Source organism: Lagopus muta, chromosome 3, assembly GCF_023343835.1.
Source record: "Lagopus muta isolate bLagMut1 chromosome 3, bLagMut1 primary, whole genome shotgun sequence".
NCBI classification, from domain to species: domain Eukaryota; kingdom Metazoa; phylum Chordata; class Aves; order Galliformes; family Phasianidae; genus Lagopus; species Lagopus muta.
Genome location: NC_064435.1, coordinates 39,703,127 through 39,775,215, shown reverse-complemented (window position 1 = coordinate 39,775,215; position 72,089 = coordinate 39,703,127). Strand labels below are relative to the sequence as shown.

Here is a 72,089-nt window from a genome sequence, read left to right as displayed (position 1 = left end):
GAAAAATATTCAATATTTTCAAACAAAATTTCCATCTTAAGAAATATAGATTCCTACATATCATTCCAGCAGAAAATTCTAAACCAGTTCTTCTTTTCATTTCTTACGTATGGTAAATAAGTCCTATCTGACAGAGAGGCTCACAGGGACTGGCACATGGCTGTAACCCTCATCTTTTCAAAACGTTCCTGGTTTCTCAGGGTTTCCTGATCTTTAAAATATTCCCTGAACTTTCACTCCCAGACCATGACTTGGAGCTCTGGGAATACACTAAGCCCTTCATCACAATAAGCTGTTCAGTTGACTTGGTGTTTTCTGTCTGCAGATATCTCTTCCCTTCTTTCCCCTTAGCGATTGCTCCATGGCTGTATTTTTGTTCGTCTTGAACCACGTCTCAAGACATAATTAAAACTACTCTATTGAAAAACCATTTCCTAGAGAAATTATATAGGGAAAAAGTCCTACTTTTCTGCCACCTAGAATATAAGTAGTGAACAGAATCTAAATGGCTCTTTGCCATTGATTCAACCCATACTTTGTTAAACATAACATTTTCTCTACATAGGAAAGTGGATTAGTTTGCTTCAGCTGTAATAAAGGAATTTGTGTAGGTCGATTTTTGACTACAGTGCAAATGATTACAAATCTATATACCTCCCCAACTTCAGCATTCAGTAGATTATTCAGTAGTGATCCTTTCCTCCAGAGAGCCTGATGGCTGTTCAAAATTGTTCTGATTGAAGATAACCAAAAGTTGGAAGAAGGCCATAAGCAAAAAAGGAGAGAAGGTTAGAAGAGCTCAGCCTCTTCATTTACGAAGAATATATTCTTGCAAAGAATTTTCGCCAGCCTAAGCAGCAGGCTTAAAGCTAACTCTCAGCTCCTCTTTCATTGCTCACATGTGCATAAAGAAAAGCTCAGATACTCTGCATAACAGGACTGAGATAGCCTCCATTTTCCATCCCTCACAGAGCAGTGCAAAGCCTACTCCAAATGCTGGATAACATGCAGGAAACAGCCAATACACCTAAAGCAGTTCTGCTAAATGCACTCTTCAGTGACCAAAATCTTGCCCTAACATTCAGTCCCCAGAGACAACCACACCATACAGCCCAGCAAACTTATCTAGAGAAAACATATTGCATACTATACACTCCTGTCTCATGCTCTTATTAAAGGAATGCAAATAAAGCTGCAATCTTGCCCTAGAGACACACTTACTTACATTTTTCCTCATAGAATCATTTTGACTTATCAGCATTACTGTAATTTATCTGAAACATGAGGCAATGCTGTGATCTCTTCCTCAAAATTGCTTTTGGAAACTCATTACTAAGTACCTCGTATGCCAACCACAGCTAACAATTCAGAGCAAAATTCCAGACCTGGGATGGTAAGTTATTTTTCCTGCATTTATCAGCACTTCAGCATACACTTTATTCCAGGTTGCAAATTGAGTGAACTTGTCAACTCAAAGCATGGAAACAAATGCTTTCTACATGCTAGTATGACCTCAAGGATTTATCTATAAAATGTTAATGTTCATGTTACACTTCAAGGTCAAACAAGATATTAGAGAGGTATATTTTACATATATTTTACACCTTTCTCTCCTCGCTCATTATTCCCTATCTTCACAGACAAGATATTACAGACTGACTTCAAAATAGGACATAAAATAAGAGAATTTAAAAACAAATGATGCTGCAGTGCATTGGCAACTCTTGTGGTTTTTCATCTCATTATTAAAATTTTAATGTTGATCAAACTTGGAAAAAGTTGTTCAGTTTGGGACCAGCCAGAAATAGTGATAGTAAATGCTGGAAGTTGAAAACAACGCATCCTTCAGACTAAAACGTAGACAGAATTGATTTCTAGTTAAGATCTATACTTAGGAAGCACACGATTAAAGTAAGAACGTAGTCAAGGCACAGACATCTCTTCTTGTCTGAACTGAAATTAAGATTTAAGAGCCTGTTAAAGTACAGTTCCTGTAGAAGCAAATGCAGCTTGCACATTAAGATAGAGAATAAAATGCAAACAGCCACAAAAAATAGTCTTATCTTCTCACTTCACCTTTATTTCTACCGGTATGTGCCTGCAGCCTTTAACCTGTTCAAGTTCCAATTCTTCAGAGGACAACATTTCAATTGTGCTGGTAATTAGCCCAGGAAGTCAAGGACTAATGACCCCAATTACTTTGGGAAGCACCTCCAGAGATTTTTAGAAGCTGAAGTTTATCAAAGGGTGTATGTGTGGTGGGGTGCAGGGAACTGAAGTACAGCTTTCCCTGCGTTAAAGCACCTAGATAGGAACACAGTATTATTACCATGTATTGCAAAATTCTTTGGGAAAAATTGCCTTTTCACCCCCAAAATCCTTATACTGCATTTGCAAGGCTTCTGAACTGCTACATCTGTGGTTCTCTGGACCTTCTGGTAGATTTATTTTACAGATAAAACTATTTACTAAGAGAAAAAGAGAAGGATAATAGTTATGAAATATACATATGTATATAACGAGTGATGCACAAGCAATTGCTCACCACCTCCCAACCGATGCCCAGCTAGACCTCAGAACAGTGGAAGAGAGGAAAATGCAAAAGCACACAGCAAACATACGAATGACCAGTGGACACCGGGAGAGGAAATCAGCAACATGAACTTCCTACTCCTTCTGGTAGAGGCACTCCAGATGCTGGCAACATACCCTAACAACCCCATACACCAAACACCAGACTGAAGACTGACTTTCAGAGCCCACAGAGCAGGGGAAGAGTGATTATAACTGCAGAAAAGGAGTGGAAATTAAGCATGTTTGCTACAGCTTTAATAACATTACTACTATTACTGTGATTTTTTTCTGTAACAACTCTGATGGTCTTCTTTGCTGTTCTGCAGTAATTAGATACAGACCAACAATGATGCTTAAATTAGACTAATAACAACTAATAAACTGACATTAGACAGATATATATACGTATGCACATCTATTTATGAAAATCCATATATATGGGCCCATAAACAAAATACTGAACATAAAAGTGTACATTTTATTAAAATACTATTAATATATTCCTTACTCATAGATGTTTGCTCCACAGCATACCTCATAACAACTCAAATCAGTGAATTCATAGCAACATTAGGTCTATTACAGTTGCATTATTGGACATCTTGACTTTCTAATAATCTAAAATGGGTACCTCCTGCAAAGTGATCCAGGAACACAAACTGTGAGTTCTGTTTTGTAGGAGAGGGCCTGCAGCAGCTATTTAAGGCCAGCTCTGTCTGTCTCTTACAACTTTGTGCTTAAAGATATGAGAAGAGCTATAATAGAAGTATTAACACAAATCAGGCAAAAAAAATCTGCGCTCAAGAGTGAGATTGTATTCAATTTATGGGAGATTTTAGGAGACAGCAGAGTAGCATGCATGACTAACTCACACCACATTGTCTGTTCAGATTCTCCAAGATATCTACCAGCTTTCCTCCCCACAGTTCATCCCAGCCAGACATCTCAGTGACAAGAGCAGAGCAAGCAGGTACAAGCATGGAGTAGGCACTGCAGTTATGCAGTTCATAACCTTTGCTCTGAACAACAAAACCCTCTTTGTTTTACTCCCTGCATATATGATGCCCAGGACAGCTGCAATCTCTGCATGTCCTAAGCCCATCCTTGAGGATCTTTAGGGGTAGCATATAACTCTATTTTAAACTTCTATTAGGAAAGCTACAAATAAGAGATGGGCTCTTACTCCCCAGGTAAGGGCAAAAACACACATAGAGAACTGCATCATCATTCATCATCCATGGATCTCTTTGTTATTTGCTGCCAAAACAGAGCATTTCTCTGAAGCATGGCTCTAATTCCATTGTTTGTAATGAGACCCTTCACATATCAGACATGTGCATAGATTACGCGTAGGCATAAGCCACCTCAGAGCTTTGTATTTCAAAGCTAAGAGAACCTGAAGCTATACTTGTGTAACATTTTGGTAATTCTTTGTATTTGGTGGAATAGTAATAATCTCTTTCAAAGCACTGGAAAAAAAAAAGATAGTAACTTCACTGTATTTTGGAAACTGTATTTCTGAAAATGCTCCTATACTTTTTGACTCACTGAACTTGAAGTATTTTGTTGTTTTTTTTTTTTTCCTGGAAACAAAAGGACTCCATTCATATTTAAAGGGAGATTATAAACATAAAGGAAATCAAATTTTTGCACAGGTATATAGTAACAAGACAAGGGGAAATATTTTTAAACTAAAATAGAAGGATTTTTTTCACTGAGAATATAGCAAGACACTGGCACAGGCTGCACAGGGAAGTTGTGGCTGCTCCATCCCCAGGGGTGTTCAAGGCCAGGTTGGATGGGGTCCTGGGCAGTCTCATGTAACATTTGAACCCTGCCCATGGAGCTGGATGATCTTTGAGGTCTCTTCCAATCCAAGCCATTCTTTCATACTTCTATGATACTTCTGATACACTAAATATTGTATGTCTGCAGGATCAACTTAAAAAAGGAACAAAAATGTCATATTTAATTTACTTTTCTGCATTGGATTGAATTCATATAGCAAATGAATAGCAAATACATTTGAATAACTTCATTACTGTGAGAATGATGGAGCACTGGAACAGGCTACCCAGAGATGTTGTGAAGTCTCCTTCTCTGAAGACATTCAGTACCCCTCTGGATGCTTTCTTGTGTGACCTCCTGTAGGGAACCAGCTCTAGCAGTAGGTTGGACTAGATAATCTCTAGAGGTCTCTTCCAACTCCTACAATTCTGGGATTCTGTGATTCATGCCTGAGAATCTATGTATGCAGAACTAAGAAAATTTGCTAGTGCACTCACAGGAGTACATCTTCTTCCTAATCTCTCCAGTTTATCTTGTGACACAGCCCCCTTGGACAATCCCATAAAAGCTTCATCACTACATGCAGCTGAACAGCTCATTAGTACCATGGTTGATAGCACTGCTAAGGCAGCACACATACTGTGTCGAAGCAGAAGATAAGAAAGAAAATGAAAGTAGTAATTTTCTTTTGCTCAGGCTTTTCCCCTCCTTTGATGTGATTTGTTAGAATGCACTGAGTAATTCGCTTGTGTTTCTTTTTGCCCAGTCAAGTTCCAGCAGTACTTTAAAGCTGCCCCAGGGTGCCTGTCACTACCCGACATCTGTTACTGTTGAAGGCCATCAGCCAGGTTTGCACGTTGAGAACAAATTCTCAGTGGGTTCTGCAATTTCCCCCCACTGTTGCTGTGCAGCAAAGCCGTATCTATTGATCACTGACGGGAACTGTGGCAGGTCAGCAATTACCACTGACAGGAGCTCTCCTGCACCTCCGTGCAGCAGTGTGCATTTATGGAGCTCGGAATGAACAGGTGGAGGGAACGGGTTATTTGGGGCAAGGAAAGGCTCGGCCCCTGAGAAGTGCTTTTGCAAATAAAGAAACTTCAAAGCGCTTCAATTTTTGAAAATAAAGCCATATTATATGAGGCAAATTATCCATCTGGCATAGAAAAAAAAAAAGGCTATGAAAATTGAGACTTACGTAAGATTAAATTAAGTGTATCTACATTGGAAAGTCAGGGATGATAATGAATCACTCCTAAACTCTCTCAATACTCCATTATACATCTGTTGCTTCAAATACAAACACAAATGCAACGAATTAAAGATGTACTGATGTCTTCTCAGTACTAAAATAATATCTGCTTGGAAGTGAAGCTGTTCTATACAGTTTTGCTTCCCCTGTCTTTCATAACATCGTAAGAATTTGCAACTGCCATCAATTCAATCCCACACAATAGTAAAAAATTATCAAGCTAATTGTAGGTTGGAGAATTGTAAATGATGGCACTCTTTTAAACAGTGCTGCACAAATTTAGACACTTATCTGAGAAACAGAGAGAAAGAGAAAAAAAGTGCATGCAATTCATGCCAGAAGTTAGGCAATTTTGTGAAGTAGCACATTTTGCTTCATATCAGAAGAGGCAACAGGTAAATGTCAGAGCAACCTCACTGACCAGAGTTTGGTACTAGAGCAAGTAAACATCCAAAACAGAGATCTGGTTTCAGTCTTGGGGCTGAAATGAGCCCAGAATGAATGCAGTGAGAGCAACTTACTGTCAGGTCTGCCGGGCAGTGAGCGGATCAGACATCAGTCTATCTCCCCCTCACTCTGGAAATAAACAAGCATTGTTTAAAGTGCACACTATACAAACCATGACTGATGGATGGCTGCCAGGGTCAGGACCAGAAAAACGTGTCCTCACATTCCCTGGGTCAGCTCAGTGCTGTGTTTCTGAGATGGCCAAAGTCTTGGTTTTGCCCGGAGGCAGCTCCTCTCCTGCCAAGCTGCACCAGAGCTCCAGAGGGGCTCAAGCTCCTTCAGCTTCCTCCCAACCCCCTCCTTCCCCCCTCCCGGTCTCCCACTTTATAGAAAGAGAGTGGCTTGAGTTGGAAAGAATATCAAAGATCATCTATTTCCAACCTCCTGCCATGGGCAGGGCTGCTACCCACCAAATCATGCTGCCCAGGGCTCCATGAAACATGGTCTTGAGTGCTTCCAGGTATAGGGCACCCACAGCATCTAGAACCCACAAAAAAAGTGCAAAGTCCTCCCCTCCCTAAGCAGAAAAGAGGCTCTGCCTTCAAAGCAGCCCTAATGCTACTTGCATCACTTTATTTGCTTAAAGGGTGCAAATAAGCCCTGCTTCAACCTTACAAGCTACTCATGAAAAGAACAGTGATACTCCGTCTGCTGCATGTTTTCATGCTCTCAGCTTTGATGTGATAATGATGCTAAAGAGGAAACACACGCAGACTGAAAGACCTTCTACAAACAGAAAGCTCCCTTCATCTGCAGAACAGAGCCTGTGCTGCTCTTAGGATGACACATTAAAAGTGCATTCTTTTCATGGCACCTCAACAGAGAGCAGGGGGATACATCATGTGCAGGAGTTTAGCACTACTTTTCCAATCAACAAGAAAAGTTATAGCCAGAAGTGTAAAGAGAAATAGCAGAAAATAAAACAAACATCCTTATTTGTTTTAAGTAATAGCAGAAAGCTTTAAATTTGGAGACTTCACTAGAAATATCTGAAATCTTTAGAAAATAATAAAAAAAACTGATAAAATCAAATCTGAAATCTATGGAAGTGCAAGAGCCATTTATTTGAATTATCCACTTCAGCATGACTTAGGCAAAAGGGCTGAAGCATTTCTAATGGCACTTCTCATTAATTACAATGACACCACATGGAATTTAACAGCATTCTTACTGTTTTCAATTAAAGAAGATGATTTCAAACTTGCAATGAAAAAGACTGAATTTCACCTGGACGAGTGAAGTGGAATGAAGAGTTTTGTGGCTTCAGCCATACCTGAACAAATTGCCAATAATAACTATAATACTGAAGATGCTCTTTTGGAACAGTAAAAACACAGCGCTTCCTATGCTTGAAGATTTGAAAGCATAAAAATCACAGCATGGACACAGACCTTTTTCTCCGAGATAACATACCTGTTTGTTTCAAATTCAGCAGTTCTGATAGGTATTCATCATTGAATACCTGAAAGCGTATTTCCCACATCACAAAAAGCTGTTTTCCCTTCATGTGTCAGCAGAGTCCCAGTGGCTCAGGACATGACTGCAGTGCTGGCACGCTGGAGCAAGTGCAACTCTATGAGTGCAAACCAAGTCAAGTGCAGACCTTAGTTCTATCAGAGTATATAGACCACCTCAGGCTGTGTTTTCTCATTTTTTAAATTTAATTCAGAAATTACAGAAATAAATGTGCAACCACAAACATTTTTGTGGCCTCTTAACTTAGCATGCCTTTCTGCTATTAGGCATTTGTTTTTCTTATTCTCTGTCCTGTCTCCAGTACACAAATGCTTCCATTCAGCCCACCCTGTTTTTCTGAAAGTTATATTTTTTAAACTTTCTCATAAATTTTCATTTCTTTCTTTATCACACTGGGTATCACAAGAACCTACCACTGTTGGCTTGTCATATTCCTGTTTAAGTTGCTGTCTTTTGAAACCATTACTATCTCTCCTACAAGTTCAGCACAGTCTCAAAATCTTTTTTCTACTTCTTCCTAAAGCTCTCTATAAATCTCATTTCCATACTGTTATTTATTTATCCTTTCTTATTCAGCATATCAGACTCAAATTTCTCTTGACCTGACTTAAATAAAATGAAAGCAATAGAATAAGCCTGGATGCATTTATTTTTTAAATCATTTTTTAATTTTTTGTTTTTCAGACAACTTTTTCTACATCTGATTCTTTTTGACACTCAGCAGCACAATGCAGCTGGGTTCACCAGGACACGTCTCACATTTAGACAGTGAGAATCTAGAACATTAGAAGAAAGCTCCTAATTCTCCTTCTTTTGCCATTATTGCTTAAAAGCACGTAATGTGATCAGTGATACTACATTCTAAAACATAATTAACCAAATGTTATCAGCCTTTACTTGGATGATTCTTACAACGGTATAAAACAAGTTTAGTCACTTCAAGAATTTCAAGATATGTACATAAAAGCCATGGTTTTGCATTATCACATAGTACTCACATGAAGTTGCACTTATTTTTATGTAGATATTTCCAGACTATTTTCTGTCTCCACCTTTTGGCTGATGAAGAGAACTCAGAGATGAAACAGTGTAGGCCCTGAGTGTAGTGTAACAGACCACAAGATATCTCACATGGATAGTAATAGCTAAGTAGAGACAGGAAAAGAATAAACTAAGCAAATGTTAAAAGTGCTCTATTAAGATGTGTTGTGCATTAATACAGAGTTAAGTATCCCATTTAGTACCCTAATGAACAAAAAAGAATTGGAAAAAAAAAATCAGATTCTTATCAGCTGGGTAATCTGCATAATATGCATTTTTAGGTCTCTGCAACACTGCAAAGAACCTTATAGACTAATGCTGCTAATCCTACTTGAGACCACAAATGTAATGAGACAATTTAAATAAGTCAGGGGATAAGCTGTGCTCTTCTGTATGATGTTGAATTTCATGAATAAAAAGGAGGAAGAATTACCATTAACAGCATTTGCAAGAGTTGCAGAAAGGAAAAGCGGTCGAAATTATGAGAAGTACATGCCAGAACGTGTATTAAAGAACGTCTGGAGAGAAGCAAAAATTATATCTAAATTAGATGAATGCACTCTACCTTGCTCTTCTGCACTGCAAATTGCAATGCAGTCTCAAACTTGTCAAATAATTTAAAATAAAAAGAACAGTGGAGTCTGTTTCCATCTCACTGACTACATGCAGAGCAAATTTTGCTGAAGTAATCCAATTAGTCTTCCTACTATTTAATTTGATAGCATGCTGCCTCCAACTAATTATCAGAAAAGTTGGAAGGATGTAATTCCATAGGAATTATGCTGGTGCCAGCAGCTAACATCTGTACACTTCGCAGGAACCAGACAGCAGAAATCTTAGTTCCTGGATAGTATTATTCACTGACATAAAGCACCTGTTCAGTGTTCCACAGGCTCCAGCAGCTCCTCAGATGATTCTTATTGCAGTGATTTAAGACTTTATCTTCTCTAGATCCTTGGAAGACATCAGCCTCATTTCCAGAGGTGACCAGCAATATCTTCCCTTTCCTGACTGACATTCAGGGCAAGGGGGATCTTTAGTTTGCTCTGCAGTCTACTGCAACTCAGTCAGCCAGGAGTTGTACATGAGAGACCTCAACCCTTGATAGCCAAATGTGCTGGAGACACTGCCTGCTGTCACACACAGGGCTTTTCTCTTATGCACCGTACATGTTGGTAGGTTGTGAAGTAATAATCATGGCTGCTGTCAAAAAGTAAATAAAAAAAGAAAGATATAAGAGTCCCCCAGAAACTGCCAATATTTTTATAGCATCCTGTTAACTAGTAGGAAGCTGCTTTTAAGAAAATGAGAAAAAAACATAAGAAATTCTTATTTAGGATCCAGTGTGCCTCTGCGAGTCTCTGGCAAAGTTTCAATTTGAATCATCTGTATAGCCCTGCATCCTAAGTGCCTTTTTTTCCCCCCCTCTTTCTCTTGGCAGTAAGTTTTAAACACCATCAGGGAACTGTATATCTTGCATAGAGTTATTCAAGAAAATTGATTTCAAAACTAGCTGTTGAGTCCTATCAATTTTTTTTTTTTTTAAATTCAAGTTGAAAGAAAAAGCAATTCTTTCTTCTCCACTGAATGAAACATTTCCCCCCCAAAATGGACAAGAAACAGAACAATTTCTTGCATCATAGAATCCAAATGTTCTGTCATAGTCACTGTCAAAAATGCAGAAGGTATTCTTTGATAGGTGTGTGATGTTACTTTCTACCTCTTTCAAAATAAATGTATGAGGTTTCTCTAAATAATCTGAGAAGGCAGTACACATAGAAGCTTTGCAAATCTGCTTTTCAGTTCCTTGTCCATATTCATCCATTCAGTCCAGTAACTCAGCTTTTTTTGTTGTTGATCTTTTTTCCACTTTCATATACCCATTTTAGGACACTGACATGAAATTTGCTGTTCCAAAGTCTGCATTGGGCTCTAAAAAGATCATGAACATGTTACAAGGAATATGCAAAAAGAATAGAGTGCACTGCGTTTTCACTAGCCAAATATTACTGGAACAGTAGTGGGGCCAGTAAGAAGAAAGTCCCCGTTTCAAATGTTATAAGAAAGTATATCTTGAAAAAAGCATTTTGAAATACAAGACATTTTTACACAGACCAGCACTGATTAAATGGGCCTTGGGGCATCCTCTTTCAAGAAAAAGAGTCAAAGGAAGAAAACCACTGTGTGTTCTGAGTGATCTTCCTTCGCTTTTACTGTAACTTTAAGTCCAATTTGTCACAGTGTAAAATGCACTTAACCAAAAATTTAGTACCATAGTACCCATGTAGTGTAAGACATGAATAAATAGAAAATAGTAAGCATTACAATCCTTAGAACTTCCAAGCTCTCCAGATAAACTGCATAAAATATCGATGTAATTTCTTGTGAGGAAAAAAACCAAAACAATGGAATTTAGAGGCAACTGCTTCCTACAAACCTTACAAGAATTTGCCATTAAATATCCTTTAGGCTGTACTTTTACTTAGAGCTGGAATGAATTTATCAGGCATTAAAAAGACTACTGTAGCATCTTCTAATGAGAACTATGTTTACACTAAATCTGGTTTGATCAACATTAAGTGAAAGGTGCATACCTAAGGAAACTTGCATTTTTTCTTCTAGTGGAAAAAGGAAGCATTACTCTGGAAATACTTAACAAACTATAGACCAAATTGAAATTTGGAGGCATAACCTTCTGGTAGTTGTATATAAATATATATATATATATATATATATATATATATGTATGTATATATATGCATATATATGTATATATAAATATATATATATATAATACTATTAGCTGTCAACTTTTAACATTATCCCTCATAAACTGTAAACATAAACACTCATAAACAAAAAAAAACCACAACAAACCACTTTATTTCTGTTTTGCAGAGGAAGAGAGGTTCATAAACAGCATAATGCTATAAAGCAAAGGAAAGCACAGCAATAATAGCAGGGCAGCTAAGTCCTAAGCTGCAGTGAGGATAAGCACAAATACATGAACAAAGAAAATAATCTGCTTACCCTTAGAAAGCCTCAAGTACACAAGGATCTCCAGCAAGATACCCTTGCCTCCACTGCCAACCCTTAATTGAGGTCTTGGAACAGGTGAAGCCAGGATCCATTGGATTGCATGCACCTGAGCTCCTCTGGGCTGACCCTGCCTTCCCACCAGGTGCTCAATCACTGTTTCAAGCTATGACTTAGTATTTCCAATACAGATGGTCATTACCTATTTCTTTTAGTGGATGATCAGTCATTAGTGAAGGCTGGAAGGTACCTGAGAAATGAGAAATGGAAAGTTCTGTATGTTTATAGGATCATCTGTGTTGGGAAGGACCTCCAAAGTCCAACTGTCAACCTGTTCTACTGAGTTCAATCAGTGTGTTGCAAAGGCTCGGACTCCAAGCACAATCAGTTTAGGATTCAGCCACAACCAAACCAGAAACATAAAAGAAAACAAATAGACAGATGAGATAACCAAACTACCAATAATTAGAAACTGTGTAATAGCCTGATACACACAGTTTTCTCTTACTAGTAGTTCAGTTTCCTCAAAAGACTATACACATAATTCAGAAAACATTTATGTCATTTAAGTATTCAATGGACCTGTCTTCAAATTTGTAAAAATCTTTGCTTGATAACAAAGCTAAAGAATGATAAAGGAACTTACTTCCTAGTGAACTCATAGCCACATAAAATTGATATCTAGGGGCTGAGAAGTTTATAGTTGTATAGATTACTACCAGTGAGCATGGTAAATGACAATTTTTGAATAATGCTCTGAAATAATATTCTTTACCTAATTTCCAATGAAGTACATAAAAATGAAAATAAACTGCACTTCTCTCTATTCTGTACAATAAAATCTGTTCTCAGTTTAATTTTGTGGAACACAAACATACATAAAACAAGGAGAGTGTGAAAAGGTAATATATTGTCTCACAAGTGCAGTTAAATCAGAAAGTTTTGCTAAAATATTTTCCTTTCTGTACTGAACACATTATCTTGTGAAGTCCTGATATTCCCCTGCCATCCATCTCTCCTCACTTATTTTACTTGAGTCTTTTCTGTCTGAATATTGCAAAAGAAATGTGTCATTAAATTCTTTCAAAGTGGCGTTTCTGAGTATGCTGGGATTATATTCTGTGTTCTTCATGAATCACAGGCTGCACAGCCCGAGTGTCAGCTGTGAGCAGTTCATTACTGCTACAACTGCAGTAAGTGAAATGACTGTTTTCAGGGCTCCTCAAAGGAAGCGATCGGCAGACAGCCCTCATTGGCTGCAGAAAGGATGAATCCTACAGCCATAATCTTTGGGGTTTTTTCCTTCTTTTTTTAAATAGAAAATAAATTGACAGCCAAGGGAAAATAAATAAATAAATAAATAAATGATATATTTCTATGAGACACAGAGACCTTTGAAAGGAATTTGTCTAAACAAGGCTAACTGGAAAGCAGAAAATAGTTTACCAGAAATTATTCTGGAACAATCCTCTATTTTTCCTTGATGGTTTGCTTTTATACCTTGTAGAGGTTTTCGAGCTCAAAAGCATTCAATATCTGGAAAGCATACATAGGGCCACTTTGCATGCTGGAGGTATATTTGAAATTTTCTGAAATGTTTTCATGTAGTTAGACCTCCTGTTTGACTTATAATTACTGATTCAGGCAGTCTTTCTATAAACTTAAATTTACATGTATGCAGTGGGTTCAGTACATTCCTAGTGGCTGAAATAGCATTAAATCTTTATGACTAGATTTTCGTGAGTGGAAATTTAGCTAGTATATTCATTTTGCATGCATCTCACTATCTTACAGGCATGGATGGGAAAGTGAAGAGCATGAGTCTCTTAGGAATTGCAATGTAGAATAATTCTGAATGATAACTATCTTTATGTTAAAGCCTAGGCTATTCCTCATCAAAAATATTATTTACAAAGACAAAATATTTTTAAAAAGAAGAGAAGAATGTTTTAAAACATGCTGTATTCATTCACTAAAAACATTTGTCAAGTTTAAGCCTGAACTCTAGTCCTGGGCTCCCAAGGGAAATTCTATGAAGGTGATGAGAGGCCTGGAGCATCTATCTCCCTTATGAGGAAGGCCTGTGACTGCTCAGCCTGGAGGAGGCTGGTAGGGGATCTAATCAATGCTTATAAATATCTAAAGGGCAGGAGTCGAGTGGATGGGGACAGGCACTTTTCAGTGGTGCCCAGTGACAGGACAAAGGCAACAGGCACAAACTGAAACACAGGAAGTTCCATGCAAACATGAAGAAAAAAGTACTTACTGTCAGAGTAAAGGAGCACTAGGAATGACAGCCCAGGTTGTGGAGTCTTCTTCTCTGAACACAAACATCCATCTGGATGTTTTCCTGACCTGCTGTAGGGAACCAGCTTTGGCAGGGAGTTGGACTCTATGTTCTCCAGAGGTGCCCTCCAACCTCTACTATTTTGTGATTCTGTGATACTTCCAGAACCTCTTGACACTGGGGTGGAGGGCTGGAGGGGGGACCAGACCTCATATCTGGCAAATTGTATCACTGAGGACTACAAAATAAGATGTAAACAGACATATACTTAAGTTTTAAGCACAGGGGTGACTGGCTTCTAGGCACATTTGCCAAAAATGCCTGTTACTCCTGAGATATATTTGACAACCTCTCACACAATCAAGGACAACAAACATTATATCGAAGCAAATTTACATTTTCATGATACCACACTCCAAAACGCAGATTTAAAGTGTAGGAATGTTCCACTTTTTAGGCATGTCTTTCCAAAAAATTATTAGATACCAACTGTCACTTAATCTTTCTGAAGGATCTCAAATTTGAACATCTGGTATCCCTACTTGTCATTTCTTCTTTACTTCTTCCTTTCAATTTTGAAGACGTAAGACACCAGCAAAGTTCATGACAAACTCCAAACCTCTAAGATTTTAGGCTGGATAAACACCATCCACACATCCTTTCTGAATCACAAAACCATAGAATATCCTGAGCTGGAAAGGATCAACAAAGATCACTGAGACCAACCCATGGCTCCACATAGCACAACCCAAAAACCAAACTCTGTGTTTGAAAGCAGTGTCCAAATGCTCCTTGAATCCTGGCAGCTTTAGAGATTATAAAACTTCTTGTCTGAAAGATGCTATTGCGGTGTCTAGAAACTGTCCAGCACAAGAGCAACTTGAATGTGGTCATGACTGTGTGTCAACTAAAGTCAGTTCAGATTGGCTCAGCTATTGTGAGGTCCATAATTAGACATGATTAATACACCAAAAACAATCCTTCCTTAGTGGCTATCAGTGAGTGGCAGTTTTCAACAACATATCTGGTGGAGAGAGAGATAGATGAGGGCTGCAGACCCTTCATTAATGAAACCAGGTGTTGGATCAGTTGCATGCCCATATTTCTACAACTGAGTGCTTCCAAACAACAAAAACCCTCTTTTTTCTCCAAACTGAAATGGAGTTTCCAGATCAAAGAGCAATAAAAACACAAACAAAGAAAAGAATAAACACAGTGGATAGCAGCTCTGGGCATATCATCCAAGACACAATAAACAAAGCTGCATGTGATCATTTTTTCCACTAAGGAGAAATGAAATTCTTTTGATCTGATAAAATGCACAGGTTAACAGCCAGAATGAGAGCTGCAAAATCACAGGTAAAATCCTATTTTGTTCTTGACAAAGCAGAAATTATTTCTTCAAAAGGGAAAAATACCTTTTGACTAACCTTATTCTTTTAGAGTTTACCTCTTTTTATTTATTTGTTTGTTTGTTTGTTTGTTTACATATTATTGCAAATAATATTTGCAATTTTTTTTTTTTACAGGAATAGATCTTTTTACAGGAACTCTTCATTTGTTCAACTTGCAGGGGGGAAAAAAAAAAAAAGAAAGTAATAAATAGATCAAATATAGATTTGACACAATTCAAGTCAGAAAAATACATCATACAATACATTAAAGTAGAAATCAGGAAAAAAAGTATTTAAAAATTTTGTCTGAGAAAGTATCACATATATTCAAATGATAACTGAGTACTGCACCTATTTTTTCTTAGTCTTTCTGTAGTTTATATTTTATATACACACCGCTACAATTCACCAGAGAATTGCACAACATATCAGTATGCTCATAACACAGAGCATTCAGCTGAAACCACCAAGAAAATGTTAGACTCTTTGTTAGCCAGAAGTCTGTTTGCACGTACAATAACTATATTTATTACCATGATTTTTTTAAATCTCTGATCTTCTGATCAATTTAAAGTAGTGAAAGATTTTGTATTTTTTACACTTCAAGTTGACAACAGAATGCATGCTCTTTGAAGGACTTTAATGCCATGTCATCCACGGGTATAACCAGGTTATTATTGAAGATAAAGCACAAGAATTCCAACAGATGCAGCTTTGCATTTGCTTTATTTGGCTTATGTTTAAACAGCTCCACTTCTCTGCACTTTGACAGAATAAGGCTATAGATTGAATTAATAAATAAAGCAAACGGGACCAATTAAGTACATACAGCCCTTTCCCTAGTGTGCTTGCAGGTACACTTGCAGCACTGGGCAATCTTTTTCTTATGTTAAGTAAGCAGATCTGTTACACAGCAGAGCTCTTTTATCACTTGAATCCTTTTTCAGGTTTGAAAAATGGTACACAGCAGGAGAGCAAGGTATTGCTTATAATATATTGCAAACTTTTGTTATCATTAAATTAATTTAAATACTTCAAAATAACCCAGAGATTTTAATTTATTTTCTAGGCATATTCCAACTCACATGCAGTGCATGGTCTTAATTCTCTTTTAATATCCCATATGAGTTCTGTGTAAAACAATCATTATTTACTCAGCACCAGTGGCAAAGGAAACCACTGTGACGAAACCATGTGGATTCTCTATGGGCAGCAGCATGGAAGAAACTGGTGTCCATTCAAATGATACAACTTCTGAAAATAAAATTCACATGTAAATTCCCCAGGGCATAGAACTTGCAGTGGAACACTGATGGTCTTAAACAACATTTTGACAATAATAAAAAATAAATGAAGTAAACCAAAATAGCAAAATGCATTCATTGAGCAAAAAAGGAGCATTTCAGTGATTTTCTCTACAGGCTTTTCACTCTCTCTCTTCTATAGTAGCTTCTGATATTATAGCATAGTATCATAATATCTTTCCATTGCTATTTCACCAGCTTTCTATACAGTTCCACATTTCTTCCACCTGCAGGCAGCAGCTCACCTGGTCTCTGACTACAACTGGAGAAGCCACACTGTTCAGGAAACAGGTAGCCTGTAGGTAGGACCTTGCTGACTTTCACAAGAGAAGCTCTTGCATGGAGTCACTGATGGGATCTGGCCTTCAGCTGTAAGAAGGTGCATGGACTTTGCAATAGCTTTCACATCTGGGGTCCCCATGTATGTATGATTAGTGACGAAGTACAAACAGTGAAAGAAATGATTTTGATACCATCAAATAAATCATTGCATTTCAATATAATATAAAGACGCTTTCACTTTTTTACTAAAGCCTCCATTGTTCAGCTCTGGGTGGGTGCTGTGGCTGTAAATCGTTCTTTTCTTCTCTAGGAGAAATAAACGGGTGATCTGAGGTGAAATTTTCATTGACCTGAGCTTCAAGAAAGAAAATCTGAAGGAACAACACACAGCATTGTGGCTATAAAACTGTCTGCTTAACAGCTTTAAGTAATAGGCTGTATTTCAGGAGATTAATTGAACTGTGGTCAAATTCAACTCAAAGCTCTTTCATTCCCATGTAATTTTCAGCCATCCATTGTTCACCCATTTAATCAACTGCTGCTTGCTTTGTAGGATCAAAAAAAAAAAAAGTAGCAGCAGGCAGATTGCCATTGAGGCTAAAAAGACAAAAGCAGTGATTATGAAGTTCTCAACACCCTCATAACTCTTTACTGAAGGTAACTTAGCACAGCATCCAACTCAGATCACCCAACCCACGTGCACAGAAATGGACAAGCAAACAGAGAGTGTGTGCCCGCAGCAGTTTTAATCAGTTACAATCAAACTAATTTTGAGTTAAGTTGTTCTCAGGGAGGTGGCAGGATAATCACGTACAAACACATCCTCTGAAATAGCAGTAATTTGATAATCCCATGCTGCTGTAATCATTACATTCCTTGTTCATTTGCACTCCTACAAAGCAAGCATTTCCAAACATCCCCTTCTAATGTACAAACATAAGGAGAGCAAAAATTATATGTAGGAACCTTAACTAAATGACAGTAGAAGTAATCAAGCTGAAAAACATCTGCCATTACTGGCTGTGCAGTCGAGTTTGCTTTAAGAACTACAGTGTAGCAGTCTTATCTTGTGAACAGACAAATATCTGGTTAGCTGCCAGGAGAATCAGCACAGCCTAAACCTTCAGATACAAGTCAGGATTCATAAGTTTGGAGATATTTTCTAATAAAGGTATAACCACAGTATCCAGCAGCCTTTTTATTCATTCAGGACACCTGAGCAGGATGTGATGAAATGGCAAGGATTGGGAAATCAGCACTTCTTATTTAAGCAGAAAATGTTCTGTCCTGCTGCTGACTTGTATTTTGCCTGAAGGTCCTGCAAGAACTAGGCTCACTGAAGCAGCTGCTCTTTCACCTTTGATATTTCCTGAAATTGAAATATTTTGCTTATGCACTATGACAATTTTGCCTCTTTCCAGTGCCCCTCCAGATCTCTTTGCTACTCAGACTCTTGCAACCCAAGGCAGATACCTGTGGTCTGACCCTGAAGCTCAACTTGAACTCAAGAGGGTGAGGTAGATTTCAGGAGAAGCATAGGGAGACCTTCTTCCTCCCTGGAAAGGAATGAAAGCTAGGATTGGCAACCCAGTCGCAAGTCTACAGGGCATCAGCACAAATGTTGCAGATGCCTAACAGCACTGCTTCATGCAAGAGAAGTGTTTCCAAATATGGTCCACTCCCACAGCTCCGAGTGAGAACATCTACCTTAGGATGGATGCAAACAGAAATAAGCTATTCAGATGCACAGTATAAAACAATATCAAATTCCCCACAGCCTGGGCAGGCAACCTCTCTTTTTCTCTCTTGTTTCTCCTTCTGTCTTTCATTGCCATCTTTTCAGCTTCTTCCCAACAGGATAAACTCAGCAGAAAACAGCTTCCTGACTTGGCTTGCCCTGACCAGAATTCAGATGCACATACGTGAGATGTCATTTTAAAAAACAAGGTTCTTCTTACAGAGAAGCAGTGCTTCTCATAGAAGTGTTTTCCAAAAAGGTTCAATGACAAGAAGCATGTTTTCCCAGTGGATAAACTGAGGCTTGGAGTAATGGCATGTGTGGTCATCCACAGACCACTGAAGGAGCATTGCATTCTCCCCAGCTTTCTCATATCTCTATTACTAAGAAAGGTATTTCCTCAGGTCCAAATGGAAACTTATGGCTAGATCCACTAAAGGGCATATTCTAGCATTAGGCACACACAGCATTCACACAGCATGTAGTTTTTGAACACTGTCTATAAAGTGTAGGTTTTCCAATTGCCAGGCACTGCTCTAAAGCCTTAAGAATAAAAAACTGCAGACAAGCTCTTTATTTTCAGCTTTGCATTTTGCTGGAAGCAGAATAGCATCTTTAGAAGAAATTACTATTACTCCCATACAGCGTAGAGGGTCTGTAATTATTCAGAGCCTCCTGTGGGGCCCTATACAACAGTGATATTCCCCGTCCTCATCAGCCTTTTGTTTAACTGCAAATATAAATGTAAGTAAAATACTTGGCATTAATCTCTACCCTAAATCTGGGACCAGGTGAGTGTGAAACTTTACAGTTTTAGGAATAGGTTATCTCATTCAGTCACTGAATTACAGAATGGCCGAGGCTGGTAGTGCCCTCTGGGTCCATCAGGCCCAACCCCTGCTGCAGCAGGGACACCAGAGCAGGGGCCCAGACCTACAGCCAGGCAGGTCCTGAAGAGGGAGACCTCATACACAGCCTCTGGGTAGCCTGTGCCAGTGCTCCATCACCTGCACAGCACAGAAGTGCTCTGAGGGAACCTCCTCTGTTCCACTTTGCACCCATTGCCTCTTGTCCTAGCACTGGGAACAACTGAAAAGAGCCTGGCTCTTTCTTCATTGAACTCTCCCTTCAGGTATCTATAGACACCAATGAGATCTCCCTGAACCTCCTCTTCTCCAGGCTGAAGAGCCCCAGCTGTCTCAGCCCCTCCAGAAGCGTTTAGCCCTAACATTCATCTTTACTGAGACGGAAAGCCCAAAGCACGCACCCAGAAGATGCCTGTACTACAATTTTATCATTTAAAAATTGAGCAAACATCTGCTCATTCTTTCCTCAGTCACTGAAGCACTGAATTACCACAGGAGCAAGTTTTCCCTGCCCCGCTGGAGGAAACATGCTGTGCTGGTGCGAGAGGGAATGTTCATGTTCATCTGCTCAGCTCATAGCCCTCATGAATGTCCCATGTCACAGACTTCAAACCAATTCAGAAAAGGCCTTGCTTTAAATTTGAACAAATTATTTCAAGGAAGAAATGTATAACAAGAAACTGATTAGACAGTACTTTTATACTGTATTCCTTTCCTACACACTTCATTTTTTCTTTGTCTTATGTTATAAGCTGTTCAGAAACAGAAGGATTTTAACAGTAGTGAAAACCTTTATAAAAGGTAATAGGATAACTCCTATTGATTTCAATGAAATCAGGATTTCATCTTTTTCACAGTTGTTCCTCAGTAGACTGCTGCTCTTTTCAAGATGTATCAGTTTCATTTGCAACTGTTAGTGCACGGATGCTATAAGGAAAATCCAAGACAGGAATTTCCATTCAATTTAAGGAGCTAACGTCTCTAGAACATCTGTTTCCAGAGAATAACACAGTAAGATGTTTACTGTTCAGATATTTTCTTCAATGATTTTATTGTCTGTTCTTTACTGTATCCCTAAGCATTAATTAGAAAATTGTTTTGACAAGAAAAAATTGCCAAAGAAGCATAATTGTTATCCTTGCCATTACTGTGTGTGACCACTTTCAATAGCCTTTTCAATCACCCCTTTTTATATTGATTTTGAAGTCTCCAAGGAATTTAGCAACAAAGCAAGGCTGCATCATTTAAGGCAAATGACTTACAAAAGCTATAATCTTTAGAGAAAAAAGAAAAAAAAAGACATTAATCTAACATAAAGCATATGCAAACAAATACACATTTTGCTCCATGATGGAAAATACCATGCTGTTAGTTTGCTTTCTTTGGTTGGTTGATTGTTTTTCAAAAGAGTCAAATACATAAAAGAGACCTGCTGTCCTGCTATTTTGCTAAAGCCATGCTTCTCAGATGACTTAAGTATCTCAGCATGAAATTCATAGCAGGCAGCATGATGATATATGAACTAACTCAATTAATTAGACACAAATATGGAAGCCAAAGAGAGGAAAAGATAGCTGTTATTCACTTCCACAAATTCTCTCTGCATAGGTAACTGTCACAGGAGAACTTTCATTCAAAATCTTTGTCATCATGACTTTGAGAGAGGACTTGTATCAGTACCTCTTCCCTTCTGGAAATGCACCATTCACCATCTCTGAGGTCTGAGGCACCATGCAGAAGTGTTTGACCTTTCAGGACAAATTGAACTAAGAAGTGTCTGCTCTGTGATTCTCATTCAGTGGGAGGACATCAGTGAAAACGTTACGTTAAACAGCATTGCAAGCTGCAGGGGTCAGAAGCAGCAGTTGAGTAAAAAAGATATGAACATACAAACTTCTAGCTTAAGTGCCTAAAATAGCAGCTAGAAAATTGAACGCTTTTATGGGCCTTAGCCTATGTGATTTGCAAGTCTCCTTGGTTCTTTAATTTTAATTTGCCTGAAAAGAATCTCTTAAAAACAATGCTCACTGACATTCCATGTTTCATCTCTAACCATTTCCTAGAGCAGACATTCTCCCAGCATCTTAGGCAATCAGTGTTTTGCAATTAATGACCATAGAAGTCCATGGACTAGATAGAAGTCAAAAGATCAGTGGTAGATAAAACAGACAAGGCTACTGTGACAGAACTGAATCTGTCCAATGACAACTGCTACCAGCACTGCAGAGAAGAAAAAAAAAAAAAAAAAAAAGGAAAACATTAACACAATAGTTTGAATAGCAGTAAAATAAGATATTATGCTTACAGAAAAAAAAAATATATATAGCAGACTTTATTACTAATCTCAGATTAGGAACACATCGCTATCACTCCCCAAAACGTCAGTTTCCTCTTCTTTCAGCACACACACACACACACACAAAAAAAAAACAACCGTGAAAAACAAACGAGCAAATAAATAACAAATAGTGATCAATTTTGAAATCTAATTTCTAAAATAAGTTCACCTCCCTGGACTTGTGCAAAACACTTTACTACACTGTCCCACATGACATCATTGTCTCTAAATTGGAAAGGCGTGGGTTTGATGGATGCACCCCTTGGTGAATAAGGAATTGGCTGGGTGGTCACACTTAAAGAATTGTGGCCAACAGCTCAACGCCCAGGTGGATACCAGTGATGAGTGATTCCTCGGAAGGTCAGCACTGGGATTGAAAACATTTAACATCTTTCTTGGTATGATATGGATGTAGCAGGTGTGCTGATAGCACCAAGCTCCCTAGTGCAGTCAACATGTAGGAGGGAAGGGCTGCCACCTAGAGAGACCTTGAGAGGCAGGCTTGGGTGAACATCATGTAGTTTAGCTAGGCCAAGTACAAGGTCCTGCACCCGTGACAGGGCACTCCCATGCACAGATACAGGCTGGGCCGAGAGTGGATTGAGAGCAGCCCTGAGAAGAAGGACTTGGGACACTGATAGGTAAGAAGCTTGATGTCAGCCAGCAATGTGCTTGCAGCCTAGACGGCCAGCTGTACCCTAGGCTGCATCAAAACAGGGGTGGCCAGCAGAGAGAGAACTGCATCCCTCTGCTGTGCCCTTATGAGGGCTTCATCTGGAGTACTGCATTCACGTCTCGGGCCCCCAGCACAAAAAAGACATGGATCTGTTAGATCAGGCCCAGAGGAGGACACAAAAATGATCAGAGAGCTTCTCCTATGAAGGGAGTTTGAGATAACCAAGCTTGCTCAGCTTGGAGAATTAAAGACATAGGAAAACTGATTGTAGTCTTCCAGTACCTAGAAGGAGCTAAACTACAAGAGAGCTGAGGAGGGTCTTTTTACAAAACAGCGTAGTAATAGGGTAGCAGGGGATGTTGAAGGAGGAGAAAATTATTTTAAATATAAGTAATATTTTTTTTTACTCAGAAGGGGCTGAGATACTGGAACATGTCACCCAGAGAAACTGTGCATGCTCCATCCCTGGAGGCCAGGTTGGATAGGGCCCTGCCTACAAGCAGGGGTTTGGAACTAGATGATCTTTAAGGTCCCTTCCAACACAAACCACTCTATGATTCTACAAAATAAAGTCATGGAGAACCGTGCCATATTATTAAAAAAAAAATAAATAAATAAAAAGAGAGAGAGAGAGAGAGAGAGAGAGAAAGAGAGAGAGATAAAGAAAATCTGAAAAATTCCAATGCTTAGGTACAGAAGAAGTCACCAGCTACAGGTAATTAAGATGACGATGCTGTTACTGCTTTCCAGAAGATATTCACACAATCATTATTTTAGAAGGAATGAAATAGAGGAGCTGTGGAACAAAGTAGTAGAGGATTTCCACGGGAGATGGATCTTGTCACCTTTCCCATGTTATACAATGTACAATCTTTGGCCAGAAAGCAGCTTAAATGTGTTCCCATATGGTCTAGCAATTAGAATTGATTATAGATGATCTGTGAGGTTCTTTTCAACCCAGGCCATTCTATGATTCCATGATTTTGCTGCAGCCTAACTACAGGCTTTACTCCAACAAGAAAAAGTAATTGTATATTTGTATTTCTAAAGCTTTTCCAGTTCCTCTATTCAATAGTGTATTAAGTAAATACATACTGCCAAGCTTTGCATCTATGCAAAGTCTTAATCTGGCCTTGAAAAGTTCAGCATTCACCTCTTCCTGCTACTACTAGTACAGCAGTTTAGGTACGTGTCTTATTTTTCAAGATAATTTGAAACCGTGTCTGATTAAGATTGTTGCCAATGCTCATCTCAGCACTGGCTTCATTAGCAATGCTGAGATCACACTGTTGGAAACAGTATGACAGATCTGTTTGTCTCAAGCTTTAAATAATACACTTGCCTTTTCAACCAGTATTTTGTATTAATTCCAAATTTCAGAAGTAAATCAGCAATTGCCAGGAGAGTGGTAGGACTCTCAGGACAGCAAAACTTGCATAATCCAGAGGCTCGACAACCACTGTGGCTGTTGATACAAACACTGAAGGTAGGACTGAGGTCAGCTTTTGGCATACCTCAAGGAAGCGGGATGGAAAAAGTCCTCGCTGCAAGCCTTTGGTAACACACTTTGGTGTCCACCCTTTCCTCCATCACTTACATTGTTGTCTCTGGAAAACGTACCGCTGTGGCCAGGATTTAATGCCAAATGCTTCGTAACATTTAACATGCATTCACTTCATGTCTGTTTGCCTCTCTTACAGTTCATAACAATAGGTGTTGGGTTAACGCATCTGCACTTCACACTACTCTTCAAAGCAGATGAGCAGCAGTCCTAGTAGCAGCTAGGTACAGCATGCATACATAATGCAGTAGGTGGCTGTTGCTAAGTCAGGCACAGGGATGGATTGCAGCAGTTTTCTACAAAGCCATAGGTTCTTCATGTACAGTCCCGAAATAAGTGTGGGTATGAAACTCAAGAAGACTTGGGCAAATGAAAACATCTAACACTTAAATTACATTGCTTCTACAGTGTGATACCCTACATTTCTATGAATGAAAGGCTATAACTACATCAGAAAGTCTGGAAAGAACTCAAACAACATTAAATTGCACCCCAAAAGAAATTTATTATACTAAGCTTCTGAAACAGTCATCTCAGACAAGTATTTAGAAAACCATAAATGCAATCACTTAGAATGATTACGCATCTCCCAGCTATATATCTAAGCAAGTTAGCTCAGAAACGTTGCATTATATAAGGTGGTTGTTTTTTTTAACTGCCTCTTCAAGTTGTCAGCACACCGCATCTGCTATAATGCAATACTGCCCTCTTCTGGTAGAATTTAATAAGCACAAATTCTTGATGCAATTCCACAGCAAGATGAGAAAGCATTTTTAATTTTAAGGGATATATTACACTCTACATTTTGTACGAAACAATTTGGGAGGGAGAAGACAACAAATTAAAACAACTATTATAAATATTGAATTTAGTCTTGTAGGATGTCATGCTAAAGGCCATTACTTCTATCAGATTATTGAAACTCAGTGTTATAAATTTAAGAGCAAAAAGTAAAAAAATACTGCAAAGTTTGCTCTGACTGATTTCAACATGTAAATCCTGCCTAAATACTATCATGTAGTAGAGAGAAACAAACTGGTGGCAAAGACAAAAGTAATTGAAAGTTTTAGCAAATACTTAAATTGATCAGAATAAGTGATGAGCAAAACTTGCTTTCTCACTTTGACAGTACAGATGTGAGAATGTGTAATTAATATGAATATACAAACTGATCTGCTGTTACTGTTCATCTACCAATTACTTCTCCCTTTAAAAATTTTCCCTCCTTTAATCCTTAATCCCTGCTCCTGTCCCAGAATACAAAATAATAACAGCCCAGGAGTCAAGGTCATAGTCAAGCTTGTTTTCACACTTCTGTGATGAGGTTTTTATGATCATAATGCAATGCTGCAGCACACTAATACTGGCCTTCTATAGTAGCAGAACTCAGAGAAGCAGGTTTGGGATAGCGAAATGGGACCTACATTTGGGATGTGGACCCCAAGTACGCACAGCTCCCCAGGCATCAGTTCATGAACTGGGCAAAACTGCTCAGGGTAACAGAAGTACAATCTGAAATGCCACACACAGGTGAGTCTGGATACTAGTTACAGCTGCAGAACAATGAAGAAAGCTGCAAACGCACACAGCTCCATGCAGATCCTGATAGAAGAAGACAACAGCAGTATCAACAAATTTCACCTCTCAATGACCACACACTTCAGATTCAGTGTTACCCTAATAGGGCAGTTAGAAACTGTGGATTTAAGATGGAAACAAATGACAGCTGAGCATCACTCCAAAAGAAGTGCTTTTATAAAACGCAAATAAAATTGTAACACCTGCACTTCTAACTGTTCATCTTCTTTCCATCTTCCAAAGATGGAAAACTACCTACTGCACTCTGCTAACAAGAGATTAGTGAGCCTCTAGATCTGGATAAGGAATCAAGTGGAAGCTTCAGTGAAAACAACTTCAGTCATGTTGGTTTACATTAGAGTACAGAAGAAGTCCTTGTTATGGACATACAGATGGTACTGTACCTGAAAATCATTTAGTGCACAAGAGCTACATAGTTTTCTTTATAGATTTCAGAGAAACTTGTAGTAAAGATCTGAAATTTACTAATACAATTCCAGAAAGTAGGAGTCTAAAGTAAGGATCCTGAAATATTATTGTTTTGTTTTTTTGTTTGTTTGTTTGTTTTTTTTAAACATGTCACGATTTTTAGAGATGCAACATGAATGGAAACTACTAGACTTCAAAAATCAAAGTATACAGAAGTCTGTTAAAACAGAATATACTATTGCAAGACCTCCAAAGGATGTCTGAAAGAAACAAAAGTCTGTTTATTTGCCTGCAAGGAATACTTCTAAGTGTGAGGCAAACATACACATGTAGCTAAACAATTGAGGCAGGCCACTCAAATAAGCAGCAGAGTAGTTCTGTATTGTCTTAGACCAGGAAACTCATGAATTCTTTTCCACTTAAGAACAAAAGGCCAGAAAAATGACAAGTAAACACTCAGGAGGGGAAAAAAGGAAATATTTAGCACGCACTCATACAGCTGCTTTATTTCCTCTCTTTGTTGATATTCACCATGGTTGCCAGTGAATGCATGAAGGAAGAAGGAATGTTTCAATGCTTTATCTCCAGCACTGGCAAGGTGTAACAGATCCCTAGATTGCAGCAGCAGAGGGTCCCTTAATCTCTGAAAGTAACACACAATACAAAGGCTGGCAATCAGAAGACTGTAGAAAGAAAGTACTACCATCATATTACAAAGCACTGATAAATCAGTATTCTTGGTTACAAAACTGACCTTAAGCATGGTGCAAACCTACTGCTAAACAAGCCAGCCTTGAATTCACGAAGATGATGGTACACTCCAAAGTTACAGAAACAAAGCAGGCATTCATCAAGCCATCAATCTAGATTTTACTGGAAGGTTACCAAGAATCGCTTAACTTGAAAGCTTTAGCAATCCATCAAAAAGTCCAAGAACCTTCTCAAAAAGAAGTTTATGGAAGTGCCTCAACACTATTCAAGTACTGTCAAAATAATTACCAGGTCATTAAGGTGGAATTCTATGTACAACTTCAGGAAGAATGCAGCACACAATTCCTCTACTTTTCATAATGATCAGAAAAGTCAAACAAATACAGATGCATTTCAACCTATATCAACTATACGGATAACTGAAGGAGACAGATTATTACTCAGTGAGTTAAAACTACTTTAAATGAGAACTGAGCACATTCATTTAAAATTCCCTATTTGTTTTGAAACTGACCAGTACACATGCACTCCTAAAGCAGGTTAGAGGAAAGGTAGATGGGTATGTTAAACAAACAAAATACGTGCACACACACACAGAAAAAAGCAGATTGAGTTGTCAGTACCTAAACAAACAAAAGAGACAGTATCCAGTTGAACAAAGCTCTTCTGATTCATTTAAATGTAACAGATTCTCAAATTCTTGATATGGCTTTGTCGTCTTACCTACGCATGGGATTAATAACTCCAGGTCTTCAAAAACATTGTGTTGGTCTCAATACCTCCTCCAGACCAAAGTGTTTAAAACCTTGCAATTTGTTCAACACCCTTGCTATCCTTACCTCAAAGTTGCTCCTATTTATTTTGGCCTATTAGCTCTGTTCAGGGTTAAACCAATCTCAATATTTAGAAATGAGAGTAAAACTATTCTTGAGTACATAGCTGAAGCACAGTTTCTGAGCTCTCTCAGAGAAAACATATTCTTCACGTAAGTGCTTTGGAAGTATTGTTGGGCCCCAAATAGTTCTTCTGTGTCAAGAATAATATCTCATCTTCCAACCTCTACAAAAATTCAAAATGTAGCAAGTACTATTCTTCCAATATTTCTGAGACTCAATGATTACCTTTATTACAAAATCAGTGTCCCAATTATGAATAAACTGACACCTGAAATTTCAAACAGCTTAATACTTCCACACAAACACAGGAATTCAGCAAGCAGAAACCACCAGAAAAACCATTTTATTGCAACAACGTCCCCATCAAGTGAGATGGCAAAAATTAAGTTTTATTACATTTTGCATTTCTACCTTTTTATGTAAATATAAATTCAAGAGTGTAAAATAAATCCACATATAAAAACACAGAAGAAACATTCTCTTTCAGTGAATGCAAAAAGACTTACATACTGAATAATCATGACAAATCATCCGTTGTCCATTTTTCCAAGTACACAGGAGTGAAAGAATGCAGAAGTTTATTCTCCAAAAGCATCCTGTATAGAGTCCTTAAAGTATATAAGTGATATTCAATAATCTCAATTTCTTGAGTTTATTGATGTATATTCCCAAGAAAAGGAGAGAGAAAAACCATCTCAAACTTCAGATGATTTAAACTCCATCTAAAATAACCTACTTAAAACAAGATTACGCTCAATTCTTATAGCTGAAGCATTACAACTACTTTATTAGTATCATTATTTTGGAAAATTATTTCTTAGTAGTTCTTCCTGTCTTTAGAATGAAGTCAGAGTATTTATTTCAAATAGCATTGTTTACTTATACTGTAAATATATTGCGGAAAATAACTCCACATGCTGGTACAACAGGCCTTCATGAAGTTCCATTTAAACATTACTATCATGTACCTTAAAAAAAGAAAAACAACAACCAGGGGCTGCAGCATGAAATGCACAATAAAGGGTCACTGTCATAGAGTTATGCATCTTCCTTCTCATCTTATATATCTGGAAGTCAATACTGGACTGTTAGTTCAAATTAATATTAGCTGGTTATAAATACTTGGACTAGGAAATTTACTGTTTTAAAAAAATTGGTTATATTGTCTGTTATTTCACACACACAAAAAATTATCAGTATTAAAAATGTATTGTGCAGGATATTTCTTCATAAGGAATGTTTTTCACTGGGTCCAAGCAGATTGTTCCAATGACTGTGGCTTTTAATGCACATCATGTCAAATTCTTAATAAACAGAGTTTTGCCTCATGGTTACATTACAACAAAGAATTATGAAATTAAGATGTTAAGAACAAAGTTAAAAAAAAAATCAGAACTGCAAGTAACTTCACAACTAGAAGAGGAAAAATTGTAAAACAATTTAAATCAGCACTGTCGTGGATCCCCACAGGTGCACTGCTACTCATAGGTTTCCAAAAGATGCATACAATTTTATGAATAGTTTTGTGCTAAGAGCCATGCTCAGAAACAAAATATAGGCTAGCACAAGTCTACCTTCTTGGAGATGCATGTTAAGTATAAAACCTACTTACTAAAGTGCATTTGCCAAACAAATTCTAACTTTTACTATAATAACTATTTCAATAAGCAATACAAACTAAATTTTGTTGAAGTTCTATCTCTACTTAAAAGCAGTAAATACAGATGACAAATCTAAAGTACAATCTTGTATTACAAAACATTACGTTTCAATGCCATGAGCTGCAGAAATAAACAAAAAGTACTGTCCTAAACATCTCACAAGTGAGGAAGTGCCTCTAGTTAAAATACTGAAAGCATACAATGGAGTTAAGTATAAGCAGAGCTGAAGTAAGCATTGCTTTCCTTTTCATTCAATATGATGTTTCTTTAAGGCTCTGGGATAAGCTGTTACTTTTCTCAAGATCTTTTGGCAAAAGATAAATGCAGAAGTAGTAGGGTCACCTGACGTTTCAGAACTTGCACTTTCATATTTCATTAAAGCCAGCTAATTCAGTGTCTGTACACATTTATTGCACTTGTGTTGTTGGAATACATTTATACCAACATAGTAATAATGATTGCAACAAAGCCATAGTAAAATTAACTTTTTAAAGGGTCTGGTACTGACATTAGAGGATAAGTGTCTGCATGTTTAAAATGTTCCCTAATAATAAATACAGACAAACTGCTCAAGTCGGATGCACGTGTTTAACAATTATATAGCAGATATAAAATTTCACTCATCCTATTATCAATACAAATCTGTTAGGGATCAAAAAGACATACCATGCAAAATATTGATTAGTGCTGCATAATGGAATATATATTTCTATCCGAGTTAAAACAGCATTTTCAAAATTTAAAGAAAAATAGATTTTTAAAAAGGGATTTTACTGTTGAATGCAAGTCTTCCTTGTAGCAAAGATAAAGTTATGATTTATCGCTGTACTTCAGTCTTGATGAAAGACTAATAATAATTTGTCCACCTATTTCTTAATAAATGCTACATTTTCAAGAATAAAGGAACTATCAGTAGGCATTACTTCTACTTAAAACAAGTTACTTCTCTCTGTAATAGGTCAAGTATGCTTTTAAAGATTCAGGTAATGGTAGACTCATGATTTTCTCTCTCAATAGATTTCGAGGAGGCTCTTCTGGCTTCAAGGCCTCACTGTGATCTTTATCCTCCTCCTCTTTGTTATCATCTTCCATTCTTTCATCTTCTTCACTATCTAGAGGCTGAGGAATGAGTTGATTACCAACAAACACGTAGGTGTTAATCCTGCGTCTACGACATCGCCTGCGTTTTCGTTTAGGGGGAGCCTTCTGAGCAATGCCTTTAGCTTTCATCTCCTCATTTATGAAGTTTCTAAGGGTGCGTCTGATATATATTCGAGCGAGGTCCTGAAGATTCCTAACAGCACACGGAGCTAAAAGGAAAGAGAGTTATACTCAGTAAGCAGAATGTCCCTCTAACAAAAACATTAGTTGCAAGACAGTGTGATTTGTGTTTAAGAACAAATGAAATTTTAGCACATGATGAAATACACAAATGAAATGAGAAGATTGAGGGCTCCCGACAAACCCTGTAGCATATTCTCTACTGAAAAACATCTCTTACTCCAGACATACTCAGATTTGGACTGAGGATGGCTTCTGGAATATGATTACTCTTTCAGAGAAAACACACAGTCCAAGCTATTAAGAGATCTTTGGACAGATGTGCAAGTGAATATCAACTATTTAAAAATTGATTTTAGACAGCACACTTCAAATATGGCATGCCTTGGGACCTATTGTTCCTACCATCTCCTGCTGTTTGGAACATTTCCCCTACCATGTCACACTGGTTTAGGCAAGTGCTTTTCTTCCTTCTCTCTTCTACACAAAATACTTCTTCCTGCTAAACCCAAATAATCAATGTCAACATCACAGCTGACCAAGTAAGCCACCCTTATCTTTGTAGCAGAAAAGGCACCAAAGTTTCTGAACAACAACAACAAAAAAGTAACAAAAAGTCAAAAGCCTCATATTTTGCAATAAGTAGATGATGATTAAGCATTGCCAGGCTGATAGATAACATGCCCAGTATGACCCGTTGCCAAGTAATTCCAGGGCAAACAAAGCAATAAAAGGTACAGAACTGTCTGGATGGCCATGCCCAGAGCATGGTGATAGATGGAATCACATGCAGCTGGCAACCAGTCATAAGTGGTGTTCCCAGGAGTCAGTACTGGAGCATATTCTGTTCAGTATCTTTACTGGTGACCTGGATGAGGGCACTGAGTGCACCCTCAATAAGTCTGCAGATGACACTAAAATGGGAGAAAGATCTGCCTGGGGATACCAAGGCCCTACAGAGGGATCTAGATAAGCTGGGCTGACGCCAGTGGGATTAAAGTTGAATAAGACCAAGCGCCGGGTCCTGCACTTTGGTCACAACAACCCCAAGCAACTCTACAGCTTGAGGTAGAGTAGCTGAAAGACAATGTACAGGAAACGGACCTGGGAGTACTGCTTGATGCTCAGTTGAACACAAACCAGCAGTGTGCCCAGGTGGCCAAGAAGGCCAATGGCATCCTGGCTTGTATCAGAAATAGTGTTGCCAGTAGGAGCAAGGAAGTGATCATCCCTCTCTGCTCAGACCTGGTGAGGCTGCACCTTGAGTACCGTGTTTAGTTTTGAGCCCTCACTACAAGAAAGACACTGAGGCCATGGAGAGTGTTCAGAAGAAGGACAATGAAGATGGGAAGGGGTCTGGAGCACAAGCCTTATGAGGCTGAGGGTGTTGGGATTGTTCAGTCTGAAGAAGAGGAGGCTCATGGGTGGCCTCAAGTTTCTCCAGGGGAGATTCATGTTGCACATCAGGAAATACTTTTCCAAGAGTGGTGAGGTGCTGGAACAGACTGGAAGATTCACCATCGCTGGAGGTATTCAAGAAACATTTAGATGTTGTACTGAGGGACATAGGTTTGTGGGAAATATTGGCAAGTCTATGATACTGCATCAGCCAAACCTGTCACTTGTTCAACTTTCTCATTTTTGTTCCTACATAAAATAGTATAAAATTTATGGATACTACTGCAAAGGAGGAAATGAGCATAATGAGGAAATAAATTTTATAAAAACATTGCCAATACAGATCCAGCTTAAAAACACTCAATGAATTTCCAACTAAATATTTTTTTTTCACTGACTTAAACTCCATGCTAGTTATTAAAATTTGAGACCAAAAAGATGCTTAATACTGGCAATACCGATTGCAGTTGTAGCCAACAGTAAAAAGACAACATGAGTGGAGAAAAGAAGTGTTACCTTGCTGATTTCATTTCACAGGGCAACTTCAATTTCCTAATGCATTTATAATTGGATGGTAGTGGCAAGGTAATAGCATATTTGTATGTTATTCCCTTCTTTCTCTTCTAACTGCACAGTCATTTTAAGAGTATTCTTTTAAACTACTTATAAGAAACACCTTTACTGTACTGCAGCTCACTTCTAAATGCTACTGGTCTATACTGTTTGAATTTGTAATATGAGAATGGTAATAGAGAACTCTAAAATTCTTAAGTTGGTCTCTTACAAGATCAACGGGACAAAGTCCACAAGTCCAAAGGACCCAATGAGACCCATCCACAGATTCTGAGGGAAGTGGCAGATGAAGCTGCCATCCATCACATTTGAAAGTTCATGACAGTCTGGTGAAGATCCCACTGACTGCAAAAGGGGAAACATAACCCCCATTTTCAAGAAGGGGAAAAAAATAAGATCCAGGGAACTATAGGCCAGTTAGACCTTGCAAGACCATGGAGTAGATCCTCCTAAAAGCCCTACTGAAGCACATGGGAAAAATAGACAAGGTGAATGTTGGTAACCAACACAGCTTCACTGAGGGCAAGTCAAGCTTGATAAGCTTAGTGGCCTTTCATGATGGAGTTACAGCACCATTGGATAAAGGAAGAGCAACTGATCTCATCTACCTCGGCTTGTGCAAAGAATTTGACACTGTCCTGTATGGCATCCCAGTAGCCAAATTGGAGAAAAATGGATTTGAATGATGAACCGCTCACTGGACAAGGGAACTGACTTGATGCTTGCACTCACAGTTCTGGTCAAAGACTCAACGTCCTAGTGGATACCAGTGACGTTTGTCAGGGATTTGTTTTTGGACTGGTGTTATTTAACATCTCTATAGGCAACATGGACAGTAGAATCAAGTACACTCACAGCAAGTTTGCAGACAACACCAACCTGAGTGGTGCAGGTGAGAAGAGATGCTTCCTCAGCAGACTTGAGTGTCGAGTCCACACCAATCTCATGAAGTTCAACAAGACTAAGTGCAAGGTTTGGGGCAATCTCAAACACAGATAAGGCTGGGCAGAGAATGGCTTGAGAGCAGCCATGAGGAGAAGAATTTGGGAGTGTCAGTTGATTAAAGATTCATCATGAGCTGGCTACGTGCACTTGCAGCCCAGAAGGTGAACTGTGTCCTGCACTGCATCAAGAGAAGTGTGATCAGCAGGTCAAGGAAGATGATTCTGCCCCCTCTACTCTGCTTTTATTATACCCCCCCTGGAGTTTTGCATCCAGTTCTGGAACTACTGACACAAGAAGGACATGGAGTTGCTGGAGCAGCTCCAGAGGGGGGACATGAAGATAATCAGAGGGCTAGCACACTTTCCCCCTGAGGAGGAGCTGAGAGAGCTGAGGTTTTTCAGCCTAGACAAGAGAAGGCCCCTTGGAGACCTTATAGCAGCCTTCCAGTACCTGAAGAAGTCATGTCACAACAGGACAAGGGGAAATGGTTTTAAACTGGAAGAGGGTAGATTTATAGCAGATACAGGGAAGAAATCCTTCACTGTAAGAGTGGTGACACACTGGAACAGGTTGCCCAGAGAGGCTGTGGATGCCTCCTCCCTGGAAGCATTCAAGGCCAGGTTGGATGGGACTTTGAGCAATCTGGTTTAGAGGGAGGTGTCCCCTGCCTATAGCAGAGGGATTGAAACTAGATGATCTAAAAGGTCCCTTCCAACCCAAACCATTCTATGTTTCTATGATTTTTAGTAAGGAACCATTCTTCACAAGCTTACATATACCTCAAAATTAATAACCAGATCAGTAGTTACAACTGATGCAACCTGATATGGCATCCTAGACTTCTGAATGGCTTTTCTCTGTTTTGCATTTAAAACTGTGCATAGAAGCAAGAGGCATGTAAATACTACAGGAGAATTAGTCCACATTGGTCTTACGTTAACAGAACAAAGCAGGAGAAAACTGTTATTGTCTAGTTTCTTTGCTAAATTCCTGGGTGCCACTGAAGTCCTATGTAATACTACTACTAGCTTTGTCTGTGGTAGCAGAAATTTTCATCTCTGTACCTTTCCCAGCCTTTATTTTTTTTTTCCTCATCATGCTATCATCTTATCTCTGCAACAGCTATGCTTTCAGAGACTTTCTAAATGCCCTTCCTAATCTAACTGAAGTTTTGTGTAGTCACACAGAAAGCCCATATAAGAGACTACTAAAGACAGTGAGAATCATCAGCTTCAGACATAAGGACAACTCAGCTATTAAACTTCTGCAGTACCATAGCTGCAATGTAAACCAGTTCCTTCCATTTCCAGAGGGGAGAGAGAAGAGGAATTTTTTTTTTCCTCTGTGAGATTGTCTGAACATCAGTACTTTTGATAAACCTAGTATTAGCTCAGTATGTTAGATGTATTTCATTGGAAAAGAAGCTGAATCCAAAAGGAAAAGAAGTCTGGCAAAGTAAGCTGGAAACAATGCACCATTTTAATCTGAGATGTTGATTGTGCATACAGCATAGCCAGCAGCACAAACTATCAGTGAGCTGCCACTATGTGAGGTTCTAAGCCCCTATTCCATCACACATATGTAAAGGATAGCCTCTTCTCTTCTAGAGTAACACCAGCAAGCACTATTAGAACCCACCAAACCAAAGGGAGCCAGTATAAGTGACACTTACGCAGTCCCACAGTATCATGTTTGCCATTGTCATTTCTGTTTGGTTGCACTAGTGGGGCAAATGAAACAGCAAGGATATTTTTACTTTCCCATGTGTTCTGTCCCGTCCTCAAGATTTGTGTTAGCTGCATAAGAACAACAACAACAACAAAAAAAAGAAAAAAAATCAGTGGTTACAGTTTTGTCATACTCAATACAATTCAGGCTGATGTTCAAACAGTGCAATTTTGATTAACTTTAAAATTTATTTGTAAAGGTTGTTCTCTAAATAGCCAGCACTTCCATATTCCTAGAAATATTTTTCTGTCACTGGAGTACTGAAGAAGGCTGTTCTGCAGTGGGGAGAAATGCAACTGGAAAATGAAGTCCTAAGGTTTTCTCTCTATCAAGGCAGAATACTGTTACTACAACTACAACATTTTTATTTAAATTCCCTGTGCATCTGCAAAAATTGACTCCTGCCTACCACATAAATGCCCCAGGAATCAAATAATAAGATGTTCTGTAGCCGAGTGCTTTGTCTGTGATTGGTTTTGTTACTTTTTTTTTTCCCCCCTATGTTTTCTCTCCCTTCTTTCCAGGTTAGAGGAACCCAGATCTTTTAGCATCTCCTTATGTCTTACAGTCTCTAGTGTGCTAACTATCTGCATATAAGACAGACCTAACGACAGTTTTAATTTTGCTACCTAGACTACCTTTGAGATATGCAATCAATCTCAGTTGATAGTATCTTAGTCCAATAAATACTTTCTCTAGTATTTATATAACTCAATGACACAGACCACATTTAAATCACTTGGATATTCTGAGAAAGTAAACATATAGTTATTTTTGGAAGGTAACCAGCAAGCTTACCAGCAAATAATTTAGTAATTATCTACATTCAAGAGAGCATCCACATAAATCAGTTTTTTGTTCCCTGGTTCCCTATTAGCAAAACAGGGAGAATAATACTTACCTTTGTAAGGCCTTTTGAGATCTAAGGATGAAAAGTGATAACAGTGTGAAGTATTATTAAAATAATACACCTGTCTGGAAAAAGTCTAATCTAACACAAAAAAGCAATACTGAAAATTGCTGGAAATAACTCTTTTCCTCCACTCTTTTTCATTTCTCCTACCTTTAATTACAAACATAAAATCAATTCTCCTGTTTCAGAGAGTGATTTATGTTGTGTTGAAGTATTAACTGAACATGTGTGGCAAGGATTTCAAGGCAGTACTAGGACTAGCATAGTATACTTAAAATATTTAAGAATGGAGTACTAGCTTCATGGAAGACAAAACAGTTTTATCACAGATAAACAGGACATTGGCAGTTTCCCATCATTTAAAGGAAAACAATTTCAAGACTGCATTGCAAAAACACCTGCTGAATTGCAGTAATACACTGAGTAAAGACAACAACAGTTAATGTTCAACTTTGTCAACTATACATGTTAAAACATTTCTTGAATTATGTATTTCTTATACTACATGATAGCAAGGGGAAATTGTCATTAAGTCACCTGATCTTCTATAGGCATTACTAAAATGCCTCCGACTTTCAATAAAATTTTCATGTAGTTTTCATGGTCTTTCTGGACTCCAGCTCCACAGTAAATCCGGTCATACTGATGACTGTCTGAGGCTATTTCCAAACAGTTACCAACCACAAAGGCAGGTTCACAGAACTCAAATCTGAGGAGAAGAAAGCAAAAAGAGGCATTTTAAAATAAAATCAGCTTTCTTGAGAAAAGCCAGTCCAGTTAAAAACAAAAATATTTTTACTATCTTCCTTACATAAAGAAAAGAAAGATTAGCACACATTTTAACAATCAGCATTAAACACAGCAATATTAAACAGAAAACAATGTGTTGTTTCTGCTCAATGAAGGATTAAATTTTTTTTTTTTTTTTTAAAGTTAGCGAGTGCATCACATAAAAACAAAAAAGCCTGAAAGAAACACCAGGCTTCTTAACAGTAAGCAATCGGACTTGTGATGTTTCTCTGAACAAGGCATGCAGTCAGGTCCCTTTAAAGCAGACAGATGTTAATTGTGGAATATTTAGGTTATATATTGTATAAATGTTGTAACAGTCCAATTCCCAATACCTTCCCTCTCACTTTTAAAAGAGGTTATTTTAAGAATTATTTTCCTCTACATCTCCCACCTTCCATTTTGAGAACAATCTGTTTTTTTCAAAAATAAAATTTAATAGAAAAGTTTTGACCACACACAAAGCAAGGAAAAAAAAAGATTAATTCTGAGAAACATCTGTTCTAATTTTCTTAAGCAAATGAAAGTCACATAACTGCTTCTGAGCGGACTTAAGTATAAAGCAGAAGTTGCAAAGACTAAGTTCTCCTGACACTGCATAAAATAGCAAAAGGTGCACACTGCAGAGCTTTATTGCCAAAGCTGCATATGTTCGCCATTACAGAGATATTTTCTGACATTTTTCACATCTTTGCAGCAAGTCTCTGGTTAAGATGTTCATGCATCATAATGTAATTCATATATTTGTACTAAAAAACAGTGAAAAAACACACAAACCCCCTCCCCAACACACACACACACCAACAACATTCAGTCAAAAACCTCCTTCTCCACCCTCATTTCAAGAAGAGATGTTACACATGTGCTCACAGAAAGGATTTATGATTTTCTTGGAAAAACTTTAAAACTACAGAAGTAGTTCACAAGTGTCATCTGGCAGTACCAAATTTAATGCCTCTCAACTTCATCTCAGAATGAATAACTTGTTCTTTCTAAATACTTCTTTGAATACATAGAGCCATCTTATGAGCTTTACAGCTTACATTCAAAAATTATTTTGATTTGGCTTTCAGTAGGCAATCCCAGTACAACACCTGACAAGCAAATAATCATCTCAGTTACACGGAAACCTGGCACTGCCTATAAGGCTTAGCTGACTCCCCTATCAACCCTACCATTCACAAATTAGTCTTTTATTAAAGCTATGTTTTTGCTTGAAGCACTTTGTTTTCAAGATAGGGTGCACGACCTTGAAAATAATTCAATTCTTTCTTTGACTAGTCAAATATAGACTCCAGAATACCTTACTGACAAACCACTGCAACTGCCTTATGCGCTCAATGTGGCTGACAGTCCATGCTGTTGTTTCCTCATCCAAGACCAATGGAAGAAGTGAAAGCTACAATCAATACTGACAGATTAAAAAAAAGGAAGGTGGCAGATGGGGAGTGCAGCCAACTGCACACAAGCAGACAGCAAAAATGAACTGTGGTTGAATTTAAAAAAAAAAAAAAAAAAAAAAAAAAAAAAAAGAAATATCTACAAATACATTTGGCAAGGTTAAATGCTCAGAAGAAAATGAAACCCAAAGTACTGATTATTCTTCAGTGAAATGATCTCTTAAGTGCATGGGGGATCACATATTTTTCAACATTTAGCATAAGTCAGACAGCTCAACGTACAGTTTTAATTTCAGGTTGTCTACATCTGAAGTAAAGCATCATCACACTGATTTAACTTGAAAATTTAAGCAAAGTACCGTTGTGGGCTTCAAAAGTACAATAAAAACCAGAGGTGAGTAATAGGGCACTCCTCTGAAATGCCACGTTAGATAGCAAACAGTCACTGGCTCTAAGTTATATACTTAGAACAACAGAAGACAGACTGATGTTGCATAACCCGACAACTTTCATAACACCATTACTCAAAATTCTCCTCCAAAATCTTACTACCAGATATTCCCTAAATGCTTCTACTGGAAGCACCCTCTTAAAACAGAAACACAAAATTCCCAAGAAAGCAAAGACAAGACAAAAAAACACAAAACATTTCCCAGACAAAATATACGCTCCATATAGAGACCTATAAATACAATGAAAGCTGGAAAGAATTTCTCATTTAGCTCTACAGCTTGCAGTCAGAAGTACACAAGAACAACAATGAATAAGTTTCCCATTACACCTGTAAGAATCAAAACAGGCTAAGCACTAGAGACTATGTCTGCCTATTGGTGCGTTAAACTAAGACTGGACTATGTTAATACAAATTTGTGGAGGCATAAGGCTTATTACCAAGACAGAGAGATAGTGGTTAGGCCTACTACTTCAAAAATGACCTTCTTCACTCCAGTAGCTCCAGCTAGTTTAAAATCTATTTGTCAAAAGTAAGAGGTTCCTGAAAGACTCATTTCTCACAGTAGTCTTAACTAGAGTACATGCAACTCAGAAAGACATCTTTTCAGTTTATTTCAGATGGAAAACAAGGGACTCAGCTCACTTGGCAATGCAATAACACCTACAGTAGTACGCTGACTGCCCATTTATATCACACAGTAATAGAACTGCCATACACATCTTTCTACCCAGAAGTCTATATAAGGGTAGGAGTAAATGGGTGGAAAAGATTTTAAGCTGTATCTAGTCAAAGTAACACTTGAGTTCAAAAGCCAGTGCCGTTCATTCAAGCTGCCTGCAGAATTACCTGCTTTGTGTTTTATGATATAAACAGTGTCAAAACACAAGAAATAAAAACGCATATGAGGTTCATATTTAGAGCATTATGGAATTCTCAAATTTAGTTAAGTTGTAAAACAACAGCACTCAGTTCTTCCTCTGCACTCCAAGTAAACCTTCATCACTGAAGAAATGAAGACTCCTTGCTCACTCCCTGAATCTTTGACTGTTACCACAAAACTATACACACATCTCAGAATCAGGAAACTGACAAATAAATGTATCACTTTGTGGTATCTATGTAATCTAGTAATAAGTAATTAACTTCCAAAAGACTAAAATACAATGTATAGAATTTGTATCACTGACTTTCCCAATCCATTTCCAAAATGAGCAAGGTTAAGCTCTACTTCACTGAAGTATAAGCCTCTGACCATCTGATCAGGGAATGATCTTTAAGTTCAACATAAGTTTTAGCAAATAAATGAGAATAATATCTACCAACAGTATAATAAGTTTGTTAGTTTTAACATAAGAAAACAGCATCAATCACATTGTTTTACAATGGAATTTAATCTCAAATCCAAATTCCATCAGTCCCTTATGATACTACATCCAATGAGGTAATTTCAATACCATTACCTCCAGGATATGAAAACAGATCAGATACTCAACTTCCTTCTGTGTTACACTGAGTTATTTTTATTATAGTAATGACTTTGTTGAAAAGAAATGGTTTAGTGCCTTAACATGCAGTACTGGCAAATACATAAGCTACCAATCAAGGAGGGGTAATATTTCACTTGGTTACCAATTTGAAATGGAACTATGAAAACAACTTAAGAAACAGCAAGTTTTATTTACATTTTGTTGATCACAGTTAAATAGCCAGGGTACAATTGTATCTGGAAAACATGATTATTTTTTTTTTCCCCATAGATTAGAAGCCAAAAAAAAACCCAAAAACCTGAGACTAAAGAACTAGAAAAACATATAGATGTTTGAATCACATCCAGTTCTTCAGTTGAATCTGGTATTTTGCTTACAAGAAAACAGCCAAAAGAATTTAAGAGTTTCTAGTACAGATAACACACTGACTGTGTTCCTGTGTATGAATGAACATTTGCCATAGGATAAATTTAATTTCATACAGAACTTGTTTAGCAGTGGACCAAGATAGTAAAGCAGTTTCAAGTACCTGAAGTGCATTAACCTGATTCTGTCCTTTCTGCCTTGTCCCTCAAGGATAGGCATTTCATGTCCATCCCCCCCAGCACTAAAGTTTTACAGATTCAATACAGGCACAGCACTTTTCTTTCAGGTAAGTATCAAAAATTACCTGTAAGATTTAAAGAGTGTTTTTGTCTTCATCACAGCACATTAAGAAAATAAGTAAGGAATAGTTCATTACTACACACATTCTTTTAAGAATCTCCACAGGTATCAACACAAAGGAACACTATTATCGGGATAAAATGAGCTTCCATTTAAAAAACAAAAACAAAAACAAAAACATTTTTTAGCGAAGAACTAAGACTGAAATTATTTGCTCTTGTATCCATATCCACCAATCTAGTATTCATGCGGTAACAAAATATGTAAACACTAGTAATCCTACTAAGTTTTTTTCCCCAAGGTAATTCATTGGTAATTCCTATCATATAACCTACCCAGACAATCTAATTTCCAATTACTTCCAGCTCTGAGGAGTACAGCATCCCTCAAGGGCTAAGCTCTCCTGCCTATACAGCCTTCATGGATGTAGTGCATTATTAACCCTGACATCTCTTCAAGATCAAACTAGAGGTAAGGAGTTGTGTTTTAAGAGATGTTCCCTTCTAAGGAATCAAGTTCAAGTTTAATAAAATTGGGCATAAAATCACATACTTTGAATAAAAAGCAACTTTTAAAATCCACAGATTCGTGTTTAAAGCCAACAGTGAAACGTGTTGTAAGATGCTTATAAAAATACTGGGAACTATTTGAACTGCTGACATTTGTCTTTTGCACAGAGAAAAAGCAGTTCTTAAAGTCAGCATTTCTCCAGTTACATTTTACACTTCTCCTTAACCACTAAAATTCATACAAGGATACCACCTAATAGCACACTTCTGCCTATTTTATTGCACTTCCATCTCAGCTTGGTGCTCAGTCCTTACAGAAAGAAAAACCCTTTCAGTATGAATTTAGGATGCTGGTTTGCCATCCACAATCATTTCCTTGTGTTCAATCAACTGAAACCCATACAAAAGGGGACAAGTGTCATCAAGCTGTTCTCCCCTCTAACAGTCCAGAAGGCTCTTTAATAAAATAAAATACATAGTAACCCTCTCAGCAGGTCCAAAAAGGGAAAAATAAAATAAACTATAATGCATATTTTTATTTCTGACAGAGGGAGCAAGAGGATCAAAACAAATAAACTTACAGCACAAAGAACTACTGTTCAATGAGAAGACTGCCAAGTTGTTACAGCAAGCCATCTGAACTATGCTGATACTACATTGGAACAATTTTTCCACGGGAAATTTGTGTTTTAAAACATATTCACCAACAGTAGGGAATTAAAAGAATACACAAAGTTAACTTCAAATCAAACTTCCCTTAAATCCATTATTTTCAGCTAAAAGATGCCTTAGGATGGGCAAGGATCTTCTAAACTATCTTGACCACCACAAAAACCATCCTTTTAAAACACATCTATAGAAACTGAAAAATAAGTATTTCCTGTGATTATCCTTAGAGAATGAAGAGCTACAAATAATCTAGGGAGTTCCAACTCATATTCATTTTTGTTAAAAGAACAATACTGTCAGGGCTTCTTCTGTATAAAACAATTTCATAATTTACTAATCTTACTCCAAGTATACCTAAAGCCAGAAAGAAACTTTAAAGAAACTTCCAGATTGTTTAATCCATTTCATTTTTTAAACTGACATAAGTCTTATATTCTGTGAAAACTACAGTTGAAGGTGAAACATGACTTTCTGTATACCATGCCACAGCAATGCACAACATTCACAGAATGGCTTGTTAGCATTTTTCACCTTACTATACTGCAAAAGTACTCTAGATCAAGTAACAACCAGATTTAAAGATGCTTCTAATATACTGCAGAGTATAAGAATAAATTTTCACATTTCTCAATAAATATTTCCCATATTCTATCCTGGTGGTGATGTTCATTTAGGATCCTATCACTAAGAACTACATTAGATACTGAGAACAATTATTAAAAATGGAACAACAGAATGACAAGAGAGCAAGTTTTTTTTCCTTGTTTTTTTTTTGTTTGTTTGTTTGTTTTTTTGTATTTTTCTCTATTTTCACTCTGCCTTACTTATGTATTTATTAAAGCTCTTAACAAGTATGGCTCATGTATAAATGCATTCTTATGGCCTGCTAGCATGCTTCCCTGAAAAGTTACATGCATTTCACTTATTGGGACTTCCTGCATGTACTCTTTGAACATCAGAATAAACAGAAACAAAAGTATAAAAACTTCTATAACAAAACGGTTGTTACTATCTACAGTAGCAGCTTTTAAGCCCCTTACGTACAATGGCAATAATGGGGATTTCATTAGGATTAGTAAAATAGCCAGAAGCAGTGCTGACTAAATTTTTATGCAGTAATTTTTTCCTGATCATTTTTCTCATCCAGGCAATGTAGGCCAGTGGGAAATGCATTCCAGCTTCACTTCTATTTGTTATCTCAGCTTTAGAATAAAACTACTTTTGTGCTTCTATTGGGCAACTTCAGCTATCTTTGCTTGTTTGTAACTTCTAATAGCCATCAGCTTCACTGAAACATATGAAAAAACACTGCTCTTATTTATAAAGAAAAGTTAGAATGCTGGACCTTAAAAAATACAACTAACCTTACTCTCTCTTCAGCACTAGTTAACAAACTTAAACTTCATTAGGTACTGCATCTAAAATCTTGATGATAAAAGCAAAGTAGTACACTGAAGGAATATATATATTTTAAATCAATTCCACAGTGAAGTTTAAGAAACCTGCACTCCTGAAAAAGAAGGAGGTGAAAAAATGTCTCATCACCTCCCTCTGTCACCAGGACCCTAGTAAATTCATGGATGCAAGTCCCCTCAGAAACAGTTTATTGTTTCTGTAGACAGAAGTATTTGCTTTTTTTTTGCTTTTTTTTTTTTTTTTGGTACTGAAGCAGAAAAGGTAGTTTTATAGATTTAAGATTGTCATATTCTATACTAAGAGTTTTTGTGAAGCTATAGATTTGATTTGGTAGCAACAATCCATTGCTGTTTTTCTCAACTACTTTAATGTAATAACAAATGCTCTTAATACTATCAAAACTTGCAGCAACTGCAGATTTCCAAAGAAAGTAGTGTCCACCACAGAATCTGTCTTATTTCTAAAAGATTTTGTATGTGCTTAGAGATAGCAAGAACACAGATTGCTCCAACTCTCAAACACTTTAAAAACAGTTTTCTTTTCTTTCTAGAAAGCAGTAAACTCAACTGCCACTTTTGGAGCCTCCTGGCTTATGATGTTTATGTATATTATTTCTCTTTAATACCTCTAACTGAAAAAGAGACATTTCAAAAGCAGATTTTCTTTTTGAAAATGTTAATTTCCAGTGTCAAAGAATCCCTCTGAACTTCTTACTGTCGTATGTTTTTCTAGCTAGAGCAATAAAAAAAGCACAAAATTTCCACTAACCAAATCTAAGAACAAGTTAAAAGTAAAATATGAACTGAAAAGGCTACCAAGGGGGTTTAAGACAGGTTACTTTTCCTGCACAGATTTTTATTGCTATCATTATCCAGCTGAACAGCAAAGAATGGTTTTTCTTTGAGCATATACAAGGAACTTTCAACTTCAACTCTACTTTTATGAAAGTGAGCTTGCAGTGTTCTACAGGAGCCTTGAATTTCAAAGACAAATAAATATTTTGTTGGAAAATTAAGCCATTTTTCAATGCCAATAATTTTCTTATAGGACTTCAGAAAGAAGCTTAACCCATAACAGTTATACCAGAAGTAGTACTAGGGTTCTTGCAACTTACCATTGAAGTGGTTTCTTTTGATCTTGAGAAGGTTTGGTGATTCTTTCACATCAGGGACTTCAGCTTACCCAGGTTTGGTTTTTGATAGGGTGCTAGAAGATGGGCAACCTAGCCTTGCCCTGTGTCTCTCTCTCCAAGCTGGATATTCTAGGTCTAGAAGTTGACTGGGAGCAGAAAAGACAACACATTCCCCTTCAATAAAAACAGGTGAAGCCGGGCCTGGTACTTGCACAATGTGTTTCAGATAGCCTTCTTAAGGAATTTTTTTTTTTCCCCTTAAATGGCATGCATTCCCTACTCAAGGTTTAAAGTACGAAAGAGAGTCATATATATACTTTCAACTCAAGAGTATTTTGTTTAATCCACACCTAAAATCTTTTGCACCTCAATCATAACAATACTTCCAGACAATGGCAAATCTCCCTTGTTTCTACTAGAAAATATACACCAAATAAAACCAAGGCAGTATTTTACCTCTCAAAGAAACAACTCCATCTCAATTCAGGCAAAAAGTATTTTTAAAAGATTGGTGGGATATGGATACAGATACAAGTGCTTACTGAAATTATTTGTCTTTCTGAAACAACTGTATTAAAAGCTTTTCCTCTAATGAACAGTTCAACAGACAACTAATAGAAGGATAAACTGCCCTTTAAACAAAGAGTATCTCAGATTTTTTATTACCTCATTACTTTTACACTGCTACCAGACTTTAATCAAGTACCTACCCCAATCATTAAAAAAAAACCACATGTAATTACATTTAAACAACATTTTTATCAGGAACCATAAAAAAGCATTACTATATCACACAATGCTGTATCATTCCCTATGAAAAGTGGCATCAAAACATCTTGTTTCATCAGGAGAAAAAGTAAATCATCATAACCCAGCTCCATGTTGCAAGTCAGATGCAAAGATAAAGGTCTACTGCTTCAAGTGAAAGAACACGACAAACAAAATTAAAGCATTTATTTAGGATCCAAGCTGAAGATTTTGAAGGATCTACATTTAAGGTAAAAGCCCTTTTACTTTTGTTTAAGAAAGAGACTTCTTCAAATACTCAGATCAGACTGCAGAATATTATCCACTGAAGAACACAGAAAGGGAAGAAGGGTTTCGCAGAATTCCCATCTGCAGATCTCAATTACATGTGCTCTCTGTATTCCTTCTATAGCCTATGAACCTCCTTAGAAGCTGATCACAGGTTAAGATATTTTTCCTCAAAACATGCATACATTCATTGAGACAATCAGCTTCATTCATACCACTCTGACAGACAAAATCAGATTTCAAACAGTATGTATGTCTTCTAGGTATACATCAGTATTCAACAGCAGGCAGACACTGCACACCTTACGAGTTCTTTTTGACAGAAGATCTTTCCTCCATGTATTAAGCAAATCAAATGAGTAGTTAAGTTCAGAAGCAGAAGTCCACACAACTTTCAGTAAGTATACTTCATATATTTCTTTTACAAGCCAAAATTCAGGAAAAATTTCCTGAAATAATAATCAAAACTAGCTTTACTGACCTAGAGTACATTACTTTAAGAGGCAGACTAAAAGTGAAGACATACCGTATATATTTGATATAAATATATACAGAAAATATTATATATAAACATAAATGAGCCAATCAGAAGAAAAACATGCCATCTTCAGTAACTATATTAAAATACAGTTAACCATAATTAACTATTCAGACAAGGAGTTACAAAACCTTCCACTAAATCTAAAACCCAAGCAGTCAATCAGTATTACGTGAACAGCAGTTCAGTTATTGTCAAATAGATTTATATAAGAAAAATTAAAGAGACCCGTTTGTTAGGTTGGTGAGGAGGATGCTTCCATAGCCAGTGCTTTGTATTTTTTCTGTTGTTGATTATTAAAAAGTATATGCCAAGTGATGCACGTGTAAATTAGTGAAAGCATAAATTATATTCACTAATCTTTTTTGACTCCTCCTCTGTATAACACTATATAACGAAAAATCAGTTTAGCTATCAGTGTACATAACGCATAATTTAGAATACTGTCTCCAGAGCTGATCTCTAAATTAGCAGAAAATACATTTCTTCTGCTTTGAGAATACTTACATCTCGTATTACACATACTTCCTTCCTTCCAACAGTACATGTGCACACATTCAGTTATGCCAAATTTAGCAACACTGGGATTAGTTCTTTTCTCCTGGTACTTGCAAATTTTTAAATACAAACCGTACATTTCTGGTATTTATTCACATAAATCAATCAGACTGATTTTGTTTAACAACGGTGTACTTCTTTGCTTCCCCTCCAATTCAATTTCTCCTCATCTATGTATGCAAAAGTATTAATTACCAAACTGGCAAGACTTTTCAGTCCAAGTCAACCCTCTGTGTGTCAGAATACATATACAGGAATACAGGCGCACACAGGAATTTATTAGCAGGCAGTTGCATCTTACTTAAAAGAGCAATTAATGTAGTATTAATGATGATCATAAGTGGTCACAGATCTCACTTCTGTATTAATATCAGCTAACAGAAAAAGTCTGTATTAAATTTGAGGCGATGATAGTAATATATACACACTAAAACATGACACAGTTTTAGTTCTGTGTCCCTCCAACATTCTTCCAATTAAACAACTAAAATAATCTAGTTAATGCTAGAAGTACAGAACTGAATACAATTAATTACAGCTAGCTCTACGATGACTCTACTTCAAGTATAAGAGCCTTCTTTTATGTAAAAGAAGAAAAAGGATGGTCTGTTGTCAGATGAAAGTTCTAGAAGTTTGGTGTAAGGAAAAACTAGACGGAGTTCCAACTAAGAAAATCAAATGCACAGTAGTTCTTAAAAGATATTACAAAGGCAAGAGGATAAAAAGAATTTTCTCTGCTCCCCTCTGAGCAAGAGAAGATGGGTAAGGACATGCAATTCTTATGCTATGAATACAATTTAAAACATTCTTCTGAATTTCCAGCAGCTACCTTACAATTACTGGTAGAGAAATTACTATCCATGAAGAGTTTTCACACATAATAGACCTAGCTGGAACACAGTTTTCCTTTTTGAAAGGGCAGAGAGGCCCAAGTTCTGCATTCTTATGGACAACTTATAAACTAATGAAAAAAATGGTTTAGGAAGTCAAACAAGTAAGGTTCAAAGCCTTATAAAACTGAGATAAATCAGGAAGAGCAGGTGGTGCCTGAGCGCAGATGGAGACTCTTAAGTCCACGTCTTCAGGTAATAAACAAATACAATCAGACATTGAGACCAACAGATGCAAATTAGAAGTTAACTGCGTACCAAAAGATGCCCAATTATGTAATAAGAACTGACTTAACAGATACAAATTGCACTGTAAAAGACATCCGCATAGTACGTCATGTATATATGCATGTACATGTAGTATATACACGTGTGTGCATGTACACGCATTCCCAAAATGCAGCAAGATCAATTTTGTGAAGTACTACGCAGCAAGAATAGTGTCACACTTCAAAGCCTTCTTTCCTAAGCCTTAACTTACCTTGTGAACTAGACCGAGAAACTGAAGTTCTATGTTGCAGTAACAAATACCGTTTGCCATGTGTGATGCCATTCTTCTACTTCCCTCTCTAAGTTTATGAGCAATGATGTGGTCAGTTAAAATAAAAAGTTGCTGCAAAGTGAACCAGACAAATGAGATACTTACTTATCAAAGCTATCACTATATTTTATGAAGCTCTCCAATTTTTCCTTGGCATATTCTACCACATCTGAATGAAGCTCTATTCCATGATTTATCCCAAAAGGTCCTGTAAATAAAAACAGCAGTTTCTTTAGTCACAGCTCAATCACATAGAACAAAACTGTACTTTTGCCTGTGAAAGTACTAACATCACATAAACACTGAATTCTTCAAACACACTAGGCAAAGATATTTTTGTATCTGTATTACGGATGGTTAAGAGGAAACAAAACAAGGTAAAAAGTCAAAGGATGGAAAAAAATATAAAGAACAGCAATAGAATTGCAGCAAAACAGTTTTATATAACTAATTTTTCATCGTAAGGATGCAGAAAAGCTTGACTTACTACAGACTGAACAACTTCCTTTTCAACAAATTATTTAGTTGGAAGACAACAATAATTATGATTTAGTTCATACTGTGTTCTTCAAATTTTGAAACGTTTTCTTAGTTTCTGACAATTCAGAGATTTTGTATTATATTCCCACAATTACATCTGCTCTATTTTGCAGAAGTCTGCTCCTGTTTTAAAGATAGCATTTAACTTCCACCTAGAACGTGGCAACTGGCCACATTATGTTCATTCACCACAATACTACTACAGCTGCAGCACTGATTGATCCTGCAATCAAACCCAAGTACATTTCCAAGTTCATTTGTATGCTAGAAGTTAAAGCTATTTTCCAGGAACAAGAAGAAATCATGAGACACTATTATGACTACTTTCTACATCAGGAAAGTGTCTGAATCAGTCACATTCACTGTGACGTTTCTATATTTAATATATAGTCAATAACCCAGATACTTTAGTCACTGGAACACAACTGGAAAAAGAGAGAGAAGATGAAAAAAAAAGCAAGCAAATATCAATAATATCAGAAAAAAATTAAATTTGTATAATCTATAATTCTAAACCTTGCTTAAGTATTTAGCTCAAAGATATTATTCCAAAGAAATAGTTTTCTTAAGACACTAATTACAAAAAACAGTTGCTAAAAAAATTTTTTCTCCAACATACCAAAACCTACTGTACATCACTAAAGTGATTACTAATGACAGTTCTTAACATAACACATCATACCAGATAAAATAAAACCAAGCTATATGCTCTGCTCATGAGACCTCTCTAAGGTCAGTCAAGAGGTAGATAGATCTTTCAACTTGTGAAAACACATAACTCCTGCTGACAGCCACATCTATTTAAATTTATCATCCATCGTATTATAAAAGATACCTCTTACGGTATCTTTTGTGATGTTTATTTAATGCTCCCTTGCACAATAATAACCTACCACATTACTAATCAACATAGATGCAGACCATTTAATGGTCCCTTGCACAATAATAGCCTACCACATTCCTAACCAGCATAGGTACAGTCTTGTAACATGCAGCAGCATCCAACGCATGCTTTCTCCTATTATAATTACCATGCCTTTAGTCTCATAAAATAGAAAAACACATTGATGCCTCCGGTCCCAAAATTACTCAGTCCTTACAATACTCAATTTTGAAGAAAAAAAAAAAAAAAAACACTAAGGAACTGTAAATGCCCCAACAGTCTCAAATCTGCGAATGCAACATAATGTCATGTTGTAATATACCGTATTACCCATAATTTGAACAGAAATACAAGTAGATTCTATTCTTTCATTAGTAAATTTGCAGATGCCAAGGAGTCACTCATTTTAAAAACCAGAAACCAACTTCTCTGTTACTCTCCAGACTGAATTCTCTTTCAGCAGAATTCAACCGCTGAAATATAATTCCACCATCTAGTTTGAACTATGTATTTTAATAGCATCAACAGTTAATCTAATCTATTTAGAAGTTTTCTTTTTCACACACCACTATACTTAGCAGTGTAGTGTATACCACTTCCAAAATCACTTGCTAATTTAATCTCATTTTGATGCTGACAGCATGGCAAAAACATACCCACTACATTATCAAATTGGAAGATACCCACCTACTGTCAAAGAACACATGGTTCCCTGTTACTATTCACACTGTACACTGAAAACTGTTTAAAAACAGGTGGGCTTTTAAATATACATACACAAGGTCAGCTCCAAAAGTAACACCTTCCATTTTATTACGTTGGCCCACAATGACAGAGGCAGATATCAGTGTTATGTCAGAGACTGAACCTTCCCACCAATGCTCTGCTTTGTTGCTGTGAGACGAATGGCAGCAGAGGAGCAGTCTGACATGGAAGTGCATATGAAGCAAAGGTGCATCACTGAACTCCTTCATAGTGAAAAAATGGCTTCCACTGACATTCACTGATACTTGTTGAATGTTTATGGAGACCAAACAGTGGATATGAGCACAGTGAGGTGGCGGGTGGTGCATTTCAGCAGCAGTGACAGGTCATCTCTGTTGGTGCAGATTGAGAGCACTGCATGCAAACTCCTGTTCATCGCTGGCAAAAATGCATAGCTAATGGTGATGACCATACTGAAAAATAGTGTTTTGCCACTATTTGCTCTATCAAGTAGCTTGATTGTCCTCTTTGTATCTGTTGTAGTTTCTATGGAAATAAGTAGGATGTACTACTTTTGGCGCAACATACATATTTATCAGAAGCATATTCGTTTCTGCTCCTTTACTCCGTCGTTTAAAACAAACACTAAAATAAGGAAGAATTATTATACATAATTAGTGATCTTATCAATGGGAGCAGAAAATAAGAAAATGAAGTACTATGGAAACATGAGAAGCTTGCTTCCAAATGTAGCTGAACAGCTACTGCTCCAGTCTCCTCAGCACTACTAAGAATATATCAGCACCTGAGTTGGAAACAAGGAACAGCTGTAGCTTAACTGTGTTCCTTAGGGGGCTGTCAGCCCATCTAATGCTCAAAGACAAGTCTTTTCTCTCTCTCTCTCTTTTTTTTTTTTTTTTTTTTTTTTAAATACCACATATAATATTCTGAAAGACAAGAACTCTGGTTGATAGGGTCTAGTGAAGGAGCATTCAACAGGTAACCAAACACCATTTAAAAAAAAAAAAAGGTCAAGTACATCAATACAAGTGCAATATACATAACATCTTGAACATCACAGCTCAGGAAGAATACTGAAAGAACAAAGCTTTACACAGAGCAGGGAAATGTATGAATACTATTACACAGGTATTCTTAGCACAGAACTTAACTCATAACTCATATTAAACAGAAACACCCTCCAAAGCAGGTATCTTCAGTTTAAATTTTTACATGTTAATGAACATAATTTCTGTTTCTACAAGGGAACAGTACCTTTGCCACTGCATTTATTAACAGGAACAAAATACACTGCCAGAGATGCCAACAAATGAAGTTAGTTACGTACGTATTAGGGACAATTTCTTTACGTGAGAATGAATGATAAAAACTGAAATCAAACCAGCTTCTCACATTTCAGATTTGTGTGTCTATCAACACACGCAACAAAATGCCCAACCTGCTAGAAGGCTTTCTTCAACAAATAACATCCATTTAATAGTCACTAAAATTGCACCTATAAGAACTATGTACTGAAGTAGTAATATAATGAAATTCATATGTAAAATAAAAACAATTTTTAGCATAAATGCTTTGTATTCTAAGTATCATATTGAAGTTAGAAAATTAAAGAATTTTTTCTTCTAAAGGTAGGTTGTTTGCACATGGATGGAGACTTAATTTTCAATTAAGTTTCTTCAAGAGTCATAAGGCAACATAATTTATATTTCTTCCATAAATGGCATAAATATGGTACATATGCAAACTAGAACTTCAGCCCTCTGATTGTTCCTCTGTGCTTTTCCTTTCTGAGCAATGAAAGGCTGTTTCCTCTCGTATTAAAATTCTATGCTACAGAAATACAAGCAGAACTTCCTCCAAAACGCTCTGTGAAATGCCAGTGGACAGAAGCATCTGTAGATAATATACAATATTGTAAAAAAACATACATCAAAAATCCAGTTTTGTGTATCATTATTATTACTTTTAAGGAAGTGCAAGTTCTACAAGGCTTGTATAATATTCTAATTATACGCAGTGGCAATGTATTAAAATAAATATTTTCAAAGTTACCTAATATTAATCCCACCATTGTACTCAAATACCCGGTTCCACTACCCAGATTTAGAAAAGATAATCCAGGCTGAAGCTTCAGAGCTTCCATGACTTCAGAATAAATGCAAGGTGCTGACAAGTGTATATTTCCATGCTTCCAGGCCAAGTCTTTATAAGCATTGTCCCTGTATCCTTCCAGATAATAATCACCACGATCAATTGCTCTGAAGGCTTGCTCCACACTCTCAGTGCGGATATATTGAGCTTCTTTCAAGTTATCAATTAAGTCATCATTGTCTTCTCCAGCACTCACAGCTCCTCCCATGTTGAATTTCTATGGTGATTCAATTAGTTTGCAAAATACATCAGGAGGAGAGTTTTCTCAAAAGCATTTAGTATGTAACAGATCCTTTGTTGTTCTTTCAAAAGCACATCACAAATGAATCCTAAGGGGAAAAAAAAAAAAGATATAAATTTATATAACTTGAGTTTTTAGAAAAATAAATCAACAGTTATTAGAGGGTAATGAAACACTGTTTGCACTGGATCACTTAGAGAACTATTATAGTTGGACATCATACACGGTCAAAAAAAAACATCTGCCCTTCAGATTTGTGTCAACACAATCCAATGGTTTTCAGCTTAACTTTAATATTTCACTGTCTGTCTACATTAGCAAGCACTACATTTGTGGGGCCAACCAACTTTGGACTAGCTCTGGAGCAGTTTTGAGAACTGAATACCAAACAGCAGATGAAGCATAAACAAACTTAGTTGAATTTTAAAGAAACTGAGCTAACATGCTCAAAAACCAACGGTGTAGTGAAAGACAAAGCAGGCAGTTGGTAATGACCGTGAGATGCATTTCAGATATTCACTTGTGCGCTGAACCACAATACAAATGTAGAAAACTGCACTGTTCTGGATTCAGCAACTGGGAACCACACTGAAATCCTCCTAAAGGATCTAAAGGAATTAAACTTGTACCATTTCTTTAAGTACCTAGAATGTTTTATTAGCTTGCCAGATTTTAAGTGACCAGAAAGTTTTAGGAATTCTGCATAGAACGCTCACTTCAAAGTAACTCTTTCAGAATGGTATTTTATCCGCAGTTATGACATTAACCATTGCATTCTCTAATGCAAAATGTTAACATCCGGATTTGTTATGTAAATTATCAGCAAAATAGGAACTGAATACTGGAGAAAAAAAAAAAAAAAAAACATTTTAGATGAATAGCTTACCTAAAATGAGCTAGTTACTAATATTACTTACCATGCCATCTCAACCAAAATAACAAAAAAAAAAAAAAAAGAATCTTAGTCCTTCTGCCAATTAACTTCCCTCCTGTCTTTTACCTAGTTTTATTTGTTGAACAATACATCAAACATAATATACAACCCAAGTCTGAACACGAGTTGTTTCTCCCAGTATTTGGGAGACTTTTCTCAAGAATAAAATATTGTATTTCAATATAAAAGGTAGACTTGGCTATTTCTAAAAGTATCGTTCCAAAGGTATAATCACAAGTAGTATGTTAAAACACGTAAAGAGGAACATAAGTGTATCAGGCAAGTAGAGGTATTAAATTGTCTCCAATTAATAATAGAAGGATTTGTGAAATGTTTTGATAATAAACCTTGTAATCAGAAAAGAACAGCCTACTCAGTTCCAAAGGCAAGGGCTTGCTGAAAACTCCCAGAGGGAAGCAATCTCCAGAGATGTTTCCCTCACAGCTACCAGCCCTTAAATTAGGTCAGGGAGGGGTGGACCCCAGTTCCACCCCTTCCAGTACATAGATGAATTGCTTGCACCTGTGCACCCAGAGGTGGACGCACCTCTTCACCAGGAGCTCAGTCACTGGTTCAGGCTATGACCTATAAGTTCCCTTCCAGTATTTCTGAAGCAAATGTAACCTTTTATCAGAAATTACTCCAACACAATCCACCAAATTCCTGTTTTGTAAAAGCCCATCTGTACTGAGCATGACACCATATGGCATTAGATATATACTTGTTTGACAAGTCTGGGTAGGCTGTCCAGCTGAGTCTTCTCCCAGCTTCTCACCAGCAGGACAGCATGAGCAACAGGGAAGATCATGTCTCTGTGTAAGTACTGCTCAGCAAAACATAATACAGTGTCATTAACAGTATCATCAACCCACAAAGCAGCATCAAATGAGCTACCACGAAGAAAATCAGCTTTCTTCCAACCAAAAATCAGTATAACTAGTTAAAATTAATAGCTACTAAAACAACAGCCATCTTGCCATCCCTTCACTCTAAGAGATTCTTGATTGCCCTGAGAGATGCAGTTCAAAAGATTTTTAACTAAAGGCAAAAATTTGATTGCTATGTTGAAAGATGAATGCAGCTGCTAAAGTTAAGAAACATCACTTTCAGCCCTACCTGCAGAATGCATTCACTGCCTCATGCCAGCAGATGGAGAACTTCACCAACTCTGTATTCCACTGCTGAGCAAGCAAAACAAAAGAAAACCACTCTGAAGAAAAAAAGCCCTTTCTCTCAAAATAAAGCCTTATAGTTTCTGTGAGATAATATCTCCTGTTTCACATGAAAGTACTTTGCCACCAAAAACATTTGCTAATTTCAAGACAGTCACTATAGTAATACATTTAATTCATTTAGGTATTGTCTAATTTTATGTTCTTGGGATTACCCAACAGTAAAAGTTAGTTACTACAGTGGCACCACACTTTCAAGTGATGACACGCATTGAAAACACATCAAGTTATGGTCTTTTCATGAAAAATGAATTATTATGCTATAGAGAAATATCCTGTTAAGGCATAAATACTTCCTTTCAATGCTTGTTTATAAGCTTTTTCCTTATGAAAGTAAAATTACTTGCTTCCAACAGAAGAAAGAGACACACAGTCACGTTTTCTATTTTGTTAAATACGGAAAAGAAACCATCCCACACGTTTGTTTGGTAGACACAAGAGGGGAAAAAAAAGGCAAGTTAGTCCAGGTGCTGTGCTTCTGACAGCTGACCAAGGATCAAAACAAGCACAGTAGAACACGACCTGGTAAAAGCAGTCTACATAGATTGCAAAGCTTATAGAAAGCATTCCGTGGAGCGTACAGATACCTAAATTGCAGCATCTGCAGATGCAGAGCATAACTAACATTCTAGTTACTATTTTACATAAAGATACAGAGATCATAAAAGAGAAAGCTGCCTAAAATTAATGAAATGCAATCATTAACTTTAGCCTTAGAAATCCCTGGAATATAGTATCCAAAAGAAATTATAGTTTAAGCATTACAATGTCAACAAAGTTTTAAGAAGTTCATTCACTGATTAAAACTAATTAAAAATCTATTTCTCACTCTACATGATTTAAAAATTTCTACAAGTTTACCTTAACATTTCTCATACCCACAGTAAAAACGAAAGGTCAACAGTTTTCAGCTTTTGTAAAAGGTCACATAACTGCTGAACAATACCTTTGACATGCATCTAACTTGCTGTAATCAATTCCACTGGAATTCCTCATCTTAAGTATTTTCTAGTTTGGTTAACTGCTTGGGGTTTTTGTTGTTGTTGTTGTTTTCTGGGGGCAAGGGCCATGTTTTTTATTAAAAACACAAAAACAAATACTGTCACATTAACTGAACATATGTTCTTGGGCTATGTCAATCTAAGAAACATTAACGAGCTTATTTTAACCATAACGTGAGCGTATTTTAATTGTTTTACATGCCCTGCACTCCTATCTGAGAAGTCAGTAACTGGTACAAGCTTTGCCAAGCTTTATTTGCCAGCTCTTAATAAAATTCTGCACATTTCAAAAGCTTTGTAAGTGTATTTACATTTTAGATTAATTCCTCAGGTCAGTAAAGCCCACACACTTGTCTTAGACTGAATACCACATAGGAAAGTTATTCAATTAATTTGATAGACAAAATCTTGCCTTTTTCAGATCCATACAATATCAAATCTATAGCATTTTGTAATATTGACATGTCCTTTAGCCCACCTTGACTGTTACCCAGTCTCAAAGGATGAAAACCAAAACGAAGTATAATAGATGTCATTACCCATATTTTCAAGTCTGCTCCTCAGAACTAATGCATTCTGAGAAAATCTTACTGTCATTAACATACCATCTCTGAAATTCTCTCATCACACTTTGGACTGCAATGCTTCCCTTGCAGTTCAAAGGGGACATGCAAAGTTTCCTGCTGAGCCTTCCTTCTTCTGGGGAAACAGCACACAGAAGACATAAAAACAAACCACAAAGCTATTAATAAAATTAGATGCAGGAGCCAGCTGTTAAATTTGCTGAAAAGCGTTTCCCCTACAAGAGGAGAAAACTAACCAGACACAACACAAAGCACTGAAAAAAAATATGTCCATTTTACAGTGTTTCCTCACGGCAGAAGTTAGCAACTTTAATCTCATCAGCAGATGCTTGAAATTTGCTGGGCAGCCAAGTACTAAATCTGCTTCTACTAGAGTCAAAGTAGTAAGAGAAACTGATAGAAATGTGATTGTATTTTGCCTGTTCTTGTCCTCTCTAATGACTCTCTACGAGCAAAGGATTCCATTTTCCATTTATCTTCCCCTGTTGTATCAAGTATTACAGAAGTGCCATTAGCAGGGGCAATTCAACTCCAAACCACAGAGAAATTACAACACTATTTTCTTCATCATGCAAAGACTAGAGAAAAATCAAAATATGAACTGTGTGCTAGAAGCAACTGTAATAGATGACAAAAAAAAGCCAGAATAGACAGTCAGATACGAAGACTGAAGTCTTCATACACGTTTAGGAACTTCTGTACTCATGTTTTCTCGTTAAAGCACAACTAGAAGCAACGAAGTCTAGATGTTCTGGCAAGAGTAACTGCTAATTGAACTGCCCTCTTCCACAGCTATTCTTTTCTCACTTCAAATTGGTTAGAAAGGAGGAAAATTGTTTTTATGGTACAGTAGCATACTGTCAGTAACTTAAGGGAAACTAGTAGAAAAACCTTTTTTTTTTTTTTTTTTTTTAATCTAGTAGACTCATCTCACTCAAGAGCATTCCCTCCTAACCTGCTGTCCATGTAGATCATTTCAAGAAACTTTTCAAGTTCAACAAATACAAAAACAAGTATGGTCAATCCTCCAATTTAGTACACCACTCACAGCATACTTCAAGGTTCTTTGCAATAGAGCAATGGAAAAAGGAACAGACCACAGGATTAAAGCTAAGCCAAATGAATGTAAACAGCTATGACTACTGACTTAACCTGAATTGCATTGACCTACTTGGGCAGACAACGTTTGTCAAGTCTGGTGTAAGCTTAAACCCTGATCAGGCCTTCAACAGATGTTTATGCACGTTTCCAGGTGTGCCCTTACTTTCACTTTCTTCCTTCTTCTCCAGTCACCTGCACAACTGCATATGGTATTTGGTGTGTCCAGAAGATGCACTGAGGCTCGTGGCTCCACAAATGTATGACCAGTGATAAAGACATCAGTGCAGATTTCATAGTAAAGTTACTTCCACCTTCAGAGTTACACAAGGTGGTATAATTTTTGGACCATCTCTGCTGTTGAATACACTCAGTGTATACATTCAGTGAATTTCTTTTTTTTTTTTTCCCCCTCTAACTTTCATAATTTGTTTTCCCCTCCTGTGAATTTTTTTTTTTAATTAAAATTTTTTAAAAATTGAATTTTGGTGATTTTTCCACCTCAAAATTTCTCTCCTTTCTCTAGGCTGGGACACTTCTTTTTTCACTGTTTTCTTCTAAACTGGCCTATTTCCTCACCTGAAATTTGACCTACCCTCTTCAAACAGTGACAAGATTGAATGCCAAAATAAGCATTTTCTACACACAAGTTCTATGTGCCAGGCCTGTATTCAGATTTGCTGATTAAGATCTGAGAATTCATTCCTTCATATAGTAAAGAAAAATCCCAATACTTCCTGAGTGTAACTCTGAATTTGTGGTTTACCACCATAATCCAATTCAGTTCTCTTTACTGCTTAAAATCTAGATGACAAAAAAGAACCCACCTCAGGCTTCAGAAGTTTCTTCTTAAAACAGTTTCCCAGCTGTGACACCACAAACTTGCTCTGAATGCCTACTTTGAAAGAAATGAATTCAGTGCTTCCACAAATTCAACAATGCAGACTGTAGTACTGGGGTGAATTCCCAAGTGCAGCCTAGTTCCTGAAATTTGAAGGTGTAGATCTGTACTAGAAGAGTACTAAAGTAGCTCTATATCCTCAGAGAGGTAGCCCTCAACTGTGGTCTCTATTTCAGTCTGTTTATGAGTTGTCACTACGGTTAGAGACCTAGCTCCTGTTTTCACATCCTAGAATATCCTCCAGGCCCCTGAATGACCTTTCTTAATTATAACCTGCAGAAAGACAAGAAACCTGTCTCGCTTGCCTAGTAATGGACTAGAACAGCATGACACACTTTTTCACAATATATGGATAAGTAGTATGTCATCAAAACAAATTTGCTACCCTGACACTTACCATTAGCAGTCAGCTACACATCAGTTGTTATAGAACAATCTAACAAAATACAGATTAGTTACATGCATACCATGCATAATGAGGGAAGGTCAGCTACAGCTTGATCCTGATGTTTGCATGATGCTGCATAAAGTGATCTCATCTCTGTGGAGCGTAAGATGTCCCAGAGACCAGGCGAAGTCCCAGAGGAGTACCTCAAACAACATGTCAACTTAACTCAGTGCCCCAGTGTGACAGAGAAAAGCCCTGATCCTTCCATCCAGCAGAGTCCTCGCAAAAACCCAGCAACAGTTCTCTTATAGTGCAACCTCTTTGAAGGACTCAGCTCCTGGTTAAGTGTGCCTACAGCTCCCAGGTTACAACTATTTTAAGTCTATCAAGTAAAAACTGGAAGGCTATTGCTTTGTATCATACAGACACTCCGGAGAATCTAAGACTCACAGAAACAGCAGGTATCAGATAATGTTGGCTTCTTCACCAGCAAGACTAAATCATCAGGGGACTTCAGAAGGTGGATATGCATTCTCAATGTATAAAGATGTCTGACAGTCATTGAGTTTGTATTTGCACCTGTTTTTTTTTTTTTTTTCTTCCAGAAGAAAAACTGCTGTATTTACAGAAATTAGCAAGTTAAAAAAGGCCAGGCTGCAAAACTCATCACCACAACAAACAGCTCTGCTCAACAATATTTAACAGAGAATACTCCTTGCAAACAGGCTTATAGAAGCTGAAACAATCAAACATGAAATGTTTTAAAAGCAAGCATTTCTCTTCATGAAAGAAAATGTTTAAATTTAGTTTGTGGTGATGACAGAAGGTAGCAAACCAGACACCATAAAGTAAAGTGATACTCCTTCACCTCTTTAAAGCAGTCAATTGCAGAAGGAAAAGGGTATACACATTTCAAAATACAAAGCAGGTTTAGTACACAAACTGAAACAATCTCCTGAACTTTTAACACAAATGCAGCTTCTGCAGCTACAGTCTTAAGTGGATCAAGTCACAGAATCACAGTTCATATAATTTTCAGTAGGATAAATGTGGCTTATGACTGAAAATTCACTACTTCAGCTAGTGCTAAAGTTCAAAAGCTTATTGTGCATAAACATTTCAAGTTATTTAAATAACTCACTTCCAGCAGCAACAGAACAACATAAGCCTGTTGCCTTTAGCAAAAGAAAATAGAAATGAGGTCAAGAGTAAAAATAGAAGACGGTTACATTCCTGACACTTGAAACCTCATCTCAAAGCTATGTATTTACAGCACTCTCAAAAATAATCATAAAAATCAGCAATTCAACTTGAAGCATACTATGAACATTTGTATTTTGCGGTCTTCGGACGTAATTCTGAATAGCATGCAAAAACACCATAAACAAATCAGTACTATACTATCAAAATGTTTACTTTCACAGCCTAAGAATGTCAAGTTGTATTATGTACCCCTCCATAAGACGCTGCATAAAGAATTTCAAGTTTTGATCCTGTTTATTAGATTCTTAGAATGGTGCAGTACAATACAACAGCATATTTTAAGCAGCTACTTTATTACTTGGGCCCGTAATCTTCAAGAAGCATGTATGAGCACAGCCTACTCTTGCATCCTGCCTTTCATCATCAGTATTTCACTACTACCAGCTTCCAGAAGCACCACACTGGATCCACTCATTTTTTGAAACACAAATGGTTTTATATGCATGCTTATTCACACCTCAATAGCAATTACTTAAAGGCTCAACCTCGTCCATAACAAACCTATGCTTTTTAAGATGTTTAATACCTACTTTATATGGAGATCAACTACCCCATGTGGTTCTTATTAAATCACCGAATTACTGCAATGTTCAAGATCTACAAATAAAGTATGAACTGAATGTATGTTATAAATCTACCCAAAAAAAGTCCCTATGCAAGTGCAAGAGCTATCCAGGAAAACAAAACAAAATTCAGCTCCTTATTTTATGAAAATTAGAGCACTGGTACTATCATCGAAGTCCATTATAAAAGACTGTTCCACAAACTTTCACGTGATTGTTCTAGCATTCTCCCTGTTTCCATTTAAAGCACAAAGCCACGAACAAGAACAAAAGCACACTAGGAAATGCAGTATGATTTCTGTAACAATATCACTTTAACTCAACCCTATATAGCCTAGTAGCCACTTCTACCACACATTTTCAACTACACTTGCAAATAATCATACCAATTATTTGACAATACCTATCAAAGTTAATCCTGTCAGGTTATGTAATAAAAATATTTTTGCTACACAGAGGAGCAGGCACACTATCAGGCAGGGGAGCCCAACCAACCAGCTTGCTGCAGTTTCTCCCAGGGCTCCACCAAGAGCCATTGACTGCTCCACCTCATCCATCACTGGGCCTCCCCATGGCACCTTGAAGGTAGAGAAGTGGTACTGCTTACAGGGCCTCACATTTATTGAGGGAGACAGGGGAACAGCATATGGGAACTGCACCACACTTGTTATGGAATGTTTAAGGAAGGAACAAGAAGCATTAAAGGGGTTGGGGAGAAAATACAGAGAGCTAAGGTGATAGAAGGACAGGTCACACGTTAGCAGGTTGCTGTCAGTGTGTCTTGCCTGTCCTGTCTTCTCACTTTTTCCTAACCCTTTGTTCTGAGTATAAGGCTCTATTCTGCATGTACAGAAGTCTTAATAGCAGCAACTGGGGCCCATGTGGCAAAGGGTCATAGGAAACAGTGTGATCCCTGGTTTCAGAAAAGAAGGGGGTAAGCATATGCAGGTCATGTCACAAGGAGCACCAAACTGGACTGGCCCACAGGTATGTGAGGCCACCTGGGAACCACGGGTAGGGGTCAGTACCCAAGCAGGGTAACTGGAGGAGTCAGATGCTGGAGAGAATGGTCTGCGCCTAGTGTTGGAGAACCTCAGGTGTCACAGGTAGAGGACTCCTGATAGATGCGTGCATACAAAGACACAGGGAATAAGCAGACCCAATGGCCCATTATAGGTAGAACAGGTGTCTAACCCCAGTAACTGAGCAATCCACACTGTATGTATGCATGCATTTCACAGAATCACAGAATTGTAGGGGTTGGAAGGGACCTCCAGAGATCATCAAGTCCAACCCCCCTGCCAAAGCAGGTTCCCTACAGCAGGTCACACAAGTAGGCATCCAGGCAGGTCTTGAACATCTCCAGAGAAGGAGACTCCACTAGCACTTTCCATTAGCATTCAGCCTAACCATCCAGAAAGAGCAACAGGGTAAAGCAGTTGGTGCTGCCTGTACTCGCACTAAAGCTGTGTTTTCTGCCAGTGTTAACACATATGTGCAACTACGCATTTATGTATGCATGAGCTCAGGGCTGTCTTCTGAGAATACACACACACTTCTGGCCATGGGTGCCTAAAATTAAGGCTCAAGTGACAGACATATCCAGTCCCTAACTTCCCAGACTGAATGCTGAAACTTAGTTGTAAGTAACGTCTGATGACTTCTTGTTTGAAAGTAGTAATTCAAATGTTATTCTAACATTCACAAATGCAATCTACCCAAGTCTACTCACTTGAATTTTCTCAAAAGATGGCATCACTAGCAGACAAATCAAACCCTATTCTGTTTTGATGATGGCAAATGTCTTGCCCTCTTTAACATCCCAATGCTTAATGCCACTGAGCATGGCAAAACAACATGTGATCAGTGCCTAATTATATATCTGAAGGTAATACTCATTCCTTACTGCCATGAAAAACTGAATCAGGATTAAAGTTCTACTGCAAGAAAAAAAAAAAACACACCTCTATGACTAAGGAGACTGTTTCAGAAGGAAACACTTTGATGCAAGATTCTGAAAATATAGCTTAATAACAGGTACCTACATCCAGTAAAAAACTGTGACTGCTTTCTGAAATACAGTGACATTACACTTTTCATCTAAGTTCCAACATATTTTAAAAGCTTGTATAAATTTAGAAGAAACTGATTTATGTTTGCTTTCTAAATCATACCCTAAAAAGAATCTCTAATTAGCCACATTCTATGTTTGGTTATTTTTAAGATTTTGTGTTTGCTTTAAGATAGCTATAAGATTGTTTCTTCTTCACTTACTCAAGTATTAACAATTCCTTTAAGAGCACAGAAATGCTTTTACTATGGTGCTGACATTCATTTACAATAGTCAAGGTTTAAAGCATTCTTTTGAAGGCAAATGACAAGGGAGAAGCAGACAATGGGAATCGTTTTACAACTTATTTGTTGTATTGTTGTTTTGCATATCCTACTACTGTTTTAATCCACATAGTCTAAGATACTGACAAGCTTCTATGGCTAAGATCACAAAATTAAAATACATGTTCCCAAAATTTGAACTACTAAGAATTCAAACTTGACCAAGTTGACCCAAACCGCAAATAAAGCCCATTAAGTAGTCAGTACTTTGAAACATTCGACAAATAATTACCTGTCCTTTACAAATATTCTGACCTACTTCTGATCTCTAAACAACTTCAGGCACACCTGATTTTCATAGCTCTTAAACATTATAAGCATTGAACAAACACCCCCACAGCACTTCCTTAAGAGCCAACACACATAAGCACATTTTTAACTTTAACGCATTATAGTTTTATTTCATCTCAAGATAAGAATTAAGTACCATTGAAAACATGGCTCCAAAGTTAGAATTTACCTATGGGACTAACAGCAGGTGCAGTCTAGAGAAGGATTTGGAGCTTTTGGAAATGCCTTAGTGACCATTACAAGATATTCATACAAATATTTTACCAAGACAAGGAAGTTCAGAACCTTTTATTGTTTGATGTAGCAGCTATACACTGGGACATGTTCATCCCCATAATCCTACCCAGTCAAATTGTTACAGATATAAGCACAGGGGTTTCACCTGACAGAGGTGTAGTTTACAGATGTAACACAAGAGGCTGCTACAGTCACATAATCTGCCTTAGTTATATCACGAACAACCCCAGTTTATCGAAGCTAAATCCTACACTGACTTTCCTAAGAACTCAGCTACTCCAGTACACATCTTAGAATCTCAGAAAACTCGACAGTAATGAGTCTTAGTTATAATTAACTGAGGTAAATAAGAGACTTAAAGCCTATGGGATTTGTAACGCTGCAAACTGTCAGCTCCACAGAAATTATTAAAAAAGGCTCAGCAACTGGTCTGTCTCCTCCTTCCAGTTTCACTGACCTGACTGCGATTACACCAAATTTAGAGTTTGTAGAAGAACACAGCAATGCTTAAGAAAATAGACAGTAAGTGACTACACTGAATGAAAACAGAACCACATTTCATTCTCAAAAGGGTAAAGAGGAGGACAGTTTTGAAAATAAACAGCAGAGTCACATGCTGCAGCAGAAGAGCCAGCAAATCCCACCTGCGAGAATCCAATATCAACAACAAGAGCTAACAAGAAAACTATGGGCCTCAAGATTTTCCAAAATAAATCAATTCCTTCAGTGATACCGACAGCCTGATAGAAGTATTCATAGCATTCCTGACTACTTGAAGGTATTAGCACTGCAAGATATTAACCTTTTGCTTTGCTGCTGTCATTGGTGGATTAAGGCGTTCACTCTTTCAGCAATTTACATTTCCATGCATTTTAGCTGTACCTACAACTAAAAAGTCATGTTGAAGATATCACTATCAAGACAGCGGCTCCAACACTCTGCATTCAAACATTTGTCAAGAATCACAGAATCACAGAATTGTAGGGGTTGGAAGGGACCTCCAGAGATCATCGAGTCCAACCCCCCTGCCAAAGCAGGTTCCCTACAGTGGGTCGCACAGGTAGGCATCCAGGCAGGTCTTGAACATCTCCAGAGAAGGAGACTCCACCACCTCCCTGGGCAGCCTGTTCCAGTGCTCCGTCACCTCACTGTAAAGAAGTTCTTGCGCACATTTGTGCAGAACTTCCTATGCTGCAGTTTCTGGCTGTTTCCCCTTGTCCTGTCTCCACTCACTACTGAAAAGAGTCTGGCCTTGCCACTCTGCCCCCCACACCTTAGATATTTATAGAAACCATATATAAAGAAAACCACATGGTGATTCCTGAATTATCTGTTGAAAATAATAGTACAGAAATAACACAAATTCTCAGAATAGTAACCACTTCTCATTTTCTCCCAACCACAATCCTAATTCTTCTTCCAATGTTAAAACAACTGCTTATAGGAACCAAGCTTTACATTTGAAACAGGGATACCACAGACATGTCAATCTGTGTGTAACTTACCAGCTGACCATTACCACTAGAAGTTCCAACGATTTCATCATTCAATATGTGGAAAACATATATATAATGAACTTGGCTCATCTTGGAGAAGCAACTTTTGTGTTACTTTTAAAATAAAAAGATATGAATAAATAACGAAGAGGTCATCGGTGAGACATTCTCTTTCAAATTTAGATCCCTTTCACTTCTGAAGACAGAAGTTGATTTTAAATGCTGTTTGTTCTGCTTTAAGATTTTTACTGACACAAACATTTAGAACAGTAACATTCATTCAGACACATGTATTCTGTATCTACTGTACTACTGCATACCACCTCTCAGTACATCTTAAGCTACTATTATATATGTAAAAAACCTGATTCAACTGTTCCTCTCATCTTTAAGTCTAAATTAATAGTTGTAGACAACAGCTAAAAAAGCTTCCCAATGACAGTCAGATGCCACCTGCTGGAACATTACCTGCTATCACTAAGTTGCTGTTGCTCATCCTGAACAGTTTTCACAATTGCTTAATTCACTGCTAGAAATATGCACCTATCATTAAAGATTATAATGAGCCAGTTGTTAAAAAAATATATATATATAAGGAAGGAAAAGTCCTTATTCACAAAATTAAAAAGCAACGCTATTTAGAAATTATACAAATAAAAGTTTTTGCAATACCAATAAACTGTTGATACTTGAGATGAGATTCAGGTGCTTAAACACAGACCTCCAGTATTATTTCAGATGCTCCTGCTAACTCTGGGCTACTTGGTCTATGACACTGCAACAGCCGGTGTGAAGTAACAATGGACACCTCTTCTGTATGATTCCTGTCCTTGCAACGTGATTTAAGACCACTAAGAAGCACTCCAACTGCATACAGAGTCGTATCTCTCAAAAGGAACACGACAGTTGGATCTGGAAAAGGAACCACATATGTACTCTAAGGTGTCATAGGCCAAAGAGGCCTAATAAATAAAGAACCCAGAGGCACTCCAGGTTCTATGAATAGGACCAAATATAATCATTACACTGCCACATGACTGGATGGTTGTGTGTGCATGTGTACTTTATGTGCCTGTATATACATAAAACAAAAATATGTAAAAACAATCTTCAGTAAAGCATGCCTAACAGCAAGGCTACCTGGATTTATCCTCTTTTTACTTTCTCTACCCCCTGCTCCCACCCTCCCCCTTTTTGCTGGAATTTCAGAAAAATGTAGGCCTTCAGTAGACACTGTCATACCTAAAAGCTTCATGCTGACTACTCAAATAACGATACTAAACATCTATTTAAAGCTGCTGAAGGGTAAGTATCTTTCCATATCTGAAACATGAAGCTATTTTCATTACAAGCTTTCAGGCATTCCATTTTGCTAACAAACCACTTGCTCTCTAAGACCAAGTTCAGCTCTAAATCCTCACTTAAAAACAGTAATTCCACTTGTCCTCCAGAAACACAGCAAATCACATTAAGCATTTGGTTTGCAGCATTATTCTGAGCAAATACCTTTAGAAAACTTGGAGCACTGGTTAATGCTTAAGGAACTATAACCTTCAATAGTTAGTCGCTTAAACAACACTCCAAATACCCCTAACTTCCTGCAGCTCATACAACATAACGTTCTCCATTTTGAACTAAACTTTAACACCCTTTCTTCACTAAATACTACGCAAAACAAAGATGAACTCCAAGATTAGCTTTCAATAAATGTATTTCTAAGTAGTGGGCTCCGAGCTCTTTCTCTGCCCCAAGGCAGCCCTCTAACTGGAACAGCTTACTCCCCATTCATGGCCACCTCCCCTACCCAGAACTCCCCCACCAGAGAACACACCAGAAAGTGCAGAGTTGTCACCATGGTGACTTCCTGATGTCACCTCTGAACTATTCTGGGGCTGCAGGGTGTTGGTGTTTTGTTTTGTTTTTAAACTGCCTTATGATTACTTCTAAAGTACTGCCTTCCTCCTCACAATGAGGGATGGCTTATATTTTCATGTATCAATTTAAAGGACTGATAACAACCCTTGATAAGTCACCTATCTATTGCAGTCATAATCTAGTGCTTAATCCAGATAAAGGTATCTTCACTTTCAGTTCACTTTTGCTTGTTACTTTCAACATTTTCAACAAGCTTCTCTTCAGAAGTGGTATACATCTTGCTGCTGAGATTTTTGAGAATCCAAAACACAGTTGTTGGGATTTCAGGCTCCCTGTCACAAGTTAACATCACTGCCAACTTTGCAGTAGAAAGCTTAACTCTGAAACCAGTTGGCATGATGTACCAGAAGGACAAAAGGAAAAGAAAACTAATACTACTGTTCTGAATGGAAGCCAGCTAATTCTTCAGTCCCTGGCGGAGGAATAAGACATTTAACATCCTGAACTGCTACAGATTCTGTCTTTATTCTGTCTTTATTCAAGGCTCAGGAAGTCCATCCCAATTTTCTTAAATGCAGCAGCAGCAACTGCTGTAACAGCTGACATTCAACAGGCCAGAAGCCTCTAAATAATATATTGAACACACAAGTAAGCCCAAAAAGAATTGGAGCATGGGAGCTATTTCCAGATGTTTTAACACAATTGTATCCATATTATTTCACATGAACTACTTTACTGTATAGAACTCCATAGGAGAATAGGGAAGAAATGGGATAATTACTTTTACAAAACAGACACATTAAAAGAGCTCTCCTTTAGAAAAACCCACATCCTTGCTTAGAAACTGATTCAGTTGACCACCTTCTGACTCTACTGGAAGACCTCTAGAGTGCCTTTAGGCAAGTCACACTTTTAACTGTTCATCTGCAAAACACTGGGAAGCATTCTTCTCACCTCCGAATTTACATTTTAAGTAGGTAAAATAAAGTAGATGATAATCAATTATGCTTGCACCTAAGACTACCAAGTGCAGCAGATTTTGAGCCACTTCTCTTACACAGAGATAACTACTGATCAGCAAGAGAATTGCTTGCAAGTTCTATTATTCTGTTCTACAGAGTAAAACAGTAGATCTGTGAAGCCCTTACTGACAAGGAGAATAACATGGGGAATGAACAGTTACATGTAAAGATGTTTCTCTTCCAAAAACAACTGTGTTGTCAGCTGTCCTTCAGCACACAATGAACATTCTCATCAATTTCAGAATTACTTTCAACGTGTTTGTTTTTCAGGAGTCTTAAAACTACTGGCATAAATGTTTTTCTACGCAGCCTTTCAGAAACTTGTCCATGTTGAATTTTGGGAATACATCTGAAAGAAAAGAAATGCATTATCAATCATGTTTCGCAATAGGAACTTGAAATTTGGTCCCTGTATTACTGTTCTTTGAAGTTTGTCCAGAAGAGTTACTACAGGCAACATGCCCTTTAGAGACTTTCACCTCCATCAATATCTATGCTAAGCTTAACTTTAGGCTTTTGAACTCACAATATTTTAAAGCAACAGCTCACCAAATTTACAGAAACGCAGCCAGACGGCTGCTCTGGTGCAGCCCAGAACAAGCATGGAGAACTACAATGCATGTTTGGTAGTTCAATCCTATTATTAGACTCTTGGGAGGCAGAAGCCTCTACAAAAGGAGCAGCTGCAGCTTGGGGTAGTCATCAACAATGAAACAAAAGACTAAGGAATAAAAATGACCAATTTGGCAACATGAGGGCTATAAAAATGGCAAGATTTAACTAATAAATCTAGTATTTCAAAATAACAATGGACTGTTCAAATATCTAGATCAAGTCACAATAACAACATAAAAGAAGTTTGAGGTTGGATGAAAAAATCCACTGATAAAGCCAATTGAGAGAAAGAATGACTAAGAGTTTACTGTGAAGATCTGAGACAATGCAGGGGAAAAGAGCCTCTACCTGCACAAATCCAGAGATAACATTTGGTTGTTCTGAGTGCAAGTTCAGAATTAGCTCATCCATTTCTGCAATTTCATGACACACTCTTCACTGCAGAGCTCCCAACAACATCTAATTGTTTCTCTTTGCATATCTGAGGCACATTCACTGCTGTCAAACACATCTGGCTATATGCCCATCTCCATCTGAAGCTCTCATAGCTTTCTGAACACAGTCAAGTAACTTATGTTCCTGGTGTTACATGATCTTTATTACCCAAAGTCAGTTAAGACACTGATAGATCTTTGACTCATTTGTCCACCTACACACCCAAAACACCTCTCAAACTTCTCCAACAAATGAGGCAGGAGTTCTGCTGAAAGCAGCTCAATTTATACAAGCTTGACTCATTCCAGAGATGGTCTGCTTAGGGCCCAGAATAAAGTATGAGTTGGGGGAGGAGGGGAAGGGAGGGGCGGCAAGTATCACATATTATAATTCTTTTGCAAGTATAGTGAATTACAGTTACAAAGGTACTCTCCCAATGCACTCTTGTTATCTACCAACTTAAAGCATAGATTTTTCAATCTAGAAAAGCACTTCATTACACAGAGTGAACAAACAAAAACTGGTATCTTTATTAATCTGTTCAAGTGCTGACTGCCCTCATCCGAGCATCCTCTCTGTGCACCTGAAAAGTTTACTGCTCATTACCAGAAGCAGCCTTGCTTTCTTGCTTAAGCGTGCAGCTCAACTGTGCTTAACTTTGACCTGTCAAACAGAAAGAACACTCACTAAGGACAGCAGCTGCGCAGGTCCTACTGAGTACTGCTAGGACACAGACACCTTCAACACACTGCAGCAGATCCATCTCTTCCCTCACGCAGACCCCCCCAAAATGTTTTCCTCCCTCAGGATGAATCCTGCTCACCACCCGAGTTACTTGTTCACACCGCAGGATGTTTCGTTTTTCCCTTTCTCCTTTCGAAGTCCGGGCTGCACAAAGCAGGCCTCGGCTACTAACTGCGTATCAGATAGATGCCAAGATCCCTCCCTCCACTCTCCCTGCACGGCCGCGCCGTGGCAGAGGGCGGCGGGACGAGGGGAGGAGGCAAACTCGGCGGCGGGGGACGTGTCGGCGGAGAGAGCAGCGAAGGGGGGAGGCCGCCCGGCGCGAGGTCCCGCTCCTCCCCCCGCCCAAGCGGAGAGCGATGTAAACAGAGCCGGGAGCGGCACAGGCGGGGAGCGGCCCCGTTACCTTTGCTCTCGTCCGCAGAGCCGAGCGCTGCCCGCCGGAGCTTGCGGGTCGAAAGGCAGCGTTTACGTAAAAAAACGCGTTTCTCCCCTCCACCCAAACAAAAGGAAAACACAGCGGGGAGGAGCCGGAGCGCAGGGACGGCGCTCCTCTCAGCCGCGGCCTTCGCCCCGTCCCGCTCAGCCCCGCACACCTGCGGTTTCCCCCCCGCCCCGTCTCGGGCCGCAGATCACGCACCGCACACGAGAGGAGGCGCCGGGGAGGGGGGACAGCGCTCTCCCAAACCTCTACAGGCGTCAGCTAGCCTGGGGCCCGTCCCGGCTGCGCGAAAACAACCTCTTCCCCCCCCCCCCCCCCCCGCCCAACCCCCACGCGCCTGCGTGCCAACGGACAATGGGAGCCGCAGTCGCGGACGCGGGGGGGGAGGAGAGGGGTGGTAAGGGGGGTGCGTTTTCCCTCACCCCAAACAGTCCCGGCTCTGCCATAGCGGCCCCGCAGCACAGCCACGGGGAGCCCCACTGCCGCCTCCTCCTCCCGTGCGCGGGGCACTCACCCGGTGTGCGGCAGGCACCCCGCTCAGGGCAGAAGTAAAGCGGAGGAGCGCTCCAGCCGCTCCCGCGACCGCCCACGGAGCGAAGTGAGGCCGGCGGGCCACGCAGCGGAGGGCTCGGCAAGCTCCGGCCGCTGTTTGTGTTGGTGTAAGGCGCCGCAAGGGGAGGAGGGGCCCCAACAGCTGAGAGGATGTAAACAGAAGGTCACGTGACGCCGCCGTCGCAGGCAGCCGAGCCTCCTCCGCGCCGCGGTGCCGGCTTTAAAGGGGGAGGGGGAAGCAGCAGCGCTTTGCTCTCTGATAGGTCACGCTCTGCGTGTCCGAAAGCCAATGGGAGGAGGGCGTTTAACGCTGTCGTCATCAGTCGCTAGGGGATGTAGGGATACTCACCGTAGCGCCCAACGGCCTTCTACGGGCCGGCCGGTGTCGGTCGGGGTCGTAGCGCCGCTGTCGCCGCTGTCACCGCTGTCCGCGCTGCGGCCGAGGGTCGGAAGCAGGCACGCTTCTGAACGCGGAGGAACGGCGCTGAGGGCGGAGGGGGGTCCTGGAGCGGCCGGCCCCGCAGGGAGGGCAAGGGGTGCACAACTTGTTAGGCCTGATGTTTGTAAAAGTGTGCAAAATGTATGATGCCCGTCTGACATCGTTCCACTTTCTCCGAGGCTGCTAATTCGACAGGATTTTGACCTTGCTGCGACAAGCTCAGAGGGAGAGTGTCACCTCCTCAGATCCCACTTGGGAAGGGCCTCCCGATCCTCAGGGAGAGGGCATCCAGCTCAGATGTGCCAGTCAATATACAGACAATATACAGTTTGTAGAAATTTAAGGCTACTAGATAAAAAACACCTGTACAGACGCTACAATTAAAGTTGCAACGTTGGTAACTCGGTGACATTTAAACTTTTTAATCTGGAGTGGTTTAAGCGTTGCAAAATGCAGCGGAGAGGTGTAAGGGTTTGAGTTTTAGCCAAAGTTTGAGTGCTGGTGGAACAGGATTTCTAAGTGAAAGTCCCGAGAAATGAATTAGGTAAAAACGTTGCTGGTAAGCAGCCAGGGATGAATGTCACTTGGAGGGCAGGGGAGGAGTGCTGATGCCTGCTATAGTGGCTGTAGATAGCTACAGTTTAAGGTGGAGGCAATTGCACACATATACTGGGGAGAGTTTCTGCTAAGAATGAGAAATAATTCTTTATTTTTAGTTGGTCAAG

The 72,089-nt window shown here is 38.2% G+C and overlaps 1 protein-coding gene and 1 long non-coding RNA gene across 7 annotated transcripts in view; both read right to left on the bottom strand.

The window, feature by feature from the left end:
- Window positions 1-11,746, bottom strand: part of LOC125691324 (uncharacterized) — a 15,829-nt gene extending 4,083 nt beyond the window's left edge. The window contains exon 1 of the long non-coding RNA XR_007376090.1: window positions 11,669-11,746. This is a non-coding gene — a long non-coding RNA (uncharacterized LOC125691324). The remainder of the gene's footprint in view (window positions 1-11,668) is intronic.
- A 16,299-nt stretch (window positions 11,747-28,045) lies between these two features.
- PCMTD1 (protein-L-isoaspartate (D-aspartate) O-methyltransferase domain containing 1) lies at window positions 28,046-71,113 on the bottom strand. Of its 6 annotated transcripts, none has more exons than XM_048940579.1 (6): window positions 70,888-71,113; window positions 52,519-52,946; window positions 48,423-48,525; window positions 36,771-36,942; window positions 35,265-35,388; window positions 28,046-30,705 (listed from the first exon to the last, which is right to left on the bottom strand). In XM_048940579.1, exons 2-6 carry the CDS (start codon window positions 52,823-52,825, stop codon window positions 30,335-30,337), a joined length of 1,077 nt encoding a protein of 358 aa, XP_048796536.1. In that variant the 5' UTR covers window positions 52,826-52,946; window positions 70,888-71,113; the 3' UTR covers window positions 28,046-30,334. The 6 variants fall into 6 exon arrangements, with proteins under 6 accessions (XP_048796536.1, XP_048796537.1, XP_048796538.1 ...); XM_048940580.1 differs by lacking the exon at window positions 70,888-71,113 and adding an exon at window positions 70,572-70,682; XM_048940581.1 differs by lacking the exon at window positions 70,888-71,113 and adding an exon at window positions 70,338-70,449.
- Window positions 71,114-72,089: the final 976 nt, after the last annotated feature.

Bases quoted from the DNA above. Each gene is read 5' to 3' on its own strand.
- PCMTD1 (XM_048940579.1), bottom strand. From the start codon at position 52,825: ATGGGAGGAGCTGTGAGTGCTGGAGAAGACAATGATGACTTAATTGAT. The intron at 48,526-52,518 runs GTAACTTTGAAA...TTTTATTTACAG, and splicing joins AATGGTGGGATTAATATTAG to GACCTTTTGGGATAAATCAT. The intron at 30,706-35,264 runs GTAAGTGTCACT...CTTTCCTTTTAG, and splicing joins ACATGATACTGTGGGACTGC to CTCCGTGTGCTGTTAGGAAT.